Here is a 72,089-nt window from a genome sequence, read left to right as displayed (position 1 = left end):
TGTTAGGCATTTGATCAAGTAGTATGGCTGGTGACTGATTTTTGTCACTGACTTCTTTGGTCTTCTGCACCTCATGTTCAGATGGATAACACTGACAGCTCCCTTTGGATTCCCATCCATGTGAGCACACCACCCTTCCAGATTTGTAGTTCATGTTTCCTCCTTGGAGCCAGAATGTGTCCTTTCTTATCAGACCTCTTCCTACTCAGAATACTTAGGACAGGCCCACCATTCTTTATCTAAATCCATGGGGCCAATTATGTTTTGGAATTCAAAATTTTTCAGATTTGAGAAAGGCTAGATGGTATATATCCCATAGATTATATAGTATTTCTAGTGGAGTATGTGTTAGCACCACATAAACAAATACAGTCATATATCTACCACAAAATGTATGTGACTTCACCTTAAATGAGACAAATAATGACTATACTCAGCTACGTGTCAAGAGAGTCAAATTTTGCCACCAAATGAATTTTCTGCCAAATTATGGAAAGACTTTTGGTTGCAGGACTTTTGTATTTCATAATTTAGGATAAAGGAATGAGGACAGTATCATTACTTATTCTTTCCATTCTAATTAGAGGCAGGAGCATGAAGATGCTGACAAAGCTATTCCTACATTCCCTGGACTGCCTGGGAAGGAGTCTGACTCAGGCTGAGCCTGAAGAACCTCAGGTACTCAGGAAAGTAGAGTCAGTATCTACACTGTCTACATTCCCTGCAGGTTGACTGAGCAAAAAGTAATAAAATACAAACTTGGGAAAGAAAATACTCAGATTTTTTTGTTTCATTTGAAAAGCCTATTCATATTACTTAGAAGGGCCTTTCACCCTCTTCCCTTAGGAGTTACTTAGCTTAGATTGACAGACCACAGATTAAAGTACAATGTAGCAAGTATTATTAAAAACAACCTGTAAAAATGCATTATCCTGAAGATTTAGCAGCTAATTTTCTGTTGTCTTTACTTACATCATTTTTTTTTCTCCTCCGTGTATAACATTTTAATTTTATGTTCTGCTCTCAAATTCCTTCTGGGTTTAATGGCTAACCTCTCTTTGTATTACCCTGATGAAGCCTATAGAAGGAAAATCATAAATCAATGGCATATGTTTATGGCTATAAAGAGGGGACAGATTCAGAAATATACAAACATGCCAAGTACCCTATTTCCTAGAATTGCAATGCTCAACTCCCAATTAACCTTAGATTTACAAATCTAACCAAATGGCCCAGTCTGTTCTCATTGAGAAACTGTGCAGTGTGTATAATCTTTCATTTGACCTAAATCTATAATAAATCTTGGGAAGTAACCTCCTTTGTGGAACCATTCACTCTGGTGGATGAAACCAGTGTCCCCTTTTAGGGCCTTGAGTTACCATTTCATGTACTGCTAGACATAGTTTGCAAAGGACAATCTGTAGTACCTCACATAAAAGGGAAGTACTGACTGCTGATATAGGCTGTATGTGAGGATGGAGGAAAGACTGTGCTGAGTCACTAATATTTTGCTCCCCAACTCTTTGGAAATAAGGTGTGATCTTGGAAGATAGACAGGAAAGCTCAAGTACAAGGAGGTAATGTAAATGGACCAGTGAGCCTCAGCTAGTGAGTTGGGGTGTGGGGGTAGGGCTCTGAATCCTGGAGTCTTTCTCAAGTCAACCCATGTAATCATTGTCATGCTGCTTTCCAGGATACTGCATATCTTGTGAGGAAACCTGTCCCAGTGGTATGAAGCTTACCGCTTGGGCTTCCTTAGAATGTGCTCAAGCCCAGTGATTTTCCAACCTTGAGGCTCTTCAGAATTCCCAGGAGTGATGGAAGTAAGAGGAAGAGGAACTTCATACCCATGTTAGCCAGAACAAGTCAGCATTTTAAGTATTACTTGCTGGCACTAAGATTTTATTTGAATAAGGAGTTCTGCAGCTCACAGAAGCTTGAAATCACAGCTCTAAACATTTGAGCCAGTTAGCTTTCACCCAGTGGTCATACGAATTACAAAGAGAAATGGGATGTAGAAACCTAGATTCTAATGCTGTATGATGTTATAATACTCTTTCTTGCTGTAAACAAAGTCATAGATGTGAAATACAGGTGGATTTTTGAGATTACATTTCAGGGTGAACTAGGTGCTACTGCCTGGGTGAGACCATATGATGGTGAGACCAGATCAAGAGCTGATGAAGTGGAAGCTAGAAGGCTATCCAGTTCTATGGGTCTGGTCTAGGTTTGAGGAAGGAGTGATGATAAAGAAACCTTGGTGTGTTGGGTGCCTGGCTGGCTCAGTCAGTAAAGCATGAGACTCTCAATCTCAGGGTCATGAGTTCCAGCCCCACATTGGGCCTAGAGCTGAGAGGAAGGAAGGAAGGAAGGAAGGAAGGAAGGAAGGAAGGAAAAGAAAAAAGAAATCTTGGTATGGAAGAAGAGGCTTGTGATTAAGGAAAGTGGTAAACAGAGCTGGGACAGGTACTGAATGAAATAAGAAGCCATACACTCTGTGGATTGATTGCTGAGAGTAGGACCAGAGGAAGTAGAAACCAAATGAGGGAGGCAGGATCAGAGAGCCAGAATGGAAACTTCCCATAGAAAATGGCCAGAGCACAGAGAACCCAGGAAGAGACTCTCAAGGTTTTATATGAATAAAGCCCAAAGCATAAAAAGCTATTATGTAACTTTTTAAAAATAAAGTTTATGAAGTTGGTAAATTTGAGAAAAGCAGAGGGTTACTATAACGCATTTTACCAGATACCTTACCTTGTCCTTGACTAAGTGCACTTAAACCTGGTTGAATGATCTTTTTCTAATGGTTGCTGTCAGTCTAGAGGGCAGATGTGACCTGTACTCTTCAACCTTTATTTTATAAAGCAAATGCTCTGTCAAGGTTCTGATGCTGTATGCCATTGAAAAATGATGTTCTCTCATTTACCCTATGTGTTCATTTCCTTATTATTTAATAGGTTGTTAATGTGGAATTCCTGGATGAACCTGAGGGGTTCCTGAATGACTTCTCTCAGGAAGATGATCTACCTACATTTCTGTTTCCCTCTCTAGACTATAAGCAGTCTGAGGAATGTCAAAAAAAAAAAAATTAAACTGAGTGAATTTGAAGATCTAATTGGCTTTATTTAACAATTCGTGAATCAGGTAGCATCTTATCTAGCAAATAGAAAGGAGCTCAAGGAGCTATACAAAATGGAAGAGTTTTGGGGTGCCTGGTGACTCAATTGTTTAAGTATCTGACTCTTGATCTCAGCTCAGGTCTTGTTCCCAGGGTCATGAGTTTAAGTCCTGCATTGGGCTCCACACTCGACATGGAGACTACTTTAAAACAAAAAAAAAAAAAAAAAAGAAGAAGATTTTGGATCAGAAGGGGGTAAAGTAGGATTCTAACAGAAAGTATATTGTTTCAGACAAGATCACCTTACTTTGGGGGAACAGCAGGTATCTGTCCTGCAGATTACCGCAGTAGTGCTGATCAAGTAATTCTAGATTCACTGGTTTGAAGTCACATTCTTAGGAAAAGCTGAAATCACTATTAGGTTAGATATTAGATCTTGGTTTGCTGACTTGGGCCTTAGCACAAGTGACTCCAATTTGGATTTGTTGTCTTTTTTCTTTAACAGAAGGTGAAGCAAGTTGAAACTTGGGTGAGCAGGAACAGAGTATATATTAATCCATGCTTGAGCTATAATTCACTTGTTCATTCATTCAACATTTTCTTGAGTATCATGCTTACAATTGAGTTCTGAATGTACAGGAAAGAGGATTATAAAGAAATTAACAAAAACCCAAAATTATTATTAGTGTAATGTGTTTTGTAATAGAGGAAGCACACAGGAGGGACACCTAACATAGCATGAAGACATGGGGTTGTCTTTCTAGACAGGAAACATCAGGGCAGCTGTTTTTGGAAAGACTCATGGGAGTCAGTCCTGTTGGGAATCCAGCAAGAGGTAAGGGGAAGGGCCCATAACATTCTGTACATGACAAAATGCATGTTGTTTGGGATGGCTATAGCAAGGGGTACATGCAGGAGCTGAGGTAGACAGGGCTGGGTTGTGTTAGGCCTTTTAAACTATGCTAAGAATTTAGATTTTATCCCCAATACCACAGGGACTATTAGAATATTAAAATAGAGTCATATGACTGAATTTCTATTTTGGAAGAATTAGATTGGCAGCAATGTGAAGAATGTAATAAAGGGAACATCATGTAATAGAAGTTGTAGATGGCTCCTACAAAAACTGAAGTTAAAAACAGTACTGCTGTCTGTGCTATTACTTACTGCTCTTGCTACTATCAGTACCATTGGTGCTGTTCCTCCACCTACTGTAGCTGTTACCACTGCCACTACTCCCACAGCAACAGTAAGGACACCAAGGTTATCTAAGACTATGAGTGAGGATGAGGTCACTGAGAGCATGTAGAAGGAGGACAAATGTTGACTGATTATGAGAAGAAGCATGAGAAGCTCAAGAAGAGTCTATAAGAAGAGTGACTGTGATATTGCGATTTATAATAAGAAATATATATGTGGTCTTTGTTCTGGAATTTCATAAGTGATGAGAGCAATAAGGGTGTCTTATTTTGTTAATGAATAACTTTTGGAGAGCTGGGTAACTTAAGGATTAGGGCTGGTTGCCAAGACAACCAACCATATGATGAGAGGGTTGGAACTTTTAGTCCTACCCTCAAACATCCTGGGAGGGGAGAAGGGCTGAAGATTGAATTCAGTCACCAATGGCCAATGATTTAATCAATTATGCCCTGTAATGAAGCTGCCATATAAACCTCCAAAGAGTGGGGTTCTGAGAGATTCCAGGTTGAAGAACATATGGAGATTTAGGGAGAGTGGTGCGCTCAAAGAGAATGGAGTCTTGGGACCACTTCCCCATACCTTGTCCTATGCATCTTTTCTGTCAGCTATTCCTGAGTTACAGCCTTGTATAATAAAGCAGTAATCTAGTAAGTAAAATGTTTTTCTGAGTTCTATAAGCTGTTTATGCAAATTAATCAAACTCATTGAGGGGGTCATTGGAACCTCTGAACTATAGCCAGTGAGTAAGAAAAACAGGTGACAACCTGGACTTATGATTGGCATCTGAAGTTGAGGATGGGGCAGTCTTGTAGGATTTGGTTGTTATATCCAGGTAGATAGTGTCATAATTGAGTTGAATTATAGCACATGTGGCTGGTGTTTCATAATTGCTTGGTGTCGGGAAAAAAGCCTACGCATTGGAATTGGGTGCAGAATCAGAGTAAGGAAGGGCAATCCAAGAGACAGAGGAAATTCAAGAGATGGAAATCTCTTAGAAACCAAGGAGAGGTGATGAGCACTAACAAGTGATGAGGAGAGATAAAGAAAGAAAAGAACTCAAAGTGTTCTTTACTGCAAACAAATATATTTGTTTGGTAGTAGTTGCTCTCCAAATGCCTCATCAACTGACTCTGATTTGAATAAGTTACACTAGCGGAAGGCAGAGCATGAAAGACTTAATCTTTGCTCCTGGGGCTTATTACAGTTCTTTTGAGTTTTTGAGAAATAGTTAAACTCTTAACTAATGATACGTGTCAGTGATGGGTACCTGTTGTTAAGGATGATACCTTTGAAACTTCACCACAGAGGGATGACAAGGGCTGCTCAGTCAGTTAAGCATCTGCCTTCAGGTCAGGTCATGATCCCAGGGTCCTGGGATCGAGTCCTGTATCAGGCTTCTTGCTCAACAGGGACCCTGCTTCTCCCCCTACCTGCTGATAACCCTGTTGCGCTCTCTCTCTCTGACAAATAAATAAAATCTTAAAAAAAAAAAAAAAAAAAAAAACTTCAGAGAGAAAAATCTGGCTTATTCATTAATTATTATTGTTGTTATTTATTTTAAATAAGCTGGCTTATTTAAATATGTTCTCAGATAATAAAACACAAGCAAAGACATAACTTGCAGAAATATTGCATCATGATCAAAATGTGTATCAAGGGGGGGGGAAATGTGTACCAAGTCACAGCTGTTGGTTTCAGATGTTCCATGTATTTTCAAGTTAGCAGGAATGAGGAAGTAAAGATAAAACTTGTCTTTCACTCCTCCTCATGTGTTTTTTAAATTGTTTCCTCCTTGGTTCCCTGTAATAACCCAGCAGTCCCAGTGGTGTATGTTCAGTGACATGTGGCGTGATTCACTTATCTCAGGATCAGCTCTCCCCTACTCCCTCTGTACTTGCTAGGTATACCTATGGGGAGACAGAGTACTGGCACTCCAACCTCTGACCTGATTTGAAGTGTCAAAGGATTTTGGAAATCAGGTCTCCATGTTAGAAACTCTCAGTGAACTCCAGTGGGCTGCAGTGGCAGTTAGCACCTTAGATTATTGATGAGGAAAAACACCTGGCCTATCCGTGGTGAAAACCTTCTAAAAACCCATAAACAGAACTACTTTGAGTCATGGGTAAGAAGATGAGAGAAAAACTGTTTTTTGCTATTTGCCTATTATTTGACAGAAATGCAAGAATTTGTACACATCTTTTCACCCTTTCCCCATCTTCTTGCAGCTATTTAAAATATTTTATGAAAGGGAAACTCCAAGGGGGAGCTGTGACCAGTGGATGTGAACAAAATTGAGATATCTTTTACTCTGAAGTACAGGCTCTCCTGGCATTTACAAAGACCTAGATAACAAATGTATTTTCCTCAGTTCCTGTAATTTTTCTTTTAAAGATTTTATTTATTTATTTGACAGAGAGAGATCACAAGTAGGCAGAGGCAGGCAGAGAGAGAGGAGGAAGCAGGCTCCCTGCTGAGCAGAGAGCCGGATGCAGGACTCGATCCCAGGACCCTGAGATAATGACCTGAGCCGAAGGTAGCGGCTTAACCCACTGAGCCACCTAGGCGCCCCAGTTCCTGTAATTTTTATAAAGAAAACAATCCCAGCATCAGTGGAATCTTTTTCAGTATTCTTTGAAGGGTCTTTTGTCAGTTGAGAGTAAGGCATATGTTGGAAAAACTTTCAAATACTTCTCATTTGTACTACTTACCTTTAGTAAATCTGGGGGTTGACCCAAATAAAGATAGGACTGTGCTGGCTGAGCTCCCAGCCTACACCAGCAACTTTCCAGCCGTATGAGTGAGCCACCTTAAGAGATGGGTCCTCAGGTCCAGGAAAGTCATTCTGTCTGATGGCTGACACCACAGGAGCAGAGATGATAGGTCCCCACCAAGCCCTGCCCAAATTGCAGAATTCTGAAAAAAATAAATTATTGCTGCCTTTTAAGCCATGAAGTTTTGCGGTGGTTTGTTATTTATCAGTAGACAACTGGAATGTTTGATTTCTAGAATACTTTGCTCCTGGTTTTCTTCCTGCCTCACTGTCACTTTTTCTTGGTCTTCCTTGAAAATTCCTCTTCATTTCCCTGTCTTTGTTTTCACTTCTTACTGTGTAAAAGTTTAGTCATATATAAAATAGACAGCAGAGTATAAAGAACCTCCATGTACCCATTACCCAACTTCAAAATTTATCTACACAGGGCCAATCTTATTCGTCTGTGCTCCTACCCAGTCTCCTCCATTTGACTCCATTTTATTTTTAAACAAATTCCTCAGATCCTTTTTTGATCATATTCTCTTGGTGATCTTGCCCGAATTCATAGATTTAAATACACTTCATATACTGAAGACTCCCAAATTTATTACCTGCACTCTAGCATTGTGGCTCAAGGCATGGATTTTGATACTTACATGCCCGGATTTGAATCATGGCTCTTGCATAAAGTACCTTTGTGATCTCCAGCAAGTTATTTAATCTCTACGTGTCTCAGTTACTCAATCTGTGAAATAAGATGATGATATTTCCTACTATCTCTTGGAGTTGTTGTGAGGATTAAATGAGTTAGCATATGTAAAATGCTTAGAACAGTACCTATACATAACAACTTCTTGGCTTTATTAACTATCTCCAGACAGCCATCTTGCCTGAACTCCAGGCTTGTATATCTGTCTGCTTACTTGGCACTTCCACTTAGATGTCAAATAGGTATCTCAAGTTTATTATTCCAAATTCTTGATCTCCCCCACACAACTCCTCCCTAAGACTTCCCCATCTCAGTTAACGATATCTTCATCTTTTCATTTGCTTAGACCTAAGTCTGTGATTGTCATTCTTGACTTCTCTCTTGCCTTCACATATTACATTATATCCTTTTGGCTCTGCTTTCAGATTATATCCAGAGCACATCACCATTATTGCTCTTGTATAAACCTCCATCATCTCTCGCCTACAATATTGTAATAGCTTTTTTAACGGTTTACTTACTTCCACCCTTCTGTTCCCATCCCTCCCCAGAGTGGTCCTTAAAAAATTTAAGTCAGATAATGTCACTCTTCTGCTCAAAACTCTATAGTAGCTTCTAGTGTGATTCAAAGTGAACTCCAAAGTTTTTACAATTCTCCCTGATCCCATCTCTGTCTATACTCATTTTTCTCTAGCCCCACTGGCTTTCTTTTTATCCCTTGAACATGCCAGCAGGTCTCCCACCATAGGTCTTCACAATTCAGCCATACCTCTTCTTGAAATTCTCTTTGCTCAGATCTTCATGGATAACTTCATCACCTTCTTTGGTCTTGGCTTAAATGTTATGTTCTCATTTAACAAACATCTAGGACAAAGGTGGAGAGGAGAGATCAATGCTTGGCTTCAAAGCTTCATAGGATAAGCTGACACTCCTGGTAGAGGCTTATACTGCTGATGACTTTAAGTTGAAGCCAATGCTCATTTACCATTCCAAACATCCTAGGGCCCTTAAGAATTATGCTAAATCTACTCTGCCTATGATCTATCAATGGAACAACAAAGTCTGGATGACAGCATATCTATTGACAAAATGGTTTACTGAATATTTTAAGCAGACTTATTGAAACTGTTGAGACTTATTGCTCAGAAAAAGATTACTTCCAAAACATTTCTACTTATTGACAGTACACCTGGTCACCCAAGAACTATAATGGAGATATATGAAGAGATTAATATTTTCATGCTTGCTAATACAACATCCATTCTGCAGCCCATGGATCAAGGAGTGATTTTGACTTTCAAGTCTTATTATTTAAGAAATACATTTTGTAAGGCTATAGCTATCATAGATAGTGATTTCTCAGATGTATCTGGGCATAGCCAATTGAAAACTTTCTAGAAAGGATTCACTATTCTAAATGCCATTAAGAACATTTGTCATTCATGGGAAGAGGCCAAAATATGAACATTCATGGGGGTTTGGAAGAAGTTGATTTCAACCCTCATGAATGACTTCTAGGGCTTCAAGACTTTAGTGAAAGAAGTAATTGCAGATGTGGTAGAAATAGCAAGGGAGCTAGAATAGGAATTAGAGCCTGAAGATGTGACTGAATTGTTTAAAGCATTATTTTCCCTAGATTTTATTTATGTATTTGACAAAGAGAGACACAGTAAGAGAGGGAACACAAGCAGGAAAAGTGGGAGAGGGAGAAGCAGACTTCCTGCTGAGCAGGGAACCCAACACAGGGCTCAGTCCCAGGACCCTGGGATCATGACCCAAGCCCAAAGCAGACGCTCAATGATTGAGCCACCCAGGTGTCCCAAGATGTGACTGAATTATTGCAATCTTGTGATAAAACTAGAATAAATGAGTTGCTTCTTATGGATGAACAAAGAAAGTGTTTTTTTTTCTTGTTTTTAAAAAGTTTTTATTTTAATTCCAGTTAACATACAGTGTTATTTTATATTAGTTTCAAGTGTACAATATTCATCAATTCTATTCATCACCTGGTGCTTATAACGACAAGTGTACTTTTTAATCCCCATCGCATATTTAACCTGTCTCCCCAGCAAACTCCTTTCTTGTAACCATTAGTTTGTTAGTAGTTAAGTATTTTTCCTTGTTTGTCTCCCTCTCTTCCCCCCCACCCCGAGCAAAGAAAGTAGTTTCTTGAAATGAAATCTACTGCTAGTGAAGATGATATGAAGATGATTGAAATGCCAACAAAGGTTTTAGAATATTCCATAAACTTTGTTGATTAAGCAGTGGCAGAGTTTGAGAGGATTGATTCCAATTTTGAAAAGAAGTTGTACTGTGGGTAAAATGCTATCAAACAGCACTGTATGCTGTAGAGAAACTCTTTATGAAAAGAAGAGTCAGTTGATGAGGTCAACTTCATTGTTATTTAGAAAAATTGTTATACCCACCCCAACTTTCAGTTCTCCCCATCCTGATCATTTAGCAGCCATCAACATCAAGGCAAGACCTTCCACTGACAAAAAGATTATGACTTACTGAAAGCTCAGATGGTGGTTAGCCATTTTCAGCAATAAAGCATTTTTAAATTCAGCTATATACATTATTTTTAGACATAATTTTATTACATACTTAATAGATTACAGTGTAGTGTAAACAACTTTCGTATGCATTGGGAAGCCAAAAAATTCCTCTGATCCTATTACAGTATTGGCTTTATAGCAGTATTGACTTTATTGCAGTGGTCTGGAACCTAACCTGTAATATCTCCAAGTTATACCTATAAATGTAAATTTCCCTTACAAAAGAGTGAATTTTACTCTGCACTGAGAGATTCTCCTATGTCTGCTTTTTCTAAAAAATAATCAGCCCAAAATAATCTTTAGGCCAAAGAAGCATATTTTGGGGTGGCATATTCTGCTACCCTTCAGTTGTCACCTCATTTTTGTGTTTCTTCTACCACCAACAGTGGGCTAATAGCAGGAGTTTGACAAATATAGATGGTCCCCAACTTGATTTGTCTTATGACCTTTCAGCTTTGTGATGGTGCAAAAGAAATGTTTCTACACATTCAGTAGAAACCATACTTTGAATTTTGATCTTTTCCTAGGCCCATGATCTGAGGTACAATACTCTCATGATGCCAAATGGCAGCAAGCTGCAGCTCCCAGTCAACCGTATGATCATGAAAGTACAGAAGCAAAATACTTATAATCTTTTTGTACCCTTGCAGCCATTCTGTTTTTTACTTTCAGTACAGTATTCCAATAAATTACATGAGGTATTAAACACTTCATTTTAAAATGGGCTTTGTATTAGATGATTTTGCCCATTTATAGGCTAATGTAAATATTCCAGTAGTAGAGGCTATATAATGTAATATAATATAAGGTAGGTGAGATTAAGTAAGCCATGATGTTTGGTAGGTTAGGTGTATTAAATGTATTTTTTTAAAGATTTATTTATTTATTTATTTATTTATGAGAAAGAGAGAGAGAGCAGGAATGAGAGGCAGAGAGAGAAGAAGACTCCCTGCTGAGGAGAGAGCCCCTTGCTGGCTCAGTCCTAGGACCCTGAGATCATGACCTGAACCAAAGGCAGGAACTTAACCAAGTGAGCCACCCAGGCACCCCTTAAACATATTTTTGACCTATGATATTTTCAATCTAATGGTCCATTTATCAGTTCATAACCCCATCACAAGTTGAGAAAGACCTATAGTTGTGATTGACTGATAAGCTGAACATATTTTAAAAGTTAAAAAAAAGACCCACAAAACTGAATTATCTCACCCTCACAAAATTTCTATAATTATAGCTATAACACACTACTAGATTATCCCCAGATATATTTTCCCCTTCTTTCAGAGGAATAGAATTTTAGCTAGCTACATGGTCACTTAACTAGAAACGATTTTTTCTAGATACCCTTGCAGTTGGATGAGGCCTTGTCATTGACGTTAGACCAGGTGATGAAATAGAAATATTGTGTGCCATTTCCAGAACTTGGCCTTAAAACAATAAGCTTATGCTCCCATTTGATCTGGCCCCTTTCCCCTGAGGTGAAATAGGTCTCTTTCGTGGCCTAGCTTTGACCATGAAAATGAAACAAAATGCCCCATAAGATGGTGGAAAAGTAAAATGAAAGGCATGTGGGTCCTTAAATGATGAGTTCGAGCAGAGCTGTCTTGTCAGGATAGATTTTCCTGACTTTTATTTGGGAGAGATAAATATCTATCTTCTTCAATCCTCTGTCTTTTGGCAGCTTTTCATTATGAAAGTTTAGCCTTCATCCTGACTAATACAATATAGGTACTCAATTGATGTCATTGTTCCTTAGTGTCTTTTAAAGTAAAGTTGAATATATTGAATTGAGAAGTTCTTGAAACAGTAATAAAATACCACCCAGTTCTGTTTTTGTGTTGGTGAATACTGTTTCTATGGATGCGTTAAGAGAAATTACAGAATCATAAAATAGAAGCAGAGTTAGAATCAGCCCTATGGGCACTCAAGGTGGGTTTGTACTTTGGTGAATACTTTGATATTCACGGCATATTAGCAATTTGACACAACAACAAACTGATAGTCGTAATTTTTCCCATAGCATCCATCTCTTTTCTTATAGTTTTCATTCATTCCTTTTTATGATCTTTCTAGACATCCTGTTTTAAATAGCCCATTCCAAATTATTTTACTATCTCAGCTATTTGGAAGTGCTAATCCTCCACAGTTTTTGTGTCCATTCTCACTCAATGTAGATTATTTCTATGTATGCTTTGTGAACTCCTCTTCAGTGGGAATGGTTTTCCTCTAAAGTTTGTGTGCCCTAGAGAATGAGTTCCATTTTGTGCTGTCACATGCAGTCTGGATCCAGTTTTTATGTTCATTTCTAACACCTGTCAGTGTAAATGTGAACTCCCAAACTGGACGTGACATACACCTGTGCTTTTTATTTTTCACACAAATGCTCTGGGAAGAGACACTCTCCCTTGTGTTGTGACTTCCTCAACTGATGAACAGATATGTTAGTTCCCTTCACTGTGGATGTTTAACTTTGTGGGTGCTAGCTTTATTTAGAGGCTTCATGTCTAGCTTCCTGTCATGTATGAGCCTAAAGCCACATCTCCTGACACACATCACTACTGAAACCCTAGAACTTACCAGACTAAGTTGTCCAGTTAGTCCAGTCACCTCTCTGGTCCATTGTCACTACTTCAATTTTATGTTTCCTTTTTATTTCTGATATCTGGAATATCCTTTCTTTTAATCTCAACTATGTAAAAAACATTGTTGGGTATATTATGTCTGTCACTTTTATTTTATAGGATGAAGTGAGTTCTGTATTAGCTTGGTTGGCTGCTACATGTTGAAATGAGATGCCTCTAAGTATTTTTTTAGTATTTATTTAGAAGAAAGATTGAAATATTTTTGTTTGTCATGTTGTTCACTGGTTTATTCCTAGCATCTCAAACAGAACATATATAGTAATCACTCAATGCATATGTATTGAATGAACGATTAGATGTTGGGTGGCAAAGCTAGACTCCTGGGAAATCCAGCTCTAGATTCAAATATGCAAACCCCACCTTATAAAACGAGGGCCCTATAGTCCTTTGAACCTCGCCTCCTTAGAACACAATTGAGAGCTCATTAGCCATGACTTTATCATACTCCTTGTGAGTCTCTTTTGCTTACCCCAAGCAGCTTATTAAGGCATTCCTTTCCACCACATTCAGTAAAATCCCTGACAGGAGGCCTGATAAACACAGTTTCCCATATTCTTAGGTTGTATTTCCAATAGAATTTGAGCTCCCAGTCCTTGTTAAGTCCTTGGTTAAGACTGGAGTCCTGGGCTTTTACCTGGCTAGCCCATAGCTTACCCATCCAAGAATGGAAGAGACCATAGTCTTTCCATACTTTTGTCCCTACAGAGTTCAAGGAAAAGAGAATTAATTTGTAGTCAGCAGATTAGTGCTTTCTATATGATTGTGAGAGCTTAAAGAACTTCCCACTATGTGATTAGGGGCTTTCTGGAAACCCTGAAATGAAAAAAGGATCAGACTAGTCCTTAAGACTTCTGGCAATTTGAGAGTTTTGCAGCCACCCATCTTCAGTGTGCTCAAGGTGTCAGAGTTCTCTCACTCCCACCTATATGAGGGTGTTTCACGATCCAGAGTACTAGGTGAAATTGTTAAGACAACAAGAATAACATATTTTATTGTGTTGTGCATGTTTAAAGCTTTTTGTGCTTTAAACAGTGAGGCAATCTTAGATTTGTATTGGCTCTGCCTCTTACTAGCTTCATGTATTAGGCAAGTCACTTGACCTTTTGGAATCTCAGTTTTTTTCATCAAAAAGTGAAGATAACAATACTCACTTTATGAGGATAGTTATGAAGATTAAATAACATAATGGTTATAAACACTTAACACAGTACTTTACACAAAGTAGACATTCAATAAATTTTAGGTGTTTTTACTCTTGTCTCCTTTCCAAAACAGGAAAAGAACAAATATTGCATAGAATTTCTTTTTAAACGTGTGACCCTCACTTCTCAAGAACCATAGACTTGATCCTAAAAGTTACCTGTACATTAAAGGCCTTATAATTAAATTCTATTTTAAAAGTAAATAGGAATTTTTGACAGTTTCTGTCCCCTAAAAGTCATTGTGATTTGGCATCCTATTCAACCTGATGAGGGTCAGGGGACCTGAATTATAATGACATGGAGATGTACTATTGTTCTTTAGAAATAGTCTGGTTCCAGGTGGGGTTAAAGAGAAAGGCCTGATGGTTTCTGTTGAAAGGGATGAGAATGCTGATCCACTGAGCTTGCTGGTGAGGAGGGAGAATAAGAGATTAGGGGTTTATGGGGGGAAATACAAGTAAAGAGAAAGGAACTCTGGATCAACAGAGAGCCTACTTGAAAAATATTAAAAACATACAAGGAAGAAAGAAAAAAAAAAACAGCCAAGAGAAAGAAAAAAGACAGGAAACACCCAGGATCATAGCTGTCATCATGAAACCTCCCATTTGTTAAGCACCTGTTATGTAACAGGCCCAGGGCAGGATGTTTTATCAACATTTGACTTATCCTCCTGCTCTTCAATGATTTGGTATCATTACTCCCATTACTGATGGGAAAACTGAAGCCCCAGAATATTGCAGTCAGTTGGCTACTAATAGGTGGAGTTAGGATTGGAATTCAGACTCCAACATTCATATTCTTTTTATTGAATGTAATTGAATGTAGACTTGGATGAGAAGAGATTGAGTGCCAGGACCATAAAAAAAGTTTTTGCCAGAGGGCCTCTGAAATGCTGGTTAATTGTTTTTACATAAAGCTGAGGTTATGGGGGCACCTTGGTGGCTGCCTTTGGCTCAGTTCATGATCTCAGGGTCCTGGGATCAAGTCCCGCATTGGCTCTCTGCCCAGCAGGGAGCCTGCTTCCCTCTCTCTCTCTGCCTGCCTCTCTGCCTACTTGTGATCTCTGTCAAATAAATAAATAAAATCTTTAAAAAAAAAAAAAACAAAAACTGATGTTATGAACAGCTAACAATAGGCACCCTTTCTGATACAGGGTGCAAAGATTGGTAGCCAACTTGTGTCAGACTCTTAGATGTGCTCTCAAAAATGGAGCTTGGCAGAGAGAGGAGGCTGGGAAAGGTTTACTCTTTCTTTGAATAAAACCCTTAAAACCCGTCTCTTTGATCCCCCCAAACGTTAACAGAAGAAAATCACCCGAAGTACATAGTAGCAAGAACCCTATTTACCTGAGGGTAACAGGTTCTCCATTTCATCACAGGAGTTTGCTATGAAGGAATTCTGTGGTGAACTCCTGAAGAAAACACAAACATTATATACCCTCTTTCCAGTTTACCTTTGTAAGTCTGTCTTTTCATATCTTGGGGTTCTTTTTTTTTTTTTTTGAAAGTAAACTTAAACCTTAAAGAACTGAAAATATTTACTAAATGACCTATTTATTTTTAACAATATTTAACGCTATGACACTACAATGTTGGAAGGATATTTGGACAACCCCTCAATGTTCATCATAATGATTTGACTCATAACTAAGTATAAAGTATTAATTAAAAGATAATTTTTTGTTATATCACTTTTATTTTCAAAACTTGAAATAAATTAGCATCCTGAATATGACAGTTTTTATCCTAGCAGTCCTGGAAACAATGTGATATATATTTAATCACAAAGAATGCCACCCAGTGGTAACAGTGGTACTGGGGTTATGATTATGTTTTAATTTGTTTTGTGCTGAAAGGCATGACCATTTACAGAGCTGTCCTATAAAACATGTCATGTACTAGTCGCCTCACATTATCAGCATCCTCCTGGAGGAATAGGCAGTGTATTTTTTTCCATTTCATGCTGTGCAATCTCTTCCTCATGTATGTAAACTTTGCAGGATGTCAAGTACCCCATTAAAAATGAATGGAGTATTTGAGGGGCTCCTGCAAACCCTCTAATGATCTTCCCCTTTGAACAGACCGCATTTGATTGTGTAAATTACAAAACAACACAGAGCCTGATATAAAGAAGACAGAAAACTGGCATTAAACCAAGAAAGAATCTGGACTTCAGTCTAGACCACAGGAGCTGTCCAAGTATTACAACAGAATCATTTTTTGAATTAGATGAGAAGCCTGACAGATCAGGACCTTTTATAATGTGGAGTTTGGTGCTAAGTCTTGTCAGGTGGAACCCAAGTAAAGGATCACTGTACTCTCTTTTGGGCCTTATCCCTTGTTTCCTAAATAGCATTAAGATCCCCTTTAATCATCCATAGTGTGGGAAAAACCCTCCTCTCTATCTGCTATTATCCCCAATGTTATTTGATATCTCTACTATTTGCTGTTGCCGTGCCTGTTTTGTTTTTGGGTTTTTTTTTTTTTTTTTCCGGCAGAGCTTTGACAGTACTCTAAAAACCAGAGACTCCCATCCAAGTATGAACCATAAGTGACTCTTAATCTCACAAAACAAACTGAGGGTTGCTGGGGGGAGGGGGTTTGGGAGAAGGGGGTAGGATTATGGACATTGGGGAGGGTATGTGCTTTGGTGAGTGCTGTGAAGTGTGTAAACCTGGTGATTCACAGACCTGTACCCCTGGGGATAAAAATATATGTTTATAAAAAATAAAAAATTATATTAAAAAAAAAAAAGAAACCCCGATCTAAAAAATAAATAAATAAAATAAAATAAAATAAAATAAAAAAACCAGAGACTCAGCATTAAAAGGTTGTTTAGAGAGCTTAAACTCTTTTTTAAATCTTATTAAGGTATAGTTGACAAAACAAATTATAAGATATTTAAAGTATACATCATGGTGATTGATAGATGTATACATTATGAAAGGAGTCCCCACCCCATCTAGTTGATGAACATATCCATCACCTCACATAATTATTTATTTGTTTGTTTGTTTATTGGTGAGATCGTTTAAGCAAGTGATCAGTTATACAATATAGTATATTATCAACTATAGTCCCTAGGTTTTACATTAGATCCTCATACTTTATTCATCTTATAAGCTTAAAGTTTGTACCCTTCTGCCAGTGTCACCCTATCTGCTCCCACCACAACCACCCAGTCCCTAGAAACCAGTTTTCTACTCTGTTGGTATGAGTTTGACTTTTTTAATTTTAAAATTCACGTATTTCTGATACTATGCAGTGTTTGTCTTTCTCTGATTTATTTCGCTTAACATAATACACTCTAGTTCCATCTATGTTCTCCCAAGTGGTAGGATTTTCTTTCTCATGACTGAGTAATATTCCATTGTGTGTGTGCTTTCTATTTATATCTCTCTTCTTTTTTTTTTTTTTGTTTATTTATTTATTTATTTGTTTGTTTTTATTGTTTTTTTTTCTTTCAATATAATTTTTTATTTTTTATAAACATATATTTTTATCCCCAGGGGTACAGGTCTGTGAATCACCAGGTTTACACACTTCACAGCACTCACCAAAACACATACCCTCCCCAATGTCCATAATACCACCCCCTTCTCCCAAACCCCCTCCCAACAACAACCCTCAGTTTGTATATCTCTCTTCTTTTTAAATTCACTCTTAGGCTGTTTCCATATATTGGTTATTGTGAAAATGCTGCAGTGAACTTGGGAGTGCAGATATCTGTTCAAGATAGTGATTTTTTTCCCCCTTCAGTTATATACCATGAAGTGAGATTGCTGGATAATATGATAGTTTTATTTAGAAATTTTAAAAAAATATATTAAAGAACCTATATACTTTTGTTTTTTTCCCACTGTGCTGAGACTATATTTTATTCTACTTGCTTTATCCCACATCAGTACCTCTTCTCCCTCTTCTAGCCAGCAATTCATCTTACTTTTTCTATGCATTTCAAAGTAAGTGTGAATGCCAGTTCACTTCACCCCTAAACACTTCATAGGCATATCATTAACCATGTTTCTTTATGGTTCTTTTCTTTAAAAAAAAAAAAAGTTTTATTTATTTACTTTAAATTTTAATTCCAGTATAATTAACATAAAGTGTTTCCATACTATTTTCCATAGTGGCTGCACCAATTTACAGTCCCACCAACAGTGCACAAGTTTCCTTTTTTCCCACATCCTCATCCAAACTTGTATCTCTTATCTTTTTTTTTTTTTTTTTTTTTTTAAGATTTCATTTTTAAGTGAATGCCACACCCAACACGGGGCTTGAACTTAACAATTCTGAGATCAAGAATCACATGCTCTACTGACTGAGCTAGGCAGGCCCCCCATCTCTTTTTTTGATGATAGCAGTTCAAACAGCTGTGAGTGCCATTCCATTGTAGTTTCTATTTGCATTCCCTGATGATTAATGATGTTGAGCATCTTTTCATGTACCTGTTTGTAGTTTGTACATGTTCTTTGGAAAAATATCTTTCAGTTCCTCTGCAATTTTTTTTTTAAGATTTTATTTATTTATCAGAGAGAGAGAGGGGGAGAAAGCGAGCACAGGCAGACAGAATGGCAGGCAGAGGCAGAGGGAGAAGCAGGCTCCCTGCCGAGCAAGGAGCCTGATGTGGGACTCGATCCCAGGACGCTGGGATCATGACCTGAGCCGAAGGCAGCTGCTTAACCAACTGAGCCACCCAGGCGTCCCTCCTCTGCCATTTTTTAATCAGATTGTGTGTTTGCTACTGATTTATATGAGTTCTTTATATATTTTGGATATTAGCCCCTTATCAGATAACCGATTTGCAAATATTTTCTCACATTCCATAAGTTGCCTTTTCATTTTGGTGATGGTTTCCTTTGCTGTGCAGAAACTTATTAGTTTGATGTAATCCTATTATTCGGATATTTATTGCCTTTGCTTTTAGTATAAAAAAAAAATTTTGCTAAGACCAATGTCAAGGAGTTAAAACCCTTTCAATATACCTCTTTCAGTTGCCTGTGCCAACAGCAGCCTCAAACTACACCTGAGCGCGTTTGTCATTTTAGCCTTTCCAGCTTTTCTGAGACCCTGGAAGGGGCAGGACTTTCTATGATTAGTGTAGAGAAAGCACCATGATTTATTAAACATCTTTTGATTCTTTAAACAGAATCCTTAGGGTGGACATGTCCTGGAGCTCTTTGATTTCCATTGTTTTCTGACTCTTTGGAAAATGGCCTCTTTCAACACTATGTGGGTTTTTGTAAATCCTAATTTAAGGGTATATCTTATGTGTTGGGTGTTATTATTGTTGTTGTTCTTATTTTAGACAGCAAATAAAATGAGAAAACAAAATGGCTTTCATGCTGCAGAATTATGAGTTTATTAAAACTATCAACTGACACTAAGCCTTGAATTATTTATATTTTTTTATAAACTGTTGACAGGGATAATAGGACAAGGACCACAAGCTGGTATAGAAAGGTGATTGACTCGTCTGCTTTCCTTGCCCTTAGGGGAAGTTGCAGACAAAGAATTATCTTTATCATGACTTGTCCTTTTATATGTATCAACTACTTACAGGTGCAATACAGCTGCAGGAGGGAGAAAAGGAAGCCATATACCTCTTTCCTCATGTGTGTCCCAAGTATGCCTAAATTCTGAGAGAGGAATACCTGTTAGAAGAGGCAGAATGTGAAGGGCTCATTTCAAGATATTGAGTCACTCCATGGCTACTTTAAGTGCCAGAAGTGGTCAGATCAAGGACCAGTCCTAAAACTTCACAATATAACAGATTCTACTTGATCTCCATGAGACTCAACTTCTATCTTGGCTTCTCATTACTCTCCTATTCCTTATTTAATCACTGGCAACTTCAGTTTATTCTCTGGTGCCCCCCTTGTTTGTCACATTTTAGCTTGAAATGATAGACACTCCACTCTTTCTCTGACTCATTTTCTTGGGCCACTGACTTTTTCCTAAAAGAGATAACACAATTGGCCTCTAATCCTTCAAGTTTTCCATATTGTCATCTCTTTTTCAGACTGTTATCCCCAAACTTGGGGCAGTGGCCCTTGACCAGAAGGGGAGTCTCAAAACAAACCCAGTTTTCCAGTGGAAGCTGGGGAATAGTATTGTGGTTGGAGTCAACCTACCCTTTTGCCTTCTCCACCCCTGAGATCTACAACTCTACCCTACCAGCCTTGCTCCAGGCTCTCTCACATTTCAGCTTGGGGTCATAGCCTAAGGGGAGGAATAAAATGATAGCAAGAAATTGTATTTGGTGAACTGGCTTGACCAGAGCTCATGTTTCAAGTTGAAAAGTTTCAAGTAGGAGGAATATAAGTGAGGTAATAATATTAAAGGATATTTAATATTAATAATAGAGTTTGGAATCTGATAGTCAGAAATAACTAGACATTTTTATGATATTACTGATTTTTAGGATTGTCAGTTACTGAATTAAATATATAAAAATCTCCCACTGTGATGTTAGAATGTTTATTTTCCTTGACATTCTCTCAATCATTGCTTTATTTGTTTTGAGACTGTATTATTCATTGCATACAGCTTGAGAACTGTTGTATCTTCCTTGTAAGTTGAATTTGTCATTATATAGTAAGTGTCTTGCCTGGAGTAATTAATTTTGCCTTTAAGTCTACTTTGTATGACATTAATGGTCAAGAACATGAATTTTCGTTTGGTTAATGTTTGCCCCAGAGTAAAATACTCTTTGCTTTGGGCACATTTTGGAGTTTTTCCTCCTGCTTTTCTAACCTGTCCTTTTTACTTTGCTCTTCTCTTTCTTTTTTGTTTTCTCCTACTGTGGAGTGCATCAAACACCCAGGTCCTGAACCTGTATGCATAGGAGTATGTGTACATGGATATACACACTAACTTGTATGTGTTGCTCATTATTCTCTCCCTAGGGGAGCTTATCTTATGGCTTTAACTGTTCGTCTATTTTTGAGGCTGCACTTCACATCTTCTCTACAATCTCATATTCCTAACTGCCTCTCAGCCTATCTCCATCCTCTTCCTTCTAAAATTAATCCCTTACCTCTATCCTCTACTGCATTCCCTTTTTCTCGGGCTTAGAGCCTGTGAGTCATCTTCCTTTCTTATTTATTCTCTATATTACATTGTCATAAATCCCATGGCCTTGGCTAGAATGCCCAACAGAATCTCAACAGTAAGCTCATAGGGAAAGAGCAAAGCCAGATTTGGGGGAAGGGGCAATTAATAACAGCTATATTATAGATTTTCTACAATAATTCTTTCTCTTACTCTCAGTTTCTATTCCTTTGAAGCCCTGGGTTGCAATAACTATCCTGGAAGTTTTCTAGTCCAAGATGCTAAAATTCTTAATCAGGATCTTTTTGGTGAAAGTGACATTCAGTGAAAATGTCTGGATTCATTTCCCTAGATTGGAAAAGGAAACAAGAATCAGATGAAGATGCTGGAAAGCCATGACTTCACAATGTGGAAAACATGTGCTCATAGCTTATAAAAGGGAGTGAAAGGAAGTTCTTGTCCCAATGAGGGTAACTTCTTCCTAATTAGAATCTTTCTTCCAAGTTCTTTCTAAACCCCAGGATGAACTTTAAAGAGGAAAAAAGAAATCCTTCCTAGATTTTTCATTTTTTTCTTTTCTATGTGAGCAGCATGGATGAAAGAGTTCTGAGATTGAGTTGAAGTTCACATCTACCTGTTGGGCCATGGCAACAGAAATTGAGCATCACTATTGGTTGCCGTATTAGTAAGTTAGTGGGGTTTGTAGGTTTAAATATTACTTTTTTTATTGTAAAATCCCTACAGTCCCCTTGGTAATCTCTCTAGGGTGATATAAAATTCCCTGATTTTTATCAGTAAATTTGTCCTTAGAGAAGTCCCTAATCTTTAAAAATCCTTATCCAGCTTGCTTTAACTTGGAGAATTTTTTTCTTCCTGAGAAAAACCACCTTCCTTTTACTGAACAGTAGTCTAAGAACCCTTAAACAGAGTGGAGGGAGATGTGAATGGGACAGGTTGTATTTACCATTCTGTCTTTTCAGAAGAAAGAAGGAATTAACATCTAGTTCTCTGGAATCTAGAGTTTCAGAGGTCTATTTGAAAAGAAAAAAGCATTCTTTGGTTATTGTGACCTATTTAAACATTCTGTGGAATTTGAAATCATTTGAGGTTTTCTAAGAAAAGAAAAGAAAGTCTAAGTATAATACTAAAAGGCAGCTAACTGGACAACAAAGTAACACTAGTTGGAGATTATTTCTCTGGAACTTGGCAAAATGGGCTAAAACTCTTCAACTGGACATTGCTGAATATACCTGCTGCTATGCCTTATTTTGTGCTCCCTCGTTATGGCAACACTATTGGCCTTCTTCCATGTGGGCTTTCCCAAACTTCATGCCAGGGACACACACATCCCACTCCTCCCATCTGGAAATTTCCGCTCACTTATCACAAGCCCTCTTCCTGATGGCCTTCAAAAAAGTTGCTCAAGACCTTCCCCTGTGGACTATAGGGAGATGTCTTGAATGCCATTTCCTCCAATATGCCCTGAGTTCTTTCTGTTTTCAGCCCACTCCCAGAGCTCTTAGAACCTGTTAGCAGTATATCATATCCAGTGTGCTATCATACAGAGACAGCAAAGAATGCAGGGCCCATGGTAAGAATGGATTTTTCCAGTTCCACCCACATTCTGCTATTCAGTCTCCTTATGATGGGAATTTGCCAGCAGAGATTGGTAGTACAGGCCAACCATGGAACAACATGAAGCTCATTTCAGCTCAGTTGAAGAGATGCAGCCTGTAGCAAGCAGTGCACTGTTTCATACATTCCTGTCCTTGATCTCTATGCACATTTAGCAGGTATTTCCATAAACTTTGTGCTTGCATGTGTTAAGGAATGTGGCATAGTTGAAAGATGATAATAAAAGCAGCTAATAGTTATTGAGAACTTAAAATGTTGTAGGCATTCTTTTAAGCAGTCATTTAATATGTATTAAACTCATTAACTCATTTAATCCTTTTGACGATACTATGAGGTAGACATCGTCCTATTTTATGGTTGAGGAAATGAAAGCACAGAGATTGATTAGATTACTTTCCCAGGATGACACAGCTAGCAAGTGCCAAAGTACACTCTCTAAACCCTGAGCCTATGATCACTTTAGGCTTTGGGGTCAAAAAAGACATGCAAAACTGGTGAACATTTATTAGACTGGAGAGGCATTTCAGTCGTCTGATTGTCTCATTAAACTTGATTTGAAGGAATGACTCAGAAAGAAAGTTCATAGAGCTTAGAAATTTAGTTATAGGTGAGACCTTAGAGGTCATGTCATCAAGGAACCTGAGGCCCTAGAGCAGTTAAAGGAGAATCCTGTGTGCTTCATCTCATCTGACCTGGATTGTCCTGTCAAGGCTGCCAACAGGAATGAACAGGGAGCAGGGCTTAGTTTGTATTGTGTATTCGTAATGTTCCAGGTGCCAAACAGAATTCTCATGCCCCTGTGAGGTTTTCTATACTAGGGCATGGCTGTGGTTTTAATAGCTTTTGTTATTGAAGTCTTTAGAAAGTAAATGTGTACTACAATGAAAACCTTTATATTTTATATAAAAGAGAAACTTTGGAAAGATTTAGCAACTAGCTTCTATTTAGAAATGCCATATCGTCTAATGTAAAGTTTGTTCACAATTTAAATCTGAAAGTTTCAGAATTATTTTATTAAGATCTGAAAAAAGTCATTTGACATACTGATCTATAAAAGTGTGAATTGCCCTGGGGATTAGGAGGTGAGTTTCTGTAGTAATGAGGTGTGCCAGAAATAATTTCCTCCCTCCTTCCCCCTCCTTCTCCCTCCTTTCCTACATTTACTTATATTGGTCTTGGTCTCTCATGGCATTCTTCTGGGATTGTCTAATATAATGAATTTCTCTTCTTCTGCCATAGAAAGTACCACTTTTTCGATTATCTCATGGGGCTGTGTGTGCATTTTGGTGATCTTGTGGTGTTTCAAAGAATGGTCAAATCTCAGATCAGGAATACCCAGGAAAAGGGAATTTTAATGGACTGGGTTTTTCACTTTAATTGAGGGTTAATCCGGACCCTTTTTTTCACAGCTTCTCAGCTTTTTGGTTGTAATTTTTTTCCTAATCTATGAATGCACTCTCCAGACTTTGATGAAATGAAAGGCTATCTAGTAAAAAATATTAATTGGCAATTGTAAGCCCTGTATTCAAGTCTACATGTTTTTTACTTGCCAGCTCTTTGGTCCTGGGGAGTTATGGATCTTCACTAAACCATCTGTAAAATGGATGGAGTAACACTTGCTTTACCCACCTTATCAGGGCTGTAGAGTGCATTCAATTAGATAAAGAGAGTGGAAATGCTTTGAATAAGTTTTACGTTTTATCTTGATGAAAATGACAATAACCAAGTTTTGAGTGCCTAGGGGCCACGTGCCGTATACATATTATTGTTAGTTTGCAACAATCCTAAAATGTATTCCTTTTTTTTTTTTTATAAATGAGAAAAGTGAGGCTTAGGAAATAAATGAATTACCCAAGATTACATAAATAGCAGTGAATCAGTTCCCTTTATAGTAAATTGCTTCTTGATTAATCAAAGGCTTTTGCTCTGAGTACCAGTTCTTATAGATGAAATGTAGAGGATTGGTCAGAAGTGTCCTAATCTTAGGACACAGTATATTGCTTAGGGTACTTTTAGTTACAAGGAACCTTAGGTTTCAGAGAGATTTCAGAAAAATCTAAGGACAGTAATTGAATTATACTTGGGTCCAAAGGAGAGTTGTCATGAACCAAAGCTGCTCTTGCCTACCCCCTCTTCCTCCTCTTTCTGGCCACATGATCAAAACATGTGTGTTTCTTCTACCTTATTATCTCTGTTTCTTGACTCCCTTACACTGTAGCTTGCACATGGTCCATAATAGGAACTCAGACTTTGCTGCATCATGGCCCTTGCTGAAATGTCTGTTTGGATTTTGCCCTTACTTCCCCAGAGTATCCTGTTTCAGATTCCTGAGGGAGGAATCTGATGGGCTCATCTCATCTCTTCTACTGAGATCCCAGGTCATTTCTGATAAAACCATGGATTAACTGTCTTTGCTTTAGATGTCCTCTGCTGGTTATGCTCACTTAGCAGAAGCTATAGGAAAAGTAGAAGTTAGGAATAATGTGATAGTTATGTCTTTTATATCTATTATGGAAGGTATTTTTGCTTTGTTTTGGAAAGTCCTAATATTTTTCCTACCTTTATTGAGATATAATGGGTATATAACCCTAATATTTTATTATTACCTTTTAGCCATTATTCTTTTCTTTTTCTCCTAAATACCTCTGCTTCCAACATGATTCTCAATAATTGGGTCTAAGGTAAACTCAAATTTTATGGTATATGCTCTAGGAAACACTGAATCTTGTTTTTAACTTCTGCTCTGCTGCTAGGTTTGGTGGGAAGGTACTCTCTTTCTGTTTCTCTGAATATTTTACCCACAAACTTTTTTCTTTCATTATGGTTGGTAGCAAATATATATATTGTTTTCATTTTACTTATTTATTTGACAGAGAGAAATATCACAAGTGGGCGGGGGGTGGGGCAGGTGAAGCAGGCTCTCCGCTGAGCAGAGAGCCTGATGTGAGGCTTGATCCCAGGACCCTGAGATCATGACCTGAACTGAAGGCAGAGGCCCAACCCACTGAGCCACCTAGGGCACCCTGGTAGTAAACATTTTTAAACTGCAGTGGGGTGGGAAGGTTTTGTATCAACTATGGGCCGGAAGTGGAACTGGAACCAAATTAATATCTATGTTTTTATTGTAAAATGGAATACCATACATCTGAAACCCCATTGCATTGTGTTAGATAGCGGCAACCTCTATGCTATTCATGGCTTAACTTTTAAGATTTATATACCTCTTGAAGAGAAAGTGTTCATCACTACTGAAAGTTTAATTTTCTATTTTTGATGTAGTCTCCTTTCTGCTTCCAAACATTATTCTTTTTAATTTCATCTATCACTTTATTAGTGTGATACCAAATTCTTTAAGTGTAAACCTGATTGTATCGTAAAGTATGTGTTTTTAGGCCTCAGTTGTACACTTCTTTTTTTTTTTTTTTTAAAGATTTTATTTATTTGAGAGAGAGAGAGAGAGCAAGAGATAGAAACACGGGAAGAGAGAGAAAGAGAGCACGAGCAGGGTGATGGATGGGCAGAGGGAGAAGCAGTATCTGCTGAGCTGGGAGCCTGATGCAGGGCTCATTTTCAGGACCCTGGGATCATAACCTGAGCCAAAGGCAGATACTTAACTGACTGAGCCAATCAGACACCCCAATTATATAATTCTCTCCCTAAAGTATTCAAATTGGGCTAAAGAACCTAGTCCTCTATAAGTTGGCATTAGACTATTGTTACAGGCCCTCTTCCTACTCTATGTGCTTCATACTCTCTCAGAGCAAATAGCTCTCCAATAGTCTATCAGATATCTCCATCCCATTTAAATCCTGGCCCTGCCCCTTACTAACTGTGTAATCTTGGGCAAGTTACTCAACCTCTCATTTTCCTCATCTCTAAAATAACCATATGGTATTTTTATGAGGACTTTATACATATAAAGTGCCTAAGACAGTGCCCGAGACATTATATGCACTATATAAGCACATACTATTAATTGGTATTCATCTTTTTATTCCCATACCTAACACAGTACCTACCACTTAGCATACCAACTTGGTACCTACCACATGCATTAACTGTTTATCTATGAAATGATTGTGGATACCTAGTTACACAGTCCTAATCATCACCCAAAATTTGTAACATCTCATCAGCCCCAGCCCTTAAGCCGTCATCATTCTTATTTAATATCTACTATGCATAAGGTATTGGTGCCTTAGGAATACCATCATGACCTGGTATGGTGTTTACCCCCAAAAGAATCATATAGCAATAGGAAAGTAAGACACAGTAAAAAATTACTGTGACACTAAACAAAAGAAGGTAAAATTTACAAGGAGTTTTAGGATGTCACAGATAGGGAAGAACAAAGGTATGGTATTTCTCATTTTTGTCTGCAGAGCACTGAAGAACTGTAGGACTATTCTTATGTTCTTCATCATAATGACAAATGTGACTTTTAAAAAAAAACAAGGTAAATGGGTGTATTTTTAGAAATATTAAAAGTAATTATGGCAATATATTTGATATTTTAAAAATATTGCTAGACTAATGGAAGTAAGAGAGTAAATTAAGCTGCTACTTCTGACCAAAAATGCTATTTGACTACTCATGATACAGCCACTGGCTAATTTTTTTTTTTGAACAGCTTCCTTGAGTCTCTAGTTTTAGCTTCTGTCACTACATTCATTTATTTCTAATATCATACTCCACGTTGATTTTTGACTCTTGGATCTGACAGCATTTGCACCTTAGATTAGGACTGTAAAAACAGGGGCACTTGGGTGGCTCAGTTAGTTAAGCATCTGCCTTTGACTCGGGTCATGATCTCAGGATCCTGTGATGGAGCCCCACATCGGGCTCCCTGTGTAGTGGGGAGCCTGTTTCTCCCTCTCCCTCTGCTTCTTCCCTCCTGCTCATGCTCACACTCTCACTCTCTCTCAAATAAATAAATAGTTTTTTTTAAAAAAGGACCAAAACACAGTAATATTAAGATGATCATTCCTTTTTGTAAATAGGGAAAAATTTCACAAATATTAAATGTTAAAAATTATTGACTTTTCCCCATACAAATCATGTTTCCTTGCAGTTGTCCATTTCCTTGTCTGTGCCATGAGAATTTATATGCTAAGAAGGAGAAAATGGGAATTACCTGGAACAGAAAAAATGGATTGAGTTAAATCAGAATTGACTTTCTTGATCTCTTTAGTCAGGTAATTGCCTTGAAAGTCAGGCTTTGTGCAGAGAGAAATTTCATTGCTTTCCTTTTTTCCGCAGATCTATTTTTTAAACTTTTATTTAGAAATAAATTAAACTTACACAAAAGTTACAAAAATAGGACAGAGTTCCTAAATAACCTTCATTCAGTTTCCCCTAATGTTAACAGTTTACATAACCATAGTTAGTGTATAGAAGCCAGGAAATTAACACTGATTTAATATTGTCACCTTACCTACAGATCTTTTTCAAGCTTTATCAGATCTCCCACTAATTTCTTTTTTTCTGGTACAGGAGCCAATCTAGAATCCTACATTACATTTTGTTGTCATGACTCTTCAGTCTTTTCTGATCTGTGACATATTTTCAATCTTTTTTTTTTTTTTTTTTTTTTGGGGGGGGGTCTTCCATGGCCTCAACACTTTTGAAGAGAATTGATCAGTTATTTATAGAATATAATTTGGAATGGTCTTTTTTTTTAATTTTTACACTGGGATAATGGTCTTTTGACCATAATTTGGAATTTTTTAAATTTTTTTATTATTACATTGAGGTTATACCTTTTTGGCAAGGATACTATAGAAGTTACGTTGTGCTCATCTTAGCACATTATATCAGGGGACACATGATGTCAGTATGACTTATTACTGTTGATGTTAGCCTTTATCTCTTGATTAAGGTGGTATCTGCCAGTTTTCTCAACTATAAAGCCACTATTTTCCCCTTTGCAATTAATAAATATCTTCTGAGGAGATACTTGAAAACTTTGCAAACATCCTTGTCATACTTTTGCCCACTAATTTTAGCATCTTGCCCACAACATTTACTACTGTGGTAGTGCTGACTTTTCTGTTTCCCATAATTTCCTCTAAATTTAATAATTGAAATCCATTGTTTTAAAAAAAAGAGTTGTCCCTTTATCTTTTCTTTAGTCAGTTTTTTGTTTATATTACTATGGAGTCATGGGTCATAATTCAATACCATCATTATTTTTTGCTTAAATGGAATAAGCTTTGGTCTTTGGGAACTCCTTCAAGTTGTTTCTCTGCCTTTTCAACATACCCAAATTATTTTTTTATTCTTTTTTTTTAAGCTTTATTTTTAGAGAGAGGAAGAGAGAATGTGTGCATTAGTGGGGGGGAGGGACAGAGAGAGGGAATCTCAGGCAGACTCTGTGCTGAGCATGGAGCCCAATGTGGGGCTCAGTCTCATGACCATAACATCATGACCTGAGCCCAAAGGAAGAGTTGGACGCTTAACTGACTGAACCACTCAGGTGCCCCCTCATCCCCAAATTATTTCTGGGCACATTCTTACTTGGCAGCATAGGTTGTTTCAGACCTTCTTCTATTTACCTTACCCTGCCCGTGGAATCAACTATTTCTCTAGGGTTGAGTCTGTAGCACTGATTCCTTTTATTGAAGAATGGTATTTTGAATGAAGATCTGGGTACCAAATACACTTCTTGTTACAAGAGATCATTGTTTCTAGTCCTTCTCAGTCATATATATATACTTATTTAAATGGAACAGGAAATATATACATTCATATTTACTTCTGCATATGTCTATATGTATATGTATTAAAAACCATGCATTCTTACCTTGTTTAACATCACAAGTTTCATTCTAGCCTTTCTCCTCTCCTTTGTAGCTTTTGTTTTTGTTTTTCATAGTGAGGAAACTAGTACTTATTATCCACAATATATTTATTATTTATTATTTTTTATTATTTTTGATCCTAGTATACATATAAAGTAGTTTCAGAATAATAAGACATACTAATCTAGAGTACAGAATTTGCGTACAGTTTTATTTTTGGTCTTTAGCCCTATAGTATCCAGTCAAAATACTGTTTTCTGAAAATACTGAGATAATTTCTTATCTTTACCACCCCCTTCCATTGGGTTATACTAGCCATTTATAATACAGTTAGGTTCATTTGTTACTATTTGTATTTCATTCGAGTTTCCCATCATATTCTGGTTGATTTTTAATTATTAGGGTTTTTTTGGTATGTGAAATAGTAATGTGTACTAGTCAGGGTTCTCCAGGAAACAGAACCCTACAGATGTGTGTGTGTGTGTGTGTGTGTGTGTGTGTGTGTGTGTGTGTATTTATATTTTTATATATTTGGTATTTCACATAACAAAAAAATTATATATGTAATTTAGTCTATATCTAAAGGTCTGACAACCAGTGGAGCTGTTAGTTTTAATCTCGGTTGGAGGGCAGAAGAAGATGAAAAGAGATGTCCCAGCTCAGCAGTGAAGCAGGAAAAAGGGGTTGAATTTCTCCTTCCTCTGTCTTTTCTTCTATTTAGGGCCTCAATAGATTGGGTGCTACCCACCCACACTGGGGAGGGCAATCTACTAAGTCCACCAGTTCAAATATTAATGTCATCTAGAAACATCCTCACCCAGAAATAATGTTTAATCTAGGAGTCCTTGGCCAATCAAATTGACACATAAAATTAATCTTGATTTTAAAAATCAGAATTATGTAAAAAGTTATCCTCAGGGAAGTAGGACTTCCTCACTTATCCTTGTTCTTATTCTCCACTCTTTCTACTCTGTTCTCACCTGTCCCTGCTAGGTAACCAATGTTATTAGCTTCTGGTTTATTCTTCCTACCTTTCTTTTACATTTGTACAAACAAATGAGCAGATACATGTATTTTCTTACCTTTTTTTTTTTTTTCACTTTTTGAGTAGCACTATAGATAATTCTTTTGAACTTTGCTTTAAAAAAAAAAAAGTCCTATAGCTCTTCCATATTCTTTTTTTACTGCTGCATAGCATTCCATTGTATGAATGCACCATAGTTTATTCAACCATTCTCCTATGTATGAGAGTTTTGGTTGTTTCCAACTTTTTGTGATTACAAACAATGCCACAATGACAAACCTTAGGCCTACACTTTTTTCTACATGTTGTCAGTAGTGTATCTGCAGAGTAGATTCCTAGAAATGAGATTACTGGGTCAAAAGGTAAGTGCGTATGTGGTTTTATTAGGTACAGCCAGACTTTCCTCCAGAAGGCTGTACCAGTTTGCATTATCACAAGCATTGTGTGAATGTGTTTATTCCCCATAGGTTCATCAACAGATTGCATTCTTATGCTTTTAAATTTTTTTCTAATCCAAAAGGTACAACATATCATTCTATTGTTTTAGTATTATTTCTCTAATTATGAAGAAGTTTGAAGATTTTTATACCTATAATTTGTGTTTTATACCTATAAATTGTGTTCATGCATTTCGTCCCTCAATTTTTAAGAATTTGTCACATGTAGGGCTATTAGCATTTTGTGGTATATGTTTCAAATATTTCCTTCCAGTTTGTCAGCTGCCTTTGCCTTCATTTTTTTGTCATGCAATTTAAAACATTTTTAATGTAGTCAGATTTGTCCTTTTTTTTCACTGCTTCTAGATTTTGAGTTATAGTTAGAAAGCCTTGCCCATACCAAGGCTGAAAAGGAATTCTCCCATACTGTCTTCCAGTACTGGAATGGTTTCATTTTTTTCCATTTATATTTCTAATCCATTTGGAGTTTTTTGTGTGTACAGTGTAAGTCACACACCTAATTGATCTTTTCCCAATGACTGCCCAGTTGTACAAGCACCATTTATTATAAAGTCCGTTTTTGTACCAGTGATTTGAGTTGCCATCCTTATCACATATTAAAATTCCATATGAACTTGTGTCTACTTCTGAGCTTTCTGTTTTAGCTCACTGGTCTATTTGTCTGTTCTTACACTACCATCACACTACTTTATTTATAGGAGGCTTATAGTATGTTTAATATGGTAGGGCTACTTTCCTCTCTCCTCCATTGGCTTTTTGTTTGTTTGTTTTCCTGACTTTTGCTTCATACTTATTTTTTTCATATAAACTTTAATACCAACTTGTCTAACTTAATGAAGATGTTTGTTGCTATTTTCATTGAGATTACTCTAAATATATGAATTAACTTAGGGAGAACCAATATGTTCACAACATTGAGTTGTCCTAAGAACAACAAACGTATCTTTCCAGTTATGGAAGTCTATTCTGTGTGTTTCAGAAATATTTCTTGTTTATTCTTTATTCTTTCACATGCATTAGAAATATCTTATCAAGGGCACCTGGGTGGCTCAGTGGGTTAAAGCCTCTGCTTTCGGCTCAGGTCATGATCCCAGGATCCTGGGATGGAGCCCCACATCGGGCTCTCTGCTCAGCAGGGAGCCTGCTTCTCCGTCTCTATCTGCCTGCCTCTCTGCCTACTTATGATCTCTCTCTGTCAAATAAATAAATAAAATCTTAAAAAAAGAAGAAATAACTTATCAAGTTCTATTAAAAACCTGGTTGATTGGAATTACATTAAATTTATAGATTAATTTGAGGGTAACTGAGATGTTTATTATTTTGAATGTTCCAATTCATGAATAAATATATATCTCCACTTATTTAGCTTTTCTTTTAGACCATCAATACTTTTTTAATAATTTCTTTTCATAAAACCTTGCAAATCTACTGTTTAATTTATTCCTTAGTGCTTATTTGTTTTTATTTTTGTTGCTGCTGTTGTAAATGGAATCTACTTTAAAAGTTACATTTCCTGGTTTTTTTTGTGGCTGATGTATAAGAATTCTATTTATATATACATGTTGATATTCTAATCTATAAGCCTTGATAAACTCCTTTACTTCATCTACAAATTATAGTTGTTTCTTCCTCCCTAATCCTTTACTCATTTTATTTCTTATCTTATTGTACTGTTTATATCTATCAGAACAAAATTGACTCAAAGTGGTGATAATGGGCATTCTTTTGTTTGGAATTTAAATAGGAGTATTTCTGAACCATATCATTAAGAACAATGTTTGCTACATAGTTTTAGGAAGTACTTACAAAATTTTTTTAGTATAGTTAACACATTGTTGCATTAGTTTCAGGTGTACAACAAAGTGATTCACTTTATATATTATGCTACAGTCATCACAAGTATAGCTACCATCTCTTACTATAGGATACTATTATAATATCATTGACTATATTCCCTGTACTGTGTTTTTTTTTTTATCTCCTTGACTTATTTATTCCATAACTAGAAACCTGTGTCTCCTACTCCCTTCCACCCATTTTGTCCATTTCTCTATCCCTCTTCCCTTTGACAGCCATCAGTTTGTTGTCTTAATTACAGGTTTAATTCTGCTCTTTGTTTATTCATTTGTTTTGCTTCATAGATTCCACATTTAAGTGAAATCTGATATTTGTCTTCCTCAGTCTGGCTTATTTCACTTAGCAGAATACCCTCTAAGTCCATCCATATTGTCACAAATGGTAAGCTCTCATTCTTTTTTATGACTACATAATATTTAATTATATATACAATCACATCTTTATTAAACATTCATCTTTCAAAAGACACTTAGGTTGTTACCATATCTTGGCTATTGTAAATTATGCTGCAATAAACCTAGGGATATGTATATCTTTTTGAATTAGTATTTTTATTTTCTTTGGGAAAATACACAGCAGTAGAACTATTGGATCTTATGGCATTTCTATTTGTAGTTTTTTTAAGAACCTCCATCTGTTTTCCACAGTGGCTATACCAGTTTACATTCCCACCAATAGTGCATGAGGGTTCTTTTTTCTCCACATCCTCACCAATACTTATGTCTTACCCTTTCTATTTTAGCCATTCTGACATGTATAAGGTGATATCTCATTGTAGTTTTGATTTGCAGTTCCCTGATGGTTAGTGATATAGAACATTTTTTCCTGTGTCTGTTGGCCATTTGGATGTCTTCTTTGGAAAAATGTCTGTTCAGGTCTTACATTTAGGTCTTTAATCCATTTCGAGTTTATTTTTGTGTATGGTGTTAGAAAGTGGTCCAGCTTCATTCTTTTGCATGTAGCTGTCTCGTTTTCCCAAAACCATTTATTGAAAAGACTGTCTTTTTTCCATTGTATGTCCTTGCCTCTTTTGACATAGATCAATTGGCTGTATTCCTTTGATCTATGTGTCTATTTTTGTGTCCAGGCCATACTGCTTTGATTACTACAACTTTGTAGTATATCTTGAGAACTGGAATTGTGATAACTCCAGCTTTGTTCTTCTTGCTCAAGATTGCTTTGGCTATTCCAGGGTCTTTTGTTGTTCCATATAAATTTTAGTATTATTTGGGGCACCTGGGTGGCTCAGTGGGTTATAGCCTCTGCCTTGGGCTCAGGTCATGATCCCAGGGTTGTGGAATCAAGTCCTGCATCAGGCAGGCTCTCTGCTCAGCAGGGAGCCTGCTTCCTCCTCTCTCTCTGCCTGCCTCTCTGGCTACTTGTGATCTCTATCTGTCAAATAAATAAATAAAATCTTTTTAAAAAATTTTAGTATTTTTTGTTCTAGTTCTGTGAAATATGCTGCTGGTATTTTGATAGGGATTTCACTGAATGTGTAGATTGCTTAGTAGAAAATACTTTCTATCAGCTTAAGGAAGTTGACTTTATTTTTTGTTAGCTATCAGTTTAATCATGAAAATATGATTGAATTCTATAAAATACTTTTCCTACATGTATCAAAATATATTTGTATTTTTCTCTTTTTAACATAGAATTTTGAGGGGCATCTGGGTGGCTCAGTGGGTTAAGCCTCTCCCTTCAGCTCAGGTCATGATCTCAGGGTCCTGGGACCTAGGAGCAGATCATTGGGTTCTCTGCTGAGAGGAGAGCCTGCTTCCCCCTCTGCCTGCCTCTATGCTTGCTTGTGACCTCTCTCTCTCTCTGTCAAATAAATAAAATCTTAAAAACAAAAACAAAAACATAGAATTTTGAATATTTTAAAATACTTTAATATGTATTTAAATATATTGCTGGAATCCATTTGGTAATATTTTATTTAGAGTTTTTGGGTCTCTGCTTAAGAGTGTGATTGACTTTTCAGTTTTATATCTGTTTTGGTATCAAAGTATATTTGTCTCATGAAATAAATACACTTGTGTGTAGATTCCTTTCCTTTTTTCTATTCCCTGGATGGTTTTGGAATTATCTATTCTTTGAAGGTATAGTAGAAAAGTCCTAAAAATTATATGGGCCTAGTGTTTTATAATGGGTACATTTAAATCTCTGATTCAATTTCTCTAGTTGTTCAAAGCTTTATTCAAATTTTCTATATTTTTGAGTCAGTTTTGCTTCTGTATTTGTTTCAAGAAAATTGTTCATTTTACTTGTTTTCTAATTAATGTAGTTATCCAAGGCATTCTTTTATGATTATCAACCATATTTAAAACTAGGTTTCCTTTTGTTCATAATATATTTTAGTCTTACTTTCTCTGTTATTGAAAATTGTATAAGAAGTTTGCTTTCAGAACAGTGTTGGGTTTGGGGATTCCATTATTTCATTGTTTTAGATTCATTAATTTTCAGTCTTTATAATTTCTTTCCTCTATCCAATTGCCTTTGCTAGCATTTTATTTATTTTTTTTTATTTTTTTTAAAGATTTTATTTATTTATTTGACAGACAGAGATCACAAGTAGGCAGAGAGGCAGGCAGAGAGAGAGAGGAGGAAGCAGGCTCCCTGCTGAGCAGAGAGCCCGATGTGGGACTCAATCCCCGGGACCCCGAGATCATGACCTGAGCTGAAGGCAGCGGCTTAACCCACTGAGCCACCCAGGCACCCCCCTTTGCTGGCTTTTTAAAAAAATTTTTGAGTTGCTTATTTAGCTTATTAATTTTCAATATTTTATGTCAGACATATGTATTTAAGGCAGTGAATTTCCCTTTCTGTGGAGCTTTTGCTAAACCTCACATATTTTTATAAAGTTTTAATTCTAACTTATTATTTATAATTCCCATTATTGTTCATTTATTTTTTGATCCATCATTTACTCAAAGTCACTTTCAAAAACTTCCTTTCATAAATGTATTCAGACTTTTTCTTCTGGAGAATAAGTTAAAGCTAAAAGTTTCTTAAGATCTTGCCTCAATTTAAAAATCATGTTTAAAATTCACCAATATATGGAGTCTTTTGCTTTTTTGACTTATTTCATTGATTTATAATTGCATTGTGGTAAATAACATTGTATATATGATATCAGTTCTTTGTTATATGTTGAGATATGCTTTGTGCCCTAGAATGTAGTCTGTCTCTGTGAATGTATAGTGCACACTTAAATAGCATGTGAATTTTTTTGTTGTTACTAGGTACAGAAATTTATATATGTGGATTTATATCAGCAATTCCTATCTTTTTCATGCCATGGCATATAGAATATTGTAATATTTGTATAGCACAGTAGCATATGCTGGAATTTATTTGAAAATGTTTTGTAAGGCTTAGCAAAACATTTATTATACATTCCTTATTTTATATAAGGAAAATGTAAAACATTAGATAAGATATTAATTATTAAATTTCTATAAATCAGAAATTTAAAAAAAGAGGAAAAACTTTGCCCAAATCAATGACAAAAAATATTTAAAACATTTAAAAAAATATATCATTGAAATTATTTTGAAAGCATATAAAGCTCTTTTATTTCACTGACAAATGTCATACAGAAATTTCTTGTGATACAGCATGAAGGCTCTGTAATGTGTCAAATTGGCTAAGTAGACTTCGTTTCACAAAAGTCCTCTCTCTGTGGGTTGACAGGATGGCCTATAAAAGACAGTTTTATATGAGGTTTGGAGGGTAAAATGAAGCAATTTTGTATGCTGGGAAGTTGGGGCAGGTACTTGTTTATTTAGCTCACACACATTGCTTTTTCTGTTGGCTCATCTCATTTGCTTCCTTCCCTGAAACTGCTACACCTTACCCAAGGTTTTCCCTCAACTCCTCCAATTCCTGAGCCGGGTGTGCATTTAGCTTTGTGACAAAGGGCATCAACATATATACTGGAGACACTTCATTATGGTTGGAAATGGCAAGAACTGACACTGGTTCCAGGCCATCCTTGTGGGTTCCAGCTGATGCTGGTGGGTTCCCATTTGACTTTGCTCTCCCTCATTTATGTGCATCTTGCCTATTTTGTGGGCTTCAAATCCAGAATTCGATGGAAAAATAATAGTCTTGTAGAGGCTGTTTAACTAACTCCCATAACTGCATAAGGTCAAATCCCTGTAACAAATCTATCTATCTATCTGTCTAGCAAGCCAGCTAGCAAGCTAACCATCTGATCTAGTGTTTTTGCTCCTGGGACTGAACACTTACTTATACAGGGCAAATAGATTTCAAATCCAAACAAAGTTTCACATAGAGAGTGATTAAAATTCTAGTGGAAGTCTTACTCTGCAAATGTACTAGTAGAATAGTTACTTGTCTCTAGCTCGAAGATCGTTCAAGTGCACTTGGTCACAAACAGCAAAAGCATTGGTGGCCGATTTAACATGACTGAGAGTTCTTTGACGTGCCTCCCATTGCGAGGTGTGTTCTAGCTCCCCCTCCTTGAATCTGGGCTGGCCTATGACTTCTTTACCCAAATGAATAGGGAAGAGTGATGCTACACCATTTCTAGGCTTGTTCTTTAAAAGGACTGGCAGCTTCTGTCTTAGCCTTATTGCTCTAAGCTACCATGTAAGAAATCTGATAACCTTGCTAAGGAAACCACATAGAAAATATCTGGCAGTATGTGGAGAAGTAAGGGGTCCTGATTAGTCCAGCCATCTTGTCTCGATAACAAATATGAGTAAAGATGTCTTGGGCCCTCCAGCCCAGCCCAGCCACCAGCTGAATATCACCAAGTGACCCCAATTTGCTTCATGTGACATGGGAGAACATGTCACATCTTAGCCTAGCTAAGCCCTGCCCAATATCCTCAAGATATTGAGATATAATGAAGTGCTGTTGTTTTAAGCCATAATATTTGTTTGTTTGTTTGTTTATGGGGAGGGAGAGCACAAACAGGAGGAGTGGCAAGCAGAGAGAGAAGCAGACAGAGGAAGAAGCAAGCTTCCTGCTGAGCAAGGAACCTAATGTGGGTCTCAATCCTGGGTCCCTGGGATCATGACCTGAGCTGAAGACAGACGTTTAGCCAACTGAGCCACCCAGCTGTTCCCATAATGGCTTTTTTAAAAAAGATTTTATTTTTAAACAATCTCTACACCCAAAATGGGGCTCAAACCTACAACCCTGAGCTCAGGAGTCACATACTCCACCAAGTGAGCCAGCCAGGTGCTCCTTAAGCCATAATGTTTTGAGGTTACTTGTAGAGCAACAGATTCAGTATTTCTGAAGACAAGTCCCATCTCCCAGTTCCCCCATCCCATGGCTGCAGTTTACACTATATTCCTTGCTCCTTGGGCACCTAGAACACTATCTCACCTATAGATGCAATGGCCTCTATACTCAGTAGGCAGGAGTTTTCCCTGCTGTGCTTGCTCAAGTGAACCTCCAGGTAGGAAAGCATCTTAGGTATACAAAGTGCACGTGACAAAGCAGTGAGTGCTGCAGTTGCTTACGGAGCTCGGTTTCTCCAGGAACTGTGAGCTCCCTGTCATACCTTTTCCTGCTCCAGGCACTCTCCGAGGAGCCTTGGATGAGTCTTCTTATAGCCTGGGGATTCCAGAAAACCAAGCCCTGCCACACTACCCAGAGGGATAAAGGGAATCAATATCTGTAACAGATTCTTGGCATTCTAGTGTATCTGGCATATCTGTTAGCACATGTGAATTATATGAAGCCTCTTAAGTGTGTTGCTCAAATTTTCTAAATTCTTACTAATTTTTTATTTACTTGATTACTCCTTTCCCACCTTATATCTTTTATTATTTAATTTTATCTTTTTTTGAAATCTTAACTTAGTCATTATTGTTGTGTTAATCAGCTGCCTTTTGCTTTCAGATCCATTTCCTGCCCTTCTGTACTTTGCTAAGTAATACAGGCAAATACCTTTCCAGGCTCCCTTGGCCTCTGCTTTCTGAGTAAATTTACTCAGTGGAAGACACTGGCAGAAGATTGGGAGCCTCCTGTAGCATCTCTAACTGTTTAGTATGCTCCGTAACTGCTACTCCCTCAGAAAGTAAACTCCCATTTTCTTTATGGTCCTGGTTCTAGCTGAGAAGCCTTGTCTTGATTTTGGTGACTGGCTTCTCAGCCCTGCTCCTCCAGGCCAGGGATTAGTAGTAGCTTTTTGCTGTTGCTGATCTCTGGGTTGCCTCATTTCTATGTTTGACTTCTACACACATCTATCACCTATGTAAGAAATTAAATTCTCTCTGTTAAAAGACTTAAGTATTTCTTTGGTTAAGAAAGTGTTGTCAGCAAAATGGTGTGACAGGAGTTTTCTATCATCTTATCCCACAAAGAATGCTGATTTTGACAATCACCCACGGACAAGAGTACTTTTGTGGGAGTCTGGAATCTGTTGGAAGAGTTCTAGCACACTGCTGGAGGAGAAAAATCTGCGAGTAGATGTATGAAGAGGATCAGAAGGAGAGTTTCACTTGATTTGTGCCCCTCCCCCTTACCTAGACAGCACAGCTCAGTGCCAAGAGAGACTCTTTCAGCCTGTGATTTCCCTAAGAGGGAAAGTGAGAGCATGTGAGTGAGTTTACCCAGTTGTGTGGATGCTGCCAAAGAGGCCCGGTTCTTTCCCACCCCATCAGGAATATTGAGGTGATCTGCCAGCTGTAGGGCAGAGAGAGGCTGGGAGCACAGCAGGCAGGAGTTAGATCACACCAAAAGAACAGCTAGCCTACTAAACTGCTTCACAGACCCCACCAGAAAGCTGCTGGGAACACCTGGTGTGTATATTTCCCAGCTTGGCCACGGACACCCCCATTGCTCCTTGTGCTCCCCCCCACACCCTGCCCCAGCCCCCTTCTCAGGATCAGCTTTCACAGATGGTTAGTGAGCATGCACCAGAAAACCCACCTGAAAGCCAGCCTGACTCTTCAGGATTAGGAGAAGCATCATCACTGCCCTAAGGAAAGCAAACAGAAGCTGTCAGCACTTGGCCTGGCTGACTTGAAAGTGTCCACCAAGGGATGAATGGATAAGGAAGATGTGGTATATATGTTACTGAATGATCTGTCATAGCCACTAACCCAGGAAACAAATGGGTAAGCCCTGGCAGGCTGCCATGGCTAATTGCTTGGTCCCAGGGAATCCTGAAAGGCCAGACAAATCAAAATCATAGCTCCTGGCTTCATTTGCCAACAGTGTTGCCTAATAAACTCAGATAAGCTCATTGCAAGAGAAGCCAATAACTGGAGATGAGGATTTGGAAAAGAAAAAGGGAGAAATTTATTTTGGGTGCTGGCAGCCAGGGGCAGGTGGCAGGCTCAAGTCTTAACAACTGACGCCTCCACTGGCAAGATGAACACCTGGAGTTTTATAGGAAAAGTTCAGGGTGGGGGGTACATACAAGAGAACAGGCAGGGAGCTCATGGTTATGGGTGGGGTTGGTATGGGTTCAGCCTGTGATCATGAGCAGGGAAGGGAGATGTGCAGGATGTGGTCTTCTAGGCATTCCATTGCTCTCAGGGCTTTCCTGGACTGGTGGTTGGGATGTTATGGGTCATTGCAAAATACCTTCATCAATGTCTCAAGAAAATGTGATAAGAAGTAAGCACAGTTAAGCATTCTTGTCTCTTTCTGGTTTAAACTGTTAGGGGCTATAGTTGAGCAAGATGGTTCACTAACATATATATATACAATGAGATATTATTCAGCCATGACATAAAAGGAAATTCTGCTAAAATGGATGAAACTGGAAGACATTTTGCGAAGTGAAAATAAGTCAGACAGAGAAAGAGAGATACTGTATGATCTTATTTATATATGGAACTTGAAAAAAAAAACAAACTCATAGAAACAATGGGGAATGATAGTTGCCATTTATCAGGGACTGGGGTGGGGAAGGAGGAAATATGGAGATGTTGGTCAAAAGGTATAAGCCTTCAGTTACAAGATGAATACGTTCTGGGAATATAATGTACAGCATGGTGACTGTAGTTAATAGCACTGTATTATATACTTGAAAGTTGTAGAGAAAGTCGATCTTAAGCATTCTCACCAAACATATATAACACAAAAATAACTGTGTAAGGTGCTGGATATGTTAATTGATCAGATTGAGGTAATCATTTCACAAAGTATATTTATATCAAATCATTATGTTGTGCACTTTAAATATATATAACTTTTATTTGTCAGCTATACCTCAATAAAACCTGAAGAAAAAAACAGACTTAGGACAGTTCCTGTTCCATGGCTGGGTGCTGACTTATTATTACACTTATAACATTATTATTACTCTTATTCTTACTATCTAATACTTTCAGTACTTGTGATGGTTCATTTTATGTGTCCAACTTAATTGGGCTAAAGGTTGCCCAGAGAGCTGGTAAAACATTTCCAGGTGTGTCTGTGAGAGTGTCTTTGGAAGAGATTAGCATTTGAGTCTGTAGACTGGTAAAGATCACCCTCACCAGTACAGGTGGTTATCATTCAATCCTGAGAGCCTGAATGGAACAAAAAGGAGGACAAAGGGCAAGTTCTTTCTCTCTGCGCTGACATGTCTGTCCTCTTCTGCCCCCAGGCATTGGTGTTTCTGGTCTTGCACCATGGGACTCTGAATGGGACATACATCATCAGTCATCTGCTCTCAGGCCTTTGAACTTAGACTGAAAAAACAACAACAACAACAAAAAATCTATATCTATATCTATATCTATATCTCCTATTGGTTCTGTTTCTCTGGAGAACCCTGTCTAATGCAAAGCTCATTTAAATTTACCTACATGTTTATTAATTACTCTGAGCACTCTTGCTCTTTGCATTCCATTTCTTTACTTTGGTTATGGTTTTCTTCTTTGTGAGTATATCCTTAGTATTTCTGTCTATAAGGGTCCATACTTTGGAAAACCAACAGATTTGTAATTTTAAAATATGCCCCTTTGGGGCACCTGGGTAGCTCAGTTGGTTAAGCGTCTCCCTTTGGCTCAGGTCATAATCCCAGGGTCCTGGAATAGAGCCCTGCATGGGGCTGCTTCCTCACTAGGGAGCCTGCTTCTTCTTCTCCCTCTGCCACTTCCCCTGCTTTTGCTCTCTCTCTCTCTCTGACAGATAAATAAATAAAACCTTTAAAAAAAAATAAAAATAATTAAAAATAAATAAAATATGCCCTTTTGTCATTTATTTAAGATCTATTCTAAGATTTATTTAAGATAATTTCAGCCATTATTTTTTCAAAGATTGCCTCTGTGCCAATTTTTTCCTATTTTCCATTTTTTAGAATTAAATATATGTTGGACCTCCTTATTCCATCTTCTATATCTCTTAATCTTTCATGTTTTCCAGATCTTTATGTCTTTGTGCCTTCTGGATAATTTCCTCAAATCTGTTTTCCACTTTATAAATTTCCTTTCTGTATCTAATTGCTATTTAACTCATACATTTTTTTTTAAAGACTTTATTTATTTTATTTATTTATTTGACAGACAGAGATCACAAGTAGGCAGAGAGGCAGGCAGAGAGAGAGGTGGGGATTCAGGCTCCCTGCTGAGCAGAGAGCCCGAAGCGGGGCTCCATCCCAGAACCCTGGGATCATGACCTGAGCCGAAGGCAGAGGCTTTAACCCACTGAGCCACCCAGGTGCCCCTTAACTCATACATTTTTAATTTTCTTGATATCTCCCTATGCTATGGCTAGATTTTTACTTAAGCTACTCTTTCATGTAGGGTACAGACCTTTAAAGGTTGTAGCTTTTATGCAGTGTTCCTAGTTCCAATTCCTTGCTTGTTTGGGCTCAATGCTTACCTTATATCCCCACATGAGCATGAAATTCCAAGTCCTTAGGTGAATAGATCAATAATAAAAAAATAAAAAAATACTTATTTAATAATAAATAATAAAAACTATAATACAGCCACATCATGAGCTGACACTTTGAAACTTTGTTCTGTTTTCAATTACCTCTTTGTTTCTGGTACTTGAGGGTTTCTCTTTCTTGAGAGCTTGGTTTTGAATAGAAAACATTTTAAAATTTATATTTTATCCAGCATTTCTAGGTTTTTGTCATAAGATTTATCTTAGCCTGCATTTTTCTAAAACAGAATACCTTGAGTAATACTTTAATAATGAGAGGGGGGAAAAAACCCTCCTTAATACTTTTAAAATAAAGGAGAGAGAAAAACAGTCTGCATTGTTCGGGGACCAAGACAAATTACTCAAATAGGACAAGCCAGAAGGGTTGACTGTCCTTGTTTTGAAGAATATTGACCAATGGATCCCAAAGCTATCCTATATTTGCATCTTTGTGGCTACAAAATCTGCCATCAAAGAACAAGAACAATTACATGATGGGTTTCCTGGAAGTCCCTGTGAAGTAGCTTATCATAGTGAGTATGGGAATTTTGAGTTCTAATCATGGCTCTACCTCTGACTCAAAAGGTCAGGGTGGTTATGCCCTAATTAGTTCTTTCAGTAATTTGTAATATTAACTAATTAATTAGATTTTATTAATACAATAATATCATCAAGCACCTATTAAGCCAAATCCTGGAGATATAGAAGAGAAGCAGATAAAAGTTGCTGTTCTCAAGGAACTTATAGTTTAATAGTAGGATACTAGCTTTGGAATCATCTATCATATAATAGAAGTTTGGATGGATATTGTTAAGGTACAAAGGACAGAGGGGCCTGTTGAATCTTAATGGGTGTTATAATCAAAATGTTCTTAGAGTAAGAAATGAGAGAATTAGAGGCACAAAATCTTGCAATCACAGATTTGTAGAAGGATATTTAAGGAATGCAGGGTCCTCAATGCCTTTGGTGGAATGGATACAAATGTACAGAATTTTGTATTCTTTTCCAGGTATCTGGAGGCTTGCAACAATATCTACAAAATGTTTGAGGTTGCTGAGGAGCAGCCCTACAGGGCCCATGGGGTCTTGCCCTTCTCGAACCATTCAATAAATAGCACTCAGTGGAGATTCTGGCTGAGGATTCTTGTTTTCAAAACAACAGTCTTGAGCCAACCTACTTAAGTAGTTCCATATGTTTCTATGGAGAGTTTATGGATTGTGGCCTTCAGAATTCTTTTGTTTATCACCAGGAATCCAAGTCCTGAAAGCTGCTAACTAACCATGAGGTTTGCTAGTTATACAAGCTGTTGGACCTCTTAAGGACTGTGACATAAAGACCACTTTCTATGGAATAAGAATTAGTGGTTTAAAAAGAGTGCACTTAACAGTATCATGTTGGTATCAGTTTCTATACGCCATTACTGGCTGGCCTTTTTTTTTTTTTTTTTTTTTTTAACTTGTCTGTGCTGCCTTCTGTGTGCATTTAAACAGAGCCCTAAAGGGAAATCTGAGCAAAGCCTTCAAAGACTTATAATCAGAGGGGTCTTTAAAAAAAAAAGAAAGAAAGAAAGTCTATCTTCAGTATCAAGACCTAAAGCTAGTACAAAACGTGGGTTCTTCACAACCTGGGGCCCAAGGCATAGCTCCCCAGGATACTCAGGCCCCATCCTTGCCCTGGGCAACTACCCCTCCTCTTCCTTCCCCACCTCCATCAATACCCAGCTTGCAGTGATATTCCTCTACCCTTTACCCATCTAATACCGAACACATGGGGGATCTGTCCTATTTCCAGGAAAGAGGTTTCCATGGATTGTCTCAGCAGCCTTAATAATAGCTACCATTTATTGAGCACTCTGTGCCAAGCACTGCATTCTTCTTATACTTTATCTCCTTTAAACCTCACAATAGCCCAAAGAGTTGGGTGCTGTAATTATTCCCCATTTTACAGATAAGGAAATCAAAGCTCACATAGTCTGAGGAATTCACTTAAAATTACTTAAGAGCTACATTAGCTTCCTATTTAGAATTCCAGTTCAAGTGGGAGAGATGGGACATGAATTCAGGATGCTTGATTCAAAACTTTTACCCATTCTGCTATACACCCTCCCATCCTCTCTCAGGAAAGTGCTTTTACCTTGATCTCTAAGCCTCCCTTCTAGTTTAGAAGTGCTATGATTCTTTTCAAATGTCAGTTGTGCTGCTATCCTTAACATTTTCATAGGAACCAATGCAGGAAAGAGGCAGGTCATCTGTCCCCTTAAAACAGTCCCTCTCATATCCATGGCTCATTATAGAAGTTTCACCACAAAGTGAATGGACATGGCTGGCACTGAAGGGTAACATCTTAGAAAGGCAGATCCAAGACTTTGCAGCTCTACCCAGGTACACATTTCTTAGGGCTGACAAGTGAGTCAGCAGAAGGGAACAGACAATACCATGTTTGGTTTTAACATGATGAGTCAGCCCTGAAATCTTTCCAGCTTTAGGGTAGCCCCCTGAAGTTTTAACAGAATATTAATGGCCCTGTCACTTCCCGTTCCACACAGCTGGGTGGGATTGCTACCAGCCACACTGTTGAGAAGTTACACATTTCAGCCCAGCCCAGAAAGATTTCCTGTGGTGGGTGAAATGACAACATGCACAAAGGTCAAACTCCAGATGTGGGATTTGACTTTTTCTTCTCTTGGGGAAAACATTGTCTCATTATGATCTCAGAAGATATTCAGTACAGGTTTAAGGCCAAAGTCTACTGAAAGATCTGAGTACCTCTACCATGGAGGATGCCAGTCTACTTAATGTAAATTTATCTAAGACTTTGAGACCACCTATTAGATTCCTGAGCCAAAGAACCAGAGGAAAGAGGAGGGTGTTTGGGTATCTCTGAACAAAGGGTGCTAGACTTGGAAGTTGCTCCTTGCTCCTTGAAGTTGGAAGGAAGCTTAAGAGGAGGAATAAGTTATTTCTGGACTAATACCTTAACTGGATAGAAATGCCAGAAGGTGGTGGGAAGAGTACATGGCAATATGGTGGGGAGTTTACCATCTGTTTATTCATTCCACAAAAATTCATATCAGGGTTGCAAAATGCATTCATATTATACTCAGAGATAAGAAAATATAACTTCTTAATTTTTCTTTATCAATTAAATTAATGTTACTTCCAAGTTTCTACTCCTGGATCCCAGGATGGGAATTAAATTTTAGTCTAACTTGGTAAACTTAATCCATTATAATAATCTAAGTAAATACTCAGTTTCCTTTCATCTTTCAGATTTCTTCTCCCTACTGGGTATGCAGCTGGCAATGGATGGAATCTGTGGTTTATAGATAGATTTTGTTGTGCTGTCAGCAGGATAAGGGGCTGGATCTTCACTGGTCACAGTGGCAGAGAGGTTGATGCTGTGTGCTCCTGGACTGGGAACCACTGAAGAATGTGACATTCTTTGATGCACAGGCATTCATCCTGGAGCCACTGGTCATGAAGTCCATGCCTATTGTGATGAGGAGGAAGGAGGTGGTTTTGTTCCGACCCTGGGCCTCTGCTACTCCACCAGTATTCTTTGCTGGGGGGACAAGAGGAAGGAATTAGTTTCCAGAAGAGAAAATGTGTCAATGAAATCTTGCTACAGTGATGCTGTGTAACAAAATAGCACTAAGCCCCAGGGGCATACAGCAATAAATATTTCTTTAGTTCAGGGTTTGGCAATATTTTTCTTTAAAGGGCAACACAGTAAATATTTTAGGCTTCTGAGAACATGCAGTCTCTGTTACAACCACTCAACTCCACCCTTGTAGTACAAAAGCAACCATAGATAACGTATAAAGGAATGAATGTACCTATGTTCCAAAAAAAACCGTGTGCACTCTCAAATTTGAATTTCATATAATTTTCATGTTATGAAATGGTTTTTATGTATTTTTCTGCCATGAAATTGGATGGTTTCTGATTTTTTCCCCCCATGGGCTGTACAGAAACAGGTGGTGAGCTAGATTTGGCCCATGGGTCAGTGTTGGCTAACCCCTGATTTAGCTCTTTTTTTTTTTTTTTTAAGATTTTTTAAAAATTTATTTGAGAGAGAGAGAGAGCACAAGCAAGGGGGAGAGGCACAGGAAGAGAGAGAAGCAGACTCCCTGCTGAGCAGGGAGCCAGATGCAGACGCCTGATGCAGGGCTTGATCCCAGGACCCTGGGATCATGACCTGAGCAGAAGGCAGACACTTCACTAACTGAAGTGAAAGCAGACACTTCACTGACTGGACTCCCTGATTTAGCCCTTGACTCTGCTCTGGGTTGGGCTTCAATGCTCTGGGCGGCCCTTCCTTGTTGAATATGTAGTCAGTTGTGAGATGGCTCAGCAGATCTCCTGATTTAGGTTGGTGTCATTCACATGTCTGGAGATTGGTGGACAGCTCTAGGATAGCTTAGCCTCGGTGACTGTAGCAACTTGGCTCTGTTATATGACTGACCAGCAGGTTAGTCAGGTCATGTTCTTATAGCAATGGGTGAGGCACATGAGTACAAGTGGAAATGTGCAAGCACTTTCAGAAGTTTCTGCTTAAATTATGTTAACTAACATCCCATTGGCCCAACCAAGTCACCTATCAGAACCCAGAGTCAGAGTAGGGCAGAATGCTCTACCCAAACTGTGAGGGGACTGCCAAGTTACATGGCAAAAAAAAGTGAAGTACTAGGATCCTTAATACAATCAATCTACAAAAGAATCTAAGTTGTGAAAAAAATTGTCATATTCCACTTGTGACCTCTTTAGGGGTGATGCTCAACCAAGGTATAAACATGAAAGACATAAATGAGGAAAACAGGCATGTGAAACAAGTAAGTGTGATGGGATTGAGGAGAATGTATGCAAAGGTTAAGAGGCATGAAAGAGCTTGCTCTTTATTTTTTAATTTTATTATTTTGGGAGATAAGAATGTGTGTGTAGAGCTTGCTCTTTAGTAAGGTATTTCTACTTGTAGTGAATCTAAGGTTTAAAGGGAGAGTGGAGAAAAGCAGGCACACTTCAAAGTAGATTTGATAAAAGTTGGTTATATATTGGATGCAGTGGGCAAGGCCAAGTTCAAAGAAAGACCATGTGAGAGTGAGAGAAAAGGGGGATGCTTGTTTTAACCCATTAGCAGTAGCATGGCACTGTAGTAAGGATATACAAAGCAATAGATCTCCTCCTTCTTTTTTTCAATAAAAGGAAGGCATGAGGAAAAACACTTAGAATATACAGATTGATTCTCAATTCAAGGTGAAACTTTTAGGATTTTAGATCCAGTTTCATGTTGTAGTGGTTTTAGAGTGAAGGATCAGGAAATATGTTATTTTCTGGTATAAAGTGAGAGGAACCATATACTTCCTTTGCCCTTGGATCAAGATTTAATGATTCCAGGAAAAAACTAAACTTTTTCTTTGACCTCTAGGAATAAATTGATTTTTTTGTTTCCTCCCTCCCTCCTTCCTTTCTATTCCTTCCTTCCTCCTTACTTCTTTCCCTCTCTTTCTTTATATCTGTCTGTCTCTTTCTTCCTCTTTTTTTTTTTCTGTTTATATTTGAAATGGTTAAGAGGGAAAAATGGTCCCCCATATACTGAAAACTCTGACTAGAGTCCTTGGCATCATGGGAAATTCCTTGACTTGTTTTGTGAAGGTTGGCTGCACCCCAAGATTCCACTGTTTCAAAGTAGAGTCATGTATACAGCTTAGGTTTTGTGTAAGGACTCTGGGGGATTTTGGTTATGAAACATAATGTGCAGTCTGCCTAGTTTCCCAGTGGCAAAATAGAAAACTATTTCTATTTGTTATAGAAGTTTAAGCTTTAGTTTTCTTCTCAAAATTACAGATATGCCTTTGAAGCTTATTGCAGTAAACACAATGAGACCTTACAATTTAAAATGAAAATTAAATATATTTGGAACAATGTATCATAGGCTTCAGAATGGAATATTTTTAAAGTGTAAAACAAAAACAAAAAGGTTCTGTGTTTATGTTACCTAAATGTTAATGGTTTGCCCTTTTCCTTATCTGCTAAGTTCTGCTGTCCAAGATGTCTTGATTCTTTGGCTAGAAAATTATGTCATTAAAAAGGAATGTTTGGAGGCTCTTTTCTACCTCCACCCCCCAGCATTTCACATGGTATTAGCTTCACTAAGAAAACAGACTTGAAACCAAGTTAGAGATGAATGATTATTTTTTTTTAATTTTTTAATTTTTTATAAACATATATTTTTATCCCCAGGGGTACAGGTCTGTGAATCGCCAGGTTTACACACTTCACAGCACTCACCAAAGCACATACCCTCCCCAATGTCCATAACCCCACCCCCCTTCTCCCAACCTCCCTCCCCCCAGCAACCCTCAGTTTGTTTTGTGAGATTAAGAGTCACTTATGGTTTGTCTCCCTCCCAATCCCATCTTGTTTCATTGATTCTTCTCCCACCCACTTAAGCCCCCATGTTGCATCACCACTTCCTCATATCAGGGAGATCATATGATAGTTGTCTTTCTCTGCTTGACATATTTAGCTAAGCATGATATGCTCTAGTTTCATCCGTGTTGTTGCAAATGTCAAGATTTCATTTCTTTTGATGGCTGCATAGTATTCCATTGTGTATATATACCACATCTTCTTGATCCATTCATCTTTTGATGGACATCTAGGTTCTTTCCATAGTTTGGCTATTGTGGACATTGCTGCTATAAACATTCGGGTGCACGTGCCCCTTCGGATCACTATGTTTGTATCTTTAGGATAAATACCCAGTAGTGCAATTGCTGGGTCATAGGGCAGTTCTATTTTCAACATTTTGAGGAACCTCCGTGCTGTTTTCCAGAGTGGTCACACCAGCTTGCATTCCAAGATGAATGATTAGTTGTGCTTGATTTTATATTGTGCTGCTTTCCCCTCTAGATTATCTAGTTTAAAAAGGAACTTTCATCATTCCTGAAGTTTCAGGAAAATTAGACATTTTGTCCCTATATTTTTCCCTAATTTTTTCACATCACATCAACAAGAGAAACAAGAATGTGTCTGAAAGAAATCTGGCTATGAGCTAGCAGGATGCTGGGGAGCTCTCCACTAACCCTGGACCTGCGGCCATCACTGCAGAAGATGCTATTTATGCAAAGCTACTCCGCCTGGGTGGTCTCATCTAGGCCCAGAGTTTTGAATATGCTGATGACTCCTGGATCCCTATCTCCAACCCTGTTTGTGCTCACACCTTTAGATCTGTCTATCCAACTATTGCTTGACATCATGAAACTCTTGAATGTCTAATAGCCTCAGATTCAGCATGGCTAAAACTTATTCTTAAAAAAAATATACTCTTAATTCTATACACCTGCTCCTCTCTCAAACTCCCCACATTAGTAAATAGCCCATCATCTACTCAATTGGTGAGTCAAAAATCCTAGAAGTCACACTTGATCCCTCACTTTATTTCCTACCTCACCTGCCATCCATTAGCAGGTCCTGCAGCTGTATACTATATCTAAAACTAACCACGTCTTACAACCTCCTAGGCCACCACCCAATCAAACCACAGCAACGATCTCCTGACTGGTCTCTCTGGTTCCCTCCATGGCTATTCATCACACAGCAGCAGGAGAGATCTTTTAATGAGTGAAGATCAGCCTACTCCTTTGCTTAAATTCATTTTATAATTTCTTTGCACTTAAAGTAGAATGTAAGTTCCTCACTAAAGGACCCACACCTCAACTTTTCTCCTTCTTTTAGCGTCTGTCCACTTACATACTCTGTCCCTCAACCCTCTCAATGCACCTGTGTGTCTGGGCCTTTGATCTGGCTGGTTGAAAAGTTCTTCTCCCAGAAGGCCCCCTGGCTGCTTTCTTCTCATTATTTAGGCCTCAGATCAAATATCTGGTCCTCAGAGATGTCTCTTGGACTTTCATAGCAGCAGCAATAACTCTGCTCTTCCCCCATCACTCTGTCCAGTTTTAATAATTATATTCTTCTTAGCACTTAAAACTCTCCAACATCCTGTGTGTTTGTCTTCCCTACTAGAATGTAAACTTCATGGAAACATGAATTTGTCTTGTTTATTGTGTTATATCTAGCACCCAGACACTGCTTGGTACAATGTAGATACTCAATAAATATTTGCCAAATTAACAACAACAATAACAAAACACTAATAAGGGAGGATTTACCTTGATGATCTAGTTTTTAAAAAGTCTGGGGGTGTTGAATTCTGCCAATGCAGCTACCTTTCTCTTACTTCTAGTGTATAAGTGCCAGACTCATGTCACTGAGTTCCTTCTGAGTCATACTCTCATCTTCTCTGCATCAGCACTACACCCACCAAACACTAATCCAGCTCCTGTTACATGCTAGGCACGGTTCTAGGCCCTGAGGAGGTAGAACTGAATAAAGTACACAGAAAAACCTGCTTTTGAGGAGCTCATATTCATGTGTATCTGGCTCCTGTATACCTTCACCCAAATCCCAATACCACACAAACATGTAAGAGAATCAGTACCACACCTGGGTGGCCTTGATGGGAATTAAGGCCAGACAGTCCACAAGTTTCCTCTATTTATCAGAAATGTAAGGGGTCTCTCAACTGGATTACTTGGTTGACCCAAAAGGAGAAGGTGAGGCAGAGCCTTGGGCTGGGTAGTGCAAGGATGGCCTTAAGCATGGGGTGCAAGCAGTACAATAACAAGTTCTGTTTGGCACCGATGCTTGGCCTCACCCTGCTGGCAGCCACGTCAGTGCTGTTTGAGAAGTACAGGTGGATTTAATTAGAGCTCAGAAGCATGCAACAACCCAAATGTGCCAGTATCTACTTCCTGCTCAGAGAAGGAGGGCCTCAGCGAGCCAAAGCTGCTGTCCTTGGTTTGTCTTTGCTGTCTGTGGGCAAACCTATATTTTAAACCTGAAATTATAGTGAGTTCACTAGTAACACTGTTGGAGACCATTTTTAATTAGAAAACTCCTGTGCAGTCCAAGTAAACTAAAGTATAAGTATAAAGCTTTTGTCTCAAAGAATAGTTAACCACCAGGTTAGCTTCCAACTTAAAAAACAAAAGTCACCATATTTAAAATCATTTCATTGTCCTGAAAAGAGTCAACTTCTTTTCTCTGCAGAAACTACCAAAAGAAAGAGAATTTTTTACTTGACAACACCTTTTGAGGCTGTCATTCTAGAGCCATGTCATTCTAAAGACCATGTCTTGAAGACATGGTGGTGGAGTTCTCAGAGGTCACAAAGAGAGGACATTCCAAAGTCAGACTTGGCGGTGCTTTTGTGCCCAGGCCAACTATCTCATCACCTTCAGCCCTACTCCCATCACCTTCCTTATAACTCCATTGCCTGGAAAGTTAAGTGTGATCTTAAGAGCCAAGTGAAGTGACATTCTGGACTTTAGGGTGGATTAGATGTATATTCTCAGATGGGCTACTTGTAAGTGAATAAGCCTCTTGATATTTTAAGTATTTGGCATTTCTCTTGAGACCAAGCAGATTAATGATGGAAGGAGGGATGGGTTTTTTTTGTTGTGTTTGTTTTGTTTTGTTTTGTTTTTTCCCTCTCTCTACTCTTAGCCTTTAAACTTCCTGCTGCCACAGTTGGAGTTCTTCCTCCATATTTGTATGTTACTGTCACTTACACATAGTGTTTGTTTCCAAAGGCCCAGGGACACTACTCTTTCACCTGCTGAACCTGACACACACTTCCCCTCAAGGGTGTAGTTGTTCTAAATATCACTGGGCCCTTCTGAACCTTGGGTTTGATATTGGTGCCTACTAGTAGGCTCTTGTACCTTGTAATTTGGAAGATTACCTCCATACAGTCCATTATAAATCTAACAGAAAGAACAATATCTATGATAGTTCTAGTTTTAAAAGAAAGGCATGTTCATGGCTTACACCAGGAGATACTAAATTTTCCTTAAGTTTCTGGTACTTCTTTAGTAACTGCTAAGATACTCAAGTAGTCTAAATTTAGTCACTTTATTGAGTGCCTAAGAATTTTGCTATAGAGAATTCTTTTAAAATCAAAGCCATCTTCTAATTTCGTGGGGAAAATTTTAAGATTTTCCAATATATGGCACAGGGAATATAATCAATATTGTAATAACTTTGTATGGTGACACATGCTAACTAACTAACTAACTAACATTTATCATGGGGATCATTTCATAATGTGTAAAAGTATCAAATCACTATGACATACACCTGAAACTAATAGGATATTGTATATCAATTGTACTTCAATTAAAAAATAAAAAAGTAAAATCAAAGCCATGTATAATTTTGATTACTTGATTATATCCGTGGTAAGTGTCTCCTTTCCTCTTTGTAGATGTCCTTTAGGGTCTTTTTCAGTTCTAAACATTTGGTGATTCCAAATAGTTTGTGTTGGGGGTTTATTTAGACCATTTTTAGTCCGTGAAAATCGTGAGGAATAAGAATGGCTTTCTTTGTTTATCTTTAAGGTGGTTTACTTCTTGGTATTTTTCCACCTCCTCAGGAGTACTTACTGAGTTATGTGTATGTTATTTAAGTCTGTTTATCCTAAGGGTAGTCCCTTACATAGGTGATTATTCCAAATCTGCCAGCTGCCACCAGTACACAATAAACTCTTATGTATGACTTAAGAGTAAGGGTCTGCTCAATTGCTTCCTGTCAGAGTTTCTAAGTACTGAGTTTTTTTCAGTTATTTCTTGAGCTTACAAATCTCAGTTTTTATTTAATCAAAGGAACTTCATGGGAAAACAGCAGTATATGAAATATTCATTCACAACAGTGATAGTGTGATTGAAGAGTAGCAGCAGCTGCCCTAAGTCCATGGCTGTGAAAACACAATTAAAATTTTAACACATTTTTTGAAACATTCTTTTCTGAAGTGTTCAGTTTTCGAAGTAATGGGGAAATGTATATGGTGCTTAAGTATTAACTTCTACTTGAAGCCCTTTTATAAGTTTAATGATGAAAAAATATCCTTTTTCTTTGACAAATTCAAAACTATTGACCTTATAGATTTTTATAAGTGCTGAAATTCCTAGGCTTATTCTCAAAGTAAATCTTAAGAATATCAAATTCAAAGATTTTCAAAGTTTCTGTGTGTATAAGAATCAGCTGGTGAGGGCACCTGGGTGACTCTGTCAGTTAAGCCTCTGCCTTCAGCTCAGGTCATGATCCTGGAGTCCCAGGATTGAGTCCCATATCAGGCTTCTTGCTCAGCGGGGAGCCTGCTTCTCCCTCTCCCTTAGCAGCCCCCCCCCCACCATGTTTCTCCCTCTCTTTCAAATAAATAAATAAAATCTTAAAAAAAAAAAAAAAAAAAGGAATCAACTGGTAAACTTGTTAAAATGCAGATATGGCTCAATTGTTGATGGACTGTTAGGTAGTACCAATTTCTTTACTATTATGAACAGCAGTGAACATTCTAGTTTGTGTCTTTGTGATAAACATATATGTGTTTCTGTTGGGCATGTATGTGGGGACGTGATTTCTGTATCACCAATTAGACATATATTCAGCATTAGGAGATACTGCCGCAAAGTGTTCCAGAGTCTCCTCTGTCAGTGTGTAAGAGTTTCTGTTGTTCCACAACCTCACCAACACTTAGGTATTTTCTGTTTTAATTTTAGCCTATTCTGGTGGTTCCGTAGAAATATTTCATTGTAATTCAGATTTAAATCAAATGAACACATACATTTTGGTCTCATTACACAGTGAAATACAATTTAGTCAAAGAGAATGAGCAATCTATAGCCACATGCAACAATATAGATGAATCCAACAAATATAACTGGTGAAAGATGCCAGACACAAAAGAATGCATACTGTATGATTCCATTTATAGACAGTTCCCCCCCACCCCCCCAAAAAAACCCAAAGCCAAAAAAAACAACAACAAAAGGAACTAATCTCTGGCTTTAGAAGTTCAGATAATAGTTAACACTGGAGTAAGGGAGTAGGTTGTGCCTGAAAGAGAACAACCTGGGAAGGTGATATTGTGTCTCTTGATGTGACCACTGGTTTTACAGATGGGTTGAGTTGTGAAACTTCAGCAAGGTGTCCACTTGGGCTTTGTGTACTTCTTTGCATGTCTGTTATATTTTATTAAAAGTTAGGGTTTTTTAAAGTGCAGATTTCCAGGCCCTTACCATGAAAAATGTAGTCCTTTGATGGGACCTGGGACTTCACATGTTTAACAAACAGGGTGGTTGAGATGCAGGTGGCCTCAAAGTGCACTTTGAAAAACATTGGTAATTGCATTCAGTGCAGAGGTTTTTAAAGCATTCATCAGCTCTTCAAAATAATTTAATCAGCTGCTTTGCACACTGCAGCTATTTTGGGTCATTTCAGAGATGGTTTCAGAGCCCCCCAGCTTTCATTTCTGAGAGTGAATCAATCCTAGAAAATGAAAACACTGAATGAGCTCCGTATGAGAAAGGCTGCAGCTTATACTTAACGTGGAAAGAACAATCAAGTGAGAAATAAATCCATTAGGTGGGAAGGAAAAAAACCCATCAAGTACTGGAAGCATAGAAACTCTCTCTAGGAGGAGAAGTGATCATTTCTGATGAAAGCCCATTTATTTTGCCAAGAGTGATGGAGTGTGTTTGGGTCTGAGGCATTTGGTAGAGGCTCTGTAAAAACTAGGTTAAGGACTGAATCAAAATCTCTTCCAGTTACACAAAGGAGGAAGCATAGAAAGCAAATAAATGTAAAACTATGCTTATTGTGAATAAAAGTCCCTTCACATGGTAAGGCCTGAATCAGCTTTCATTTCATTGCAAAGGGGAAGAGCAGAACTGCCCAACACAATTACAGGCAAGTTGTTAAAGGGAACTAAAAGAGTGGGGGAAAAAAAATCACTCAGTGTTCGTTTAGAGCTTGTTCTATCCACCCGAGTTCTGAGAAAATTCTCAAATGTCAAGAGCTAATAAAACCTGTCAGCTCTTAAAGAAGCCATTATTCTCCCTAGATATACAGAAGTCTAGATAATATTACCTGATTTACCTATAGACAATCTGATAGTGAGCTGATAGTCACTGGTGTGGCTGTCCCAATTGTTAAGAAATTGAAATAGTCTCATACCTGTTGGAAAATAGCCACAGTTGGGGTTCTCTGAGAGCCCCTCCCTCTCTACTGTCCATATTTCCTATCTTCTCTAGGATCCCTCAGACCTCTGTACAATATAGGATTAATGTCTGACAGTCTGTGGGTTTCCAACCCTCTCCAGCCACAGATTACCTCAGAGGTCTTTGCTCTGTGGTAATACCTGTGAAGGGGAGAAGTGGTCTTGTTAAGGAGGGTGGAATGAGGGACACCATCTAAGGTCCTCTCCTCTGTCTTTTCACTGACCTTACCTCCCCTTTTAATTTCTCATTCTTTGAAAATTTCTTATTGGAGTCATATTCTTAAGCAATGAAGGATTAGTAATTAAGTGTAGATGTTTTGTCCTAGAATGAAATTTGATTCTGTCAGTCTTAAATACTTACATTAAAAAAAGTCCAATGGCTTACATATGCTCTATGATTCACATGTTCTTTCACTCTCTCACTCATTCAGCAAACATCTATGGAATGCCTGCTACATTCCTGGCACTGTGCTTACCAGTAAGACTCCATCCTTGGCTTAACAGAAAGCTCACAGTCTGGTGGGGATAACCAACCCATAAATAGATAATTCTGGTAAAGTGAGAGAGTCATGCAAAAAGAATTGACAGGAACATAAAGGAGGGCCAGCAAAGTTAGCCTGCAGTTGGTCAGAGAAGACTTCCTGGAAGAGGTGGTTTGAACTTAGTTTTAACAGAAGAATAGAAGTTAGCTAGATGGGGAATGGGAGTGGAGTACATTTTGGGCATAGGAGACTCTATGAACAAGGTAAGAAATAGCATGTTATGTGCAGGCAACAGAGTATAAAGTGTGAGACCTAGGTTGGTAGGAGGTGAGACCTCAGAGAACAGCAGGGTCAATAATGGTAAGGGTTGAGTTTGATGCTGTAAGAGGCTTTTTCACTCACCAGGGAGCAGCCAAATAATGTGTTGCTAATAATAAAGTATTAGATTTGTGATGACTTTACTCCTTAAAAATCTTAAATTAGAGCAAATTCAAGGTTATCCCTATAATATAGTGACTCTCCCCCACTGGTATTCCATATGCTTTCTCGAAAGAAAGAGATAGAGAAAGAAAGGGACTGAGCTAGGGCTAGGAGCCAGGACTTGAGAATAACTCTCTGCTCACCTCATCCAAGCTGCAAGCTAGTAGACATTGTATTAACAAATTATTTCCGCACCTTATCTCCTTACCAGTACTTTGGGGTTTCATCAAATCTGCATACACCCAGGGGATAGGACACCTCCATGAGTGTATTTCACTCCTCTTGTTGGTCATGACAGGACTGTGGCTGTGTAGACTGGGAAGCCATGGAAGGGTTTTCACGCTGTGGGCCCTCGTGTATTTTATGGCGATTCCTCTGGCTTCGTAGAGCAGTGATTGGCATCCTGTGGGTAAGGAAATCTCAGCCACACACCCCCAATGTAGTTATTTTTCAAATAAATTACATATTTATTACTGCATGAATATATTGTGCCCATTCAAAAACATGGAAATTATAAAAGGATGAGATAAAAATGAGATTAAAACACTTAGAGTAGTTTTTATTTTATTTGTGATAAACAAAACCTCATGATTTAGTGTGTCTATTTTTTAAAAAATCTTGGTTTATACTTGTGATACTATGATTTGTAGGTCTTGCTCTAAGTTTATTTCAGTTTTTGAGTTCAATGACTGATACAGATGCCAAGAGCCTCTTAAACTGATGTAGCTCCCAATGAAAGTATACTTTCTAAATGATGAGGCTCAGTTCTAGTTCTGTGCTATGATTATGCATAAATTTTTGTTGAAATTCAAGTTAGTACATTTCCTTCATCGCTGGTATCAATCAGTTGTTTTTGTAAGCTAATTGGAGGTGGTACATATTTTTCCTAGTGTTAACAAAACAGGTTTAATATCTGCTGAATTTCTGTTTAAAAACTTAAAAAATAGGTAAGCAAATTCTGTATCCCATGTTTTTAAAGTATTCTGATACAAATATTTGTACATGTGACATCCTTATATTATTTTTGGCAATAAAATTTCAAAATGATGGAAATATTTCCAAATGTCTATTTTCAAATTTCTCTTCAGTAGGAATTTCTTTTGAAATGTAGTTATTTTCTCAGTTGTTAAAATGTTAACTTTACTCTGAAGGACCTGGATAAGTTTTTTGTTTGTTTGTTTGTTTCCTAAAACAACTGTGAGATAGCATACTGACATGATCAAAGAAAAGGGCAGCAAAGGTAGGCTATTTGTCTTTTTGTAAAAGAAAAAAATATGGCTCTTATTTTGGTTTGGCAGTTTGAAAATTGGCCTGATTGGGTATTGGAACAAGTGAGAGAAAGGAGTCCAGGATGAATTCTGAGCCTTCCAGCTTGAACAACTGCCTGAACAGTGGTGTCACCAGATGAGGTAGAAGGAGGAGAGAACAGAAGCCAGTTTAGGAGGAAGATGATGAGACACCAAGTGGGGCTCTGGAGTTGTTGAGTAACAGTTCAGTTGTGGAGCTACAGGACGTCCTACTGTTACTTTATGCCCAACATATTAAAAACCAAACTAATCTTTGGCTTTTTTTTTTTAGGTTTTATTTATTATTTTATATTTATTTATATTTATTTTTTCCTTCTGTTCCTGTCTCACTGTCCATGGCACCACCATCTCAGTCATTTAAGGCTAAAATCTTTGGAACCATATATGACTCATCCTTTTTTCCCCTACCTATATCCAGTGAGTAGCTTAGACCTTTCCACTGTCATTTATTCATTCCACATATATTTACTGAGGACCTCCTATGTGCCAGGTACTGACCTATCTGGGCCTTGAGGAGATAAGTGTGAAAAAAAAAAAAAAACAACAACACAACAACAGATAATGTCCTTGCTCTCATGGAGCTTATATTCTGGCTGGGGAATGCAGGCAATAAATATGTAAACATAAATAAGAAAATGATCAGATACTGGTAAATGCTAAGAAGAGAACTAAGGCAAGTGGTATAATACTACCAGGCTGGCTGCTGTGGAGGAGCTGTCTGGGAGGTGCTATTGAAGGTGAGGTCTGAAAATCCATGTGGTATTAGGGGAAAGCACTTTCCAGGCAGAAGGGCCTACGTTCTGGATGAGCTTGGTGAGTTCTAAGAATGGAAGGAAGGCCAGGGTGGCTAGGGCTCCGGGGTAGTTAGTATTGGTGCAGGGAACCCCGATGGTCGTGACTTTTCTGTTCTCATGGCTACTCTGTTCTTGTGCTCCGTCGCCTCATACCTGGCCCTTATATAGTGCTCTTTAATTGCCTCCCACTTTAACTGTTTCCTCCTAACTATTTCACACACTAATCCTTAATTGGCCTTCTGGAGAGTTCACATCTCTGTGCTATGGCAAAAGCCTTCAGTAGTTGAAGAGTAGTAGGCTGACCTTTGGGGGCCAAAAAGATAGGCAGCTCTGCACCTAGGGTGTTTGCTCCCTGTAAGGCATCCAAGAGGCCTTAGGAAGAAACCATGTCTCTCATTACCCTCTGTTTATCTACCTGTGTATTAGTTTCTATTACTAACTGTAACAAATTACCACAAACTTAGTATTCTCTTACAGTTCCCAAGGTCCCAAGTCTAAAATGGGTCTCACTGAGGTTAACATCAATATGCCAGGAGGGCTGCATTCTTTTCAGGAAGCTCTAGGAGAACCCATTTACTTACCTCTTTCCAGCTTTTAGAGGCTGCCCATAGTCCTTAATTTGTGGCCCCTTTGGGCCTACCTGGATAATCCAGGATAGAATAATCTGCCCGTCTCAAAATTAGCTCCTTAATAATCTTATTTTCCCCCATAACGTGTAATATAATATATCTGAAATATATTTCAGGGATTAGGATGTGAACATCTTCAGGGGATTATTATTCTGCCTACCACACCCTGCTGCTTTGATGTATTGATTTATTAGATAACTGAAGCTCCTGGAGACTTCCTATAAAGAGAAAAGCCACTGAGACTAAGGAAAGGCCTATCACGGGAGTCTCGTGCTTTTGCGCTGTAATCATGGTAAAGCTAAGCCCATTGATGGGGCAGGTTTGCTAGTTTTCCCTGCATGGGAGGTTGAATAGAGGGTGGTGGAGATAGCAGTCGCAGTTCTTGGATAGAATTGGAATAGCAGAGAACATTTCTTTTTATCATTTACTTTTTATACAGATGGAGATTTGGAGCATTGATCTTTAAGGTACTTCCTAACCCTGAATGTTTATGATCTTCGTATTTGGTGAGATGGTTCCCAAGGAGGAACTCATTTCTATGTGGAAATAGAGGGAATCAAGTTAGATAGCACATGTTCTAACCTCTTGAAAGAGTTAATGTTATTCTGTCTTATCCACACTTGGAAATTTATAGGAAGAGAGATACCAGAATGTTCCTCAGTGACACATTATTTTGTTGTCTTCAATCTCTATGTTATGTCTACGTGCCAAAGAAGTTATTCTTTGGCAGGAAACACAAGTAAACTCTCATTATATTGATCTCCATTGGACAAGGACCATATGACCTGAATTCTGGAATAGTTCTTGGTTCATATAATGTTATTCTTCTCTATAAAGAATTAATTAAATGTATAACTAAATACAATGTAATTTTTTATCTCAGTAAGACTTTTCATACAAATAATTTCACAAATGAGAGAAAGCTCCTATGTCTTAATTCATCTTAATTTTTAGTTTGAGCAAATGTAGTCAGGTATCTGTTTTTGTGGTGGTAGAATTTTTTGCTTGAATAATTATATTGCTACTAAACATTCCTAGTCTGAAGAGCGAGAGACAAACAAAACTTATTTCCAGGCTCTCTGTATAAGCAGCAAATTGGTAACTGGTAATAAATTTCCTTTGAAAACGGATAAAAGAACAAAACATTAAGAGTAATGACATCTACTGTGTATTAAACACCTCACATGCTTAAGGCACTGTGCTTAGTGCTTTACATATATAGTTTTGCTTCACTCTTAAAAATGAAAATTCTATGCAGTATCTCCTCCCTGCCCTTATTATAGATGGGGGAAGCTGATAAAGCACTTCGAGCAATATGTATGTTCTACTAATGTATAAAGTTAGAAGGGAGAGCATTGATATTTGGATTATTCAGTGCCTCCTAATACTGCTTCAACATTATGTCTTTCTTCCTCTAAGTTCCTCAGGGCAGAGGAGAGGCTTTGGAATAGAGGTGGGTTTTGAAGGGGGAGGTGGTTGGGGTGACTTGGACAAGCAGACCAGTACAGCTGTTATAATAGTGTTCTCAAAGGTTAGGAGTCTTTGGGTTGCAGAGAGAACCAAGAATTTCTCACCACATCATCATCCAGGGACGCTGATATCTAGGGTTGCAGTGTTCTTGCTTTGGCGTCATCTATGATGAGAACCTGGTCAGTCACCCCAGCCTGCCCATTCTGGATAGTAGCTCACCATCCACCCAGCCACTCAAACCTCAGCTAGGAGTCATCTGCAATTTTTCTTTCTTTCTCCTTAAATTCTACTCTCCAGCAACTTCTGGTTGTCCTACCTTAAAATACATCTAGAATCTGGGCCTTCTGTCCGTCCCAATAATAACTACCACCTTCTTTAGTCCAAAGGTTCATCTGCTCTCTCTCTCCTGAATTACCATAATAGCTTCCTAACTGGTATCCCTGCTTCTACTCCTGCTTGCCTGAAATCTCATCCTAAAGTAATCTTTCAAAACATAAAGCAGATTTTCTTTCTCCCTGTTGTTTAATCTTCATCAACATTTACCTACTAAGAATAAAATCCAGTCCCTTAATATGCCACGCAAGGGCCTGTTAGGCCCTCTAGCAAGGGCTAGATTTTTGTCCATTCCTCTAAACTCATTTTGTATTCCCTAAGTCTTTTCCCATCTCAGGACCAACTTTGCACAGGCCTTCCCTCTGCTGGGTTCACCTCTATCCTTAGATCTTTAACATTACCTCTTCAAAGAGGCCTCAAGTAAACACAGCTCCACATAAACCTCTCAAATATTCTATTTCAATTTTTTATGTGGCAATTATTCCAATCCATTATTGTTTTATTTGTAAGCTTGTTGTTCTTTTGCTTATCGCTCCCGCTGGAGGGCTGGACTTCATCTGTCTAAATCCCCGCAGTGTCTGACAAATTAGGGATTTACTAAATATCTGTGAAAGAAGTGAAAGAATGCATCATAATGATTTAAAAAGTATTGTTGTATATTTAAGCACAGGTGTACACACTGACACATTTTGGAGCATCTGCTTAGCTTATAATGACCTCTTAACTGAACTTCCTAATTCAGAGAAAAAGGCTCCCATGACAATTTATTTGAGCATGCCTTTGACCTCTTGCTGCTGTGAATTGGACAGCTGACTCAAGCTGGGCCAATCAAAATTGCAACCCTCGCAGTTTGGAACTGGGGCTGAGAGTCATATAGTTGGATTATCCCATGTATTCTCAGGAGGCCCAGACGATCATGAGTTCTCATCTGGGGATCAAAGAAGGCTGGTGAGCAGAGAAAGAGGAATGAGACCAAGTTGATGTGCAGTAAGAAAATGTGATATGAGGCACAGGGGGAGAGTCTGGGTGACTTTCCAGGTCTTGATTTCAGTATCTTCTTGCTGCCCAGCTAAACTCCTACCCTTGGGTTCAGGAAAATATCATCAGCCTGCCCTCCGAATACCATCCCACAGGTAAAGCTACTGTGGTGAAGATACCGCAGTCAATTTAACACTCCATGAAAACAAATTTGCCATTAACATGTTGGTTCTGCTTTAGCACATGCTACTTCATGCCATTTTCACCTCATATGATGACAGATGACTTACTTGCTCTTTAGCTAGGAACTGTGTGTCAGTGAGGTTTCTAGAAGAAGAAAATGGAGAAAAAGCAGTGAGAGCCAAACATGTCTGTGGTATCCCCTACAAGGAGAGGGGGCCGAGTAAGCAGTGTCTAAAGGGGGAGGTGTGGGTGATGAAAAAGCCAGTGCCAAAGCAAATAGCAGGGAGCTCTCTGGGTTTGTTCAGTGGTACGCTAGGTTGCTGAGGACGGGGAAACTTGCAGAATATAAAATGTCTGGTTGCAAGATATGAGTTTAGGAGCAGCAGAGTGAATCTCTTCTGGTGATGGATCATTATGCTGAAATCAATCTTCACAATGGAAGACAAAGTCGGCAAAAATGAAATATTCCCTCAGAACCAGGGATTTAAAGTACAGTAGGCTGCTCTACTGTTAGTAGCAATCAATGTTGACTCAGTTTAAGACCATGCAATCTCCTCTTAGCCTGACCTCATTATACCCGATACTAATGAGGGACTGAAGTCCAGTGGTCATGGATGGGCGTTTAATATTTCCACAGTCACACTGATTCAAAAGTCCTTTATCAGCAAAGGCATGGGAGAGAAATACATTGGCTTCTCAGCAATGCAACCAGCTGTAAAGTATCTCTCAACAAATCCACCAAGGTGTGAACATCAAAAGCCCAGGAGGAGCTATTTATATTTGAAGATTATTAAGCATTAACTGCACAGGGGAATTGCCTCCGAAAATGGCACTCCTGACTAGATACTTCTGTATTAAATCCTAGAAGATGCTGAGCTCTCCTGAGCAATTTTCATTCTTATGAGATTCTGCATCTTGGCTTGGAGTGTGTTCCTCCTATGGTATCTGGACAGGATGGGGAGGGAAAGTGGACTCCCAAGGACCTGGGAGACTTGAATGTCAGTTATCATTGTACAGACCAAAAGACTGCCTACTATGTCTGTGATGGCACTTTTAAACCCAAGGTGAGGTTGATATATACAGTTCATGTCTGCTGATGAGGACGTGTGCAAATATATCGTAGGATTCTCAGACCAGGAAAAGCTCAGCATCTGTGACTGTATCCTGGCCCTGCTGGAATAATGGCCACAAATCTTGGCTGGAGTGATTCTCTCTGCCAAAAGAAGGGTTTTAAAGCCTAGGGCAGTGTTTCCCAAACTGAACGCAACAGGGTGTGAATATGTGCGAGGAGATACAAGGATTACAAGGACAATTCGTATGAGAACTGAGTTAAACAACTTAAAATTTGGAATATTTGCATGTGTTATTCATGTGTACAGAAAAATCTATATAAAAATATACATAAGGGATAAAGAACAATAAAAACCCACCTTAATAAGTACAACATTAGGGCACCTGGGTGGCTCAGTGGGTTAAAGCCTCTGCCTTGGGCTCAGGTGATGATCTCAGGGTCCTGGGATCAAGTCCTGCATCGGGCTCTCTGCTCAGCAGCAAGCCTGCTTCCGCCTCTCTATCTGCCTGCCTCTAATAAATAAATAAAATCTTAAAGAAAAAAAAAAAGTACAACATTACCAATCCCATCAGTCCCTCTGGTTGCCCCTTCTGATTCTGTCCTCCTTTCTCCCCAGGTAATCAGTTTTCTGAATTTTATGCGTAATTTTAGTTTTCACAATGGTTCAACTATGAATGTATATATCCTTAGATAATATATTTTTAAATTTTACATGCTTTTGAATTAGCTTTGTATCATTCACATACTGCAGGTACTCTTCTGAGACTTGCTGTGTGTCCAGTTCTATGTTCCTGGCCTTCCTATGTATTGATACACACAGCTGTAGTCCTTTTTCATTGCCTATTCATTCTATGGATGTACCACAATTTATTTACCATTCTTTTGTCTGATAGATATTATGTTGCTTATTATGTTTTACTATTACAAACAATGGGATTATGGATTTCCTTGTACATGGTTCCTGGAGCACATGTGCAAGATTTTCTCTAGGAGAGGGGCACCTGGGTGGCTCAGTTAAGTGGCTGACTTCAGCTCAGGTCATGATCTCAAGGTCCTGAGATTGAGCCCCTTGTTGGGCTCCCTGCTCAGTGGGGAGCCTGCTTCTCCCTCTCCTTCTCCCTCTGCCTGCTGCTCTTCCTAGTTGTGCACTCTCTCCCTCTCTCTGTCAAATAAATAAATGTGATCTTTGAAAAAAAAGAATTTCTCTAGGATATATATATGTAAGGGTAGAATCACTGAATGTGAGGTTAGGCACATCATCTATAGAATAAACCAGACTGTGGTCAAAAATGATAGTTATGGGGCACTTGGGTGGCTCGGTGGGTTAAGGCCTCTGCCTTCAGCTCGGGTCATGATCCCAGGGTCCTGGGATCAAGCCCCACATCAGGCTCTCTGCTCAGCAGGGAGCCTACTTCCTCCTCTCTCTCTGCCTGCCTCTCTGCCTACTTGTGATCTCTATCTGTCAAAAAAATAAATAAAATCTTAAAAAAAAAAAAAAGATGGTTACTGGGGTGCCTGAGTGGTTCAGTTGGTTAAGCAGACTACCTTCAGCTCAGGTCATGATCCCAGGGTCCTGGAACCCCAAATCAGGCTCCCTGCTCAGCAGGGGAGTCTGCTTCTTCCTATTCCCCCTCATCATGCTCTCTCTCTCTCACACTCATTTTCTCTCTTTCCAATAAATAAATAAAATCTTTTTTTAAAAAAATGATTGCAGGGTCACCTGGGTGGCTCAGTCAATTAAGCATCTAACTCTTGGTTTCAGCTCACGTCAGGATTTCAGGGTCATGAGATTAACCCTGGCATTGGGCTCCGTGTTCAGCAGGGAGTCTGCTTGAGATTCTTTCCCCCACTTTCTCCCTCTCCCTCTGTTCCCCACCCCCACTCGTGCTCTCTCTCTCTCTCTCTCTCTCTCTCAAATAAATAAAATCTTTTTAAAAAATGATGGTTACAATTTTTATTCATTCCAACAGACTTTAAAAGTTTATTGTGCCATCCTCATCAACAGTTGGTAATGTCAGACTTAAATTTTTTGCCTCTTTTGTGGTTTTAATTCTTATTTCTCTTATTAGTAAGTTGGATCATCTTTTTATATATTTATTGGTCCTTTGAATTTCCTCTTCTGTAAATGTGTTTCCTTTTTTTTTTTTTTTTAAGTTTTTATTTATTTATTTGTCAGAGAGAGAAAGCAGAAGCAGGGGGAGATGCAGAGGCAGAGGGAGAAGCAGGCTCCCTGCTGAGCAAGGAGCCTGATGTGGGACTTGACCCCAGGACTTCAGGATCATGACCAGAGCTGAAAGAAGACGCCCAACTGACTGAACCACCCAGGCATTCTTGTGAATGTGTTTCCCGTTCTTGCCCAATTTCTGTTTGTGTTGTTTATCTTTTTCCTTATTGATTTGTAGTTCTTTGTGCATTCTTCATGATAATTCTTAATTATATGCTTGTAAATTTCTTCCAATATCTGATTTATGTTATTACTTTTTTTTTTTTGAAGATTTTATCCATGTATTTGAGAGAGAAAGAGTGAGCGTGAGAGAGAGAGAGCGCAGGCAGGGGGAGGGGCAGAGGTAGAGGGAGAAGCAGACTCCCTGCTGAGCATGGAGCCTGACTCAGGGCTCCAGGACCCTGGGATCATGACCTGGGCCGAAGGCAGATGCTTAACTGACTGAGCCACCCAGGCTCCCTATGTTATTATTTTCTTAATGCTGTTCTTTCATGAAAAGAATTTGTACATTTTAATATAGACATATCACTTTTTATGTTGTGCTTTGGGGTCTGATTTTAGAAACCAACATATAAATGCTCTTTGAAAAAAAAAAACTTACACAAATACTAACTACCCCCGAATAGAGTGGCCATTTTCTTTTTTTTTTAATAACTTTTAAATTTTTTTATAAACATAAAATGTATTATTAACCCCAGTTACAGGTCTCTGAATCGCCAGGTTTTACACACTTCACAGTACTCACCATAGCACATACCCTCCCCAATATCCATAACCCCACCCCCTGTCCATAACCCAACCACCCTCACATACTCCCCCTCTCCCCCTGGCCACCCTCAGTTTGTTTTGTGATATTAAGAGTCTCTTATGGTTTGTCTCACTCCCGATCCCATCTTGTTTCATTTATTCTTTTCCTATCTCTCAAACTCCCCATTTGCATCTCCACTTCCTCATATCAGGGAGATCATATGATAGTTGTCTTTCTCCAACTGACTTATTTCACTCAGCATAATACCCTCTAGTTCCATCCACGTCGTCGCAAATGGCAAGATTTCATTTCTTTTTTTTTTTAATTTTTTATTTTTTATAAACATATATTTTTATCCCCAGGGGTACAGGTCTGTGGATCACCAGGTTTACACACTTCACAGCACTGACCAAAGCACATACCCTCCCCAATGTCCATAATCCCACCCCCTTCTCCCAAACCCCCTCCCCCCAGCAACCCTCAGTTTGTTTTGTGAGATTAAGAGTCACTTATGGTTTGTCTCCCTCCCAATCCCATCTTGTTTCATTTATTCTTCTCCTACCCACTTAAGCCCCCATGTTGCATCACCACTTCCTCATTTGATGGCTGCATTATATATATATATGCCACATCTTCTTTATCCATTCATCTGTTGATGGACATCTCGGTTCTTTCCATAGTTTGACTATTGTGAACATTGCTGCTATAAACATTCAGGTGCACGTGTCCCTTCAAATCACTACATTTGTATCTTTAGGGTAAATACCCAATAGTGCAATAGCTGGGTCATAGGGTAGCTTTATTTTCAACTTTTTGAGGAACCTCCATGCTATTTTCCAGAGTGGTTGCACCAGCTTGCATTCCCACCAACAGTGTAGGAGGGTTCCCCTTTCTCTGCATCCTTACAAGCATCTGTCATTTCCTGACTTGTTCATTTTAGCCATTCTGACTGGTGTGAGGTGGTATCTCATTGTGGTTTTGATTTGTATTTCTGTGATGCCAAGTGATGTGGAGCACTTTTTCATGTGTCTGTTGGCCATCTGGATGTCTTCTTTGCAGAAATGTCTGTTCATGTCCTCTGCCCATTTCTTTTTTTTTTTTTTTTTAAATTTTTTATTTTTTATAAACATATATTTTTATCCCCAGGGGTACAGGTCTGTGAATCACCAGGTTTACACACTTCACAGCACTCACCAAATTGCCCATTTCTTGATTGGATTATTTGTTCTTTGGGTGTTGAGTTTGATAAGCTCTTTATAAATTTTGGATACTAGCCCTATATCTGATATGTCGCTTGCAAATATCTTCTCCCATTCTATCAGCTGTCTTTTGGTTTTGTTAACTGTTTCCTTTGCTGTGCAAAAGCTTTTGATCTTGATGAAGTCCCAATAGTTCATTTTTGCCCTTGCTTCCCTTGCCTTTGGCAATGTTCCTGGGAAGAAGTTGCTGCGGCTGAGGTTGAAGAGGTTTCTGCCTGTGTTCTCCTCAAGGATTTTGATGGATTCCTGTCTTACATTGAGGTCTTTCATCCACTTTGAGTCTATTTTTGTGTGTGGTGTAAGGAAATGGTCCAATTTCATTTTACTGCATGTGGATGTCCAATAGTCCCAACACCATTTGTTGAAGAGGCTGTCTTTTGGAAAAAATGTCTTTTGGACATTCTTTCCTGCTTTGTCGAAGATTAGCTGACCATAGAGTTGAGGGTCTATTTCTGGGCTCTCTATTCTGTTCCATTGATCTATGTGTCTGTTTTTGTGCCAGTACCATACTGTCTTGAAGATGACAGCTTTGTAATAGAGCTTGAAGTCTGGAATTGTGATGCCACCAAGTTTGGCTTTCTTCTTCAATATTCCTTTGGCTATTCGAGGTCTCTTCTGGTTCCATATAAATTTTAGGATTATTTGTTCCATTTTTTTGGAAAAAATGGATGGGATTTTGATAGGGATTGCATTACATGTGTAGATTGCTTTAGGTAGCATAGACATTTTCACAATATTTGCTCTTCCAATCCATGAGCATGGAACATTTTTCCATTTCTTTGTGTCTTCCTCAGTTTCTTTCATGAGTACTTTATAGTTTTTGAGTATAGATTCTTTGCCTCTTTGGTTAGGTTTATTCCCAGGTTTCTTATGGTTTTGGGTGCAATTATAAATGAGATTGACTCCTTAATTTCTCTTTCTTCTATCTTGTTGATGGTGTAAAGAAATGCAGCTGATTTCTGTGCATTGATTTTATATCCTGACACTTCACTGAATTCCTGTACGAGTTCTAGCAGATTTGGAGTGGAGTCTTTTGGATTTTCCACATATAGTATCATATCATCTGCAAAGAGTGATAGTTTGACTTCTTTGCCGATTTGGATGCCTTTAATTTCTTTTTGTTGTCTGATTGCTGAGGCTAGGATTTCAAGTACTATGTTGAATAGCAGAGGTGATAATGGACATCCCTGCTGTGTACCTGACCTTAGCGGAAAAGCTTTCAGTTTTTCTCCATTGAGAATGATATTTGCGGTGGGTTTTTCATAGATGGCTTTGATGATACTGAGGTATGTGCCTGGAGTGGCTATTTTCTATTTGGGTTTAATAATCACAATTTCTCAAGAAATGCTATACAAAGATTCCTGGAAAGTACCTGTATCTTACGTAATTTAGTGTGATAGTTTTAACTTGGCATTTCCCAAGTTTAAAATGACCCTACTTTTTAAGTGAGGGTACATTTTTATGATAATAAAAGTAATTTACAAATTCATAAACATGTAGCTTACACTTCCCTCTATATTCCTAAGAAAATGATGGCAGAATGGCAATGGAAGAGGCAGCTTGATATTTGTATTCAAAAAGATTAAAAAGTTAACCATCCTGAGGGAAATAACCCCCCTAACAATTCAGTGAATTAGAACTAGAAGTCTTCATGTGCTGATGAATGTACTCAACACTATGTTTGAGTAGATCTCACTTCTTGATTTCACAAAATACACATGTACATTACTGTATACTCTCACATGGCTGAAAGGGGCCATCTTACAACTAGAACTTTTTTCCTTGGTGTTACATGGATGGTAGTAAAAATATTTCAGGTACAGGAAATATTTTAAGTGATAATTGGTATTTCATAACATAAATTCTCTCCTACTTCTAGCAATTAATTTTTACCACTTCCAGCTGAAGTTATAGCATTTCTGCTTTTTCAATTGTGGGTTTTGTTTTTTTTTCTGTCAATAATGCATGGAAGTACATTTCCTGTAGAAGCCCCATCTTGGTTGCAGTGTGTGCTCATTCTGTGCAACATTTCCTCTAATGAATGGAGCAAACCTGTGAGCAAACACAGCACTAAAAAAATATATAAAGTCAGATCTGTGGTCCCAAAATAATCACAACGAAAGTGATTAATAGTTTGTTTTAATGAGGTAACTGGGATTTAATAAGTTATTGATTTTTCTTAGCATCTTACTAAAATACTTTGGAATGTAAAAAAAAAAATCTTCCACTCATATAGGGCAGTATTGATTAAGCATGAATTCATACATTGGGATTCTGGATGCTTTGTTATCTCAGGGCCAGTGCATACTACCTGATTAGTATTGATTGCACTGTGGCCATCAGTGAATTCTCAAGGCATCGTTTTTTGTCAAGGAAGAATGAATTGTTTAGTGTGACCCTGAAATCACTTTGTAGTAGATCCAGAAAAAGTTGAGTTGTTGATGACTCAGAGCAAGAGGCCATGGATTTAATTTGTTGAACTGGATTTAATTTGTTCCAATGGTTTCAGTATTACAGTTATGGTTAGGAGATGTTCTCTTTTGATATTCTTTTACTTCATTTTTCTTACACATTTTCCTCTGCCCTGTATATTTCTTCTCCTATTTTCTGCTTGGCAAACTTCTACTCATCCTTTAATACCCAACTCAAAAATCATCTTCTCTGTGACTGCATTCTTGATCCCTTAGAAAGATTCTGTTCTCCTGGGTCACACTTTGTTGTGCTTAAGTTTTCACTACTGAGTGATAAGTGCTAGTAATTATGTTTTATATCTGCTCCCTACTAAACCACGAATTTCTTTTGGACAGGGCTATATATTATCTCTTATGAGTTGCTTGGCCCTTAAAATGCCCCGTATTTAAGAAGGTACATGGTTGGCAGTGTGTAAATGCTTGCTGCTGTTACATATTGGGTAGGTATCCCTTATCAACACTCAGAATCTGAAACTTCTGGTACCCCAAGATTTAAATGGGCTTTACTGCCTTGGAATTGGAAGTTACAGGTACCATAATACTAAGTACCTTCAATAGTCACATACAAATGCATCACATTCGGTGCTGAACACTTTAAGTACAAAATCTCATTAATTTCTCACATTGAAGCAAAATCATTGCTCCATTTTAGAGGCAGAGAGAGACTTAATAAGTCATTTTCCCAGGGCCACATCGCTGATTAATGGTGAACCAAGAAGTCAAACCAAGACCTCTCTGACTGCAAGGCCCATGTCTATAGTGTGATTTAAGAAACTCTGAGAAATGCCCATCCAAACCAGGAACCTAAAATTCCACCCGTAGAGATTTTTTTTTTTTCCAGTCTTCAAGGCTTTATAGGGGGAACAGAAGTGAGAATGTGAAATACACCCAAATAGAGTATTCTAATATTTTGGAAAATAGTTGGTGAATAATATTTTTAAGTTCCTACCAACTAACTTCTCAACATGGCTCAGTTGATAATGAGAAAAAGTTTTCCCTTTAACGGTAGTTCATATGAGAAAGAGGATACAGAAAAGAGAGCCAATGAGGGGCCAGAGAGAAAGGGGGTGTCTAAAGTTCTAAAGAGAGCAGAACATACTAAAGACCAAAAGAGGTGGTTGTGGGGGTCCTTTTTTGTTTTTATAAAGGCTGACCACCACTGAGATAATGGGGTAACTTTGCGTAAATACAATGCCCATCCAGGACCTTATATCAATTTCCTATTGCTGTTGTAAAACCTAAAAGCAAATTTAGTGGCTTCAAACAACACAAATTTATTCTTTTGTAGTTTCGCTGGGCTAAAAATCAAAGTGTTGTCAGGATTGCATTCCTTCTGGAGGCTCTAGGGAAAAAACCCATTTCTTTGCCTTTTCCAGCTTTTAGAGGGCACGGGCAGTTTCTGCCTTGTGAACCCTCCTCTGTCTTCAAAGTCGCTTCTAATCTCTTACTCTGACTCTGACCCTCACTCTCCTACTCCCTCTGTGACTTATAAGGACCCCTGGAATTACACTGAGTCACCTGGATTAACCCAGGATAATCTTCCCATCTCAAAAATCCTTAATCATATCTGCAAAGTATCTCTTACCATGTAGGGTGCTGTATTTACAGATTCGGGGAATTAGGATAAATAGACATCTCTGGGGTACATTATTCTGCATACAGTAAGTATGTTGGAGTGGAAATTAGA

The sequence above is a fragment of the Mustela lutreola genome, chromosome 1, assembly GCF_030435805.1.
Source record: "Mustela lutreola isolate mMusLut2 chromosome 1, mMusLut2.pri, whole genome shotgun sequence".
NCBI lineage: Eukaryota > Metazoa > Chordata > Mammalia > Carnivora > Mustelidae > Mustela > Mustela lutreola.
The sequence above is the reverse complement of the archived record's forward strand: the minus strand, read 5'-3'. Positions refer to the sequence as shown.